Source organism: Bufo bufo, chromosome 1, assembly GCF_905171765.1.
Source record: "Bufo bufo chromosome 1, aBufBuf1.1, whole genome shotgun sequence".
Taxonomy (NCBI): domain Eukaryota; kingdom Metazoa; phylum Chordata; class Amphibia; order Anura; family Bufonidae; genus Bufo; species Bufo bufo.
In genome coordinates this window covers 708,203,833-708,275,921 of record NC_053389.1, presented here as the reverse complement: position 1 = coordinate 708,275,921, position 72,089 = coordinate 708,203,833, and the positions used below count along the sequence as shown (strand labels likewise).

Genomic DNA, 72,089 nt, shown 5'->3' with positions numbered 1-72,089 from the left:
TTGCTACTCCTCCTCTCCTGTCACCAAGGTAGAAAAACCACCCATTTTGCTACACATTGCTTGTGCTCCAATATCCTTTTCCTCCTCCTCCAGTTCAGTCCCCACAGGGCTCATGTGGCCATGAGATGTAGGCGCCACATCTCCAGTCCCCTGACCAGCCAGATGTACCAGCATTTGTTCTAAGATATGAAGCAGTGGAATGACATTGTTCGTCCCATAGTCCTGGAGACTGACAAATAACGTGGCATCCTCAAAGGGTCTGAGCAAACGGCAGTTGCCATTGGCTGACATCGAAGTTACACAGGGGAGTACTGTTGTCCACTTGGATCATCAAGAAATTGTTTATGGCCTTTCGCTGTTTGAAATAGTCAGTCCAACATATGGAGGATGGAATTTCAACGGGTGGAAACGTCACATATCAGCCTATGTTGGGGGACCCCATTCTGCCGCTGCAGCTCAAGGAGGGTGTGCTTGGCAGTGTACAAGTGGCTGAAGTGCATGCAAAGTTTCCTGGCCATTTTTAGGATGTCTTGCAGATGGGTGGAAGACTTTGGGAACCGCTTGACAACCACATTGAACACATGCGCCATGAGGGTGCATGGCTCAGCCCTCCTTGATGCAGCGCCGACAACATGTTCTTCCCGTTGTCTGTCACCATGGTTCCAATTTTGAGTTGTCGTGGAGAAAGACAGGATTTGATGTCTTGATGAAGGACACGGAGCAGTTACTCCCCTTTGTGACTTAGTTCGCCCAGGCAAACAAGGTGTAGAACAGCGTGACACTGCCATGGCCTGCACATGTGGTATGCTGGAGGAGCAATGTGACTTGGGCCGTAAAGGACATACTGTATATTGTCCTTGACTGTAGTTACAGCACTTTTGCAGACACCGACAGGCTCAAGGACTGGCCCACCTTCTGTTTTACATATTTGTGCAGGGCTGGTACTGCCTTTATGGCAAAGAAATGACGGCTTGGGACTCTCCACCTCGGCTTGGCACAAGCCATCAGTTCTCTGAAAGGTACAGAGTCCACCACTTGGAAAGGGAGGGACTGTAGCACAGAAACTTGGCCAAGAGCACGTTGAACTTCTGCGCCGTTGGATGAGTGCACGCATACGGTTGTCTCTTGGAAATCTCTTCTGTGGAATGACTGATGAGGAGTAGGAGGATAAGGAGCAGGAGCATCAGGACCGACAGATGATGGGAAGGAAAGACAGCTCCCTTAGGCTGAGGTGGTAGAGCCTTGACTGCCTGAAATGCCACTGGGTGACACAACGGTTGGTGCAGCAGGCTGGACCACCACATTGGAGCCATGGTTCACCCAGGCCACTTTTTGGTGATGCTGCATATGTTGATGCAGGACCGTGGTGCCAACATTGGCACCCTGGCCACGCTTCACCTTCTGCCCACAGATTCGGCAATTGGCCATGTTCACCTCCTCCGGCGGCTTAACAAAAAACTGCCACACTGCCAATTAGGTGATTTTACCCCCAACACTCCACACTGACTGACTGCTACCGCCACTGCCTCTGTGAACCCCTGCACCACTACTTTCCGGGCAGATAGGCTCTTGCAAAGCAAGTGGTCTACCCCGGGCACGTTTGGCTCCCGACCTCCCACTGCTGCCACCCTGCTGACTCCCGGCCATGCTACCGACTTGCTGGCTCCGCCTCTGCCTCATGCGAAAGCTGCCACCCTTTTCTCTCGATAATGATAAAGCCCCTTCGTCACCTGGCTCCCAATTGCAATCGGCTACATCACCATCGAGTACTGTCTGCGCGTCACTGATGTCCTCCTCAACAGTCTCTGGGCCAGGAGCCTGACCGCTCGCAACACCAGCTCCTACGCCACTCTCCTCATCGCTACTTGCCCGCCTACCAGAGGAAGTAGCGGATGCCTCCTCCAGATTTTGGCTGAGCAGTAGCTGGTGTCCTATAGTAGCTCGTCCTTGCTATATAGTGGAGCTGAGTCCACAGCATATAATACTTCTCTGTCTGAGGGAGCAGAAAAGGACAGAGGCAGGTTGAGGACAGGTGAGGACACAGGGCCTGCTTCCGGGCCATGGCAACTAAGGGTTGTGTCTGACGAACCCACCGACTCTTGACTGGGGGTGTCTGATGTCACTTGGGATGAAGTGGATGACTGAGTTAACCATTCAAGAACCGCTGGATTGCTGATCAAGACTACTACACTACTGCTAGCTGACACTGGGAGCTCAGGCCTCTGGAAGTGGCCCCTGCTGCCACACACCCTTACTTTGCTGTGACCTCTGCCTGCACCAGAAACATTTTGGCCTATGCCTCTCCCCTGTGCAGGGCCTGTCACTTCTCTGTTTGACATACTGTTAGATCAAATCCTACCTAATAAAAGCCCTGTGTGTCTGCGCTGTGTCCATGCGTGTGTGCCGATTTTTACACTGGACATGCGTGGCGCGGGGACCTATCAGCACACATCGCTCCACACGCCGCCCGCACCAGTGAGCCGACCAATGAGCAAACTGTGCTACACACGCCCCACACACCGCCCACACCTGCGCGGCGGCCCGCTGCTGTGCACAGCTCCACCGTGCCTCCTCCTCCCCCTCCGGCTTCCTCTGCAGCCGACTCACACCCCAGGATCCAGGCCCTGCAACCACCACCTGCCATAGCGTATCCTTCACCAGACACCCTTACACACCTGGCAGAGAGTGGCCCTGTGCCTGCTGCAGCATCGCATCCTGGAGTTCATAGAACTCCCAAAGAGCCTGGGAGGACAAAACTGAGAGCACTGGGGACCTCTGATTCTGGACCCCGGGTATCTGTCAGCACAGGGGGCACACGTTAGTCCCTGCAGCGGCCGCATCGTCCTCGCTCCTATTTCGCCCTAACCCTGCCCACCAAAGTCAGGCTGCACAGTAGCAAGTGAGGGAAGCTATCACAGGCAGGGAGCATTACACACGAATTACACTCCAACCCCCATCATTACACTACAGCCCTCATTGGAGTGTAATGTGTGTGTAATGATGGGGATTGGAGTGTAATATGTGTGTAATAATGGGGGTTGGAGTGTAATATGTGTATAATGATGGGGTTGGGAGTGTAATATGTGTATAATGATGGGAATCCCGGGGTGTGAGGCGGCTGCAGAGGAAGCTGGAGGGGGAGGAGGAGGCACGGCGGAGCTGGGCACAGCAGGTGCGGGCGGCGTGTGGAGCGATGTGTACTGATAGGTCCCCGCGCCGCGCATGCCCAGTATAACAAACGGCACACAGACACAGGGCACTCACACAGGGCTTTTATTGGGGCTGGAGTGTAATCCTACATAATAAAATCCCTGTGTGATATGTATACAATGATGGGGGTTGGAGTGTAATTCGTATGTAATGCTCCCTGCCTGTGATAGCTTCCCTGACTTGCTACTGTGCGGGCATTTCCTGACTTTGGTGGATGGGGATAGGGCAAAATAGGAGTGAGGAGGATGCGGCCGCTGCAGGGGCTAACATGTGCCCCCTGTGCTGACAGATACCCGGGGTCCAGAATTAGAGGTCCCCAGTGCTCCGAGCTTTGTCCTCCCAGGCTCTTTGGGAGTTCTATGAACTCCAGGATGCGATGCTGCAGCAGGCACGGGGCCACTCTCTGCCCACTGTGCAAGTGTGGGTGGTGCATAAGGGTGTCCAGTGAAGGATATGCTGTGGCAGGCGGCGGTGCAGGGCCCGGATACCGGGGTGTGACTCGGCTGCAGAAGAGGGGGAGGAGGAAGCACCGCGGAGCTGAGCACAGAGTGCATGCACACTTCACTAATCGGCATACGCGCACACACACACACAAGGATTTTATTATAAAGTGTATATACAGTACAGACCAAAAGGCCTTAGAACATATAACTACCGTACACTGCTGAATGGCCAATAGTGCTTTTTTCCCCCCACTTAGGCTTAGTTCACATCAGCGTTCAGCCTTTCCGTTCTCCTATTCCGTTATAGGAGCAGGAGAACGGAAAGGATGGATTCTGCACATAACTGAGCCGAACGGAGCCTACGGACCTCATCAGGGGCGTAACTAGAGGTGACTGGGCCCCACAGCAAATTTTTGTATAGGCCTCCCCCCCCCCGTGTAAACCCCGCTCCTTTGGCACGATCTAGACCAGACCAGGCTGCCACGCCATCCTTTTCCTACTATATATATTATATACATACACACACACTCTATCTGTCATCTAGTGTCATTCTATCATACTGTTGTGGGGGCCGTGTCAAAGTCTTAGGCCCCTTTGACACGGGCGACTTTTCCGCACGGGTGCAATGCGTGATGTGAACGTATTGCACCCGCACTGAATCCGGACACATTCACTTCAATGGGGCTGTGTACATGATCAGTGATTTTCACGCATCAGTTGTGCGTTGTGTAAAAATCGCAGCATGCTCTATATTCTGCGTTTTTCACGTAGCGCAGGCCCCATAGAAGTGAATGGGGCTGCTTAAAAATCGCATTGCATCCGCAAGCATTGCGGATGCAATGCGATTTTCACGGATGGTTGCTAGGAGATGATAGGGACCCGAACTTTATTATTTTCCCTTATAACATGGTTATAAGGGAAAATAATAGCATTCTTAATACAGAATGCTAAGTAACATGTGGCTTGAGGGGTTAAAAAATAATAAAATATTTAATTATTCACCTCATCCACTTGATCGTGCAGCCCGGCTCGTCTTCTTTCAGGACCTGGCAGGAAAAGTACCTTTGGTGACGTCACCGCGCTCACAACGTGGTGAGCGTGGTGACGTCGGAGCAGGTCCTGCTGAATGAAGATAGAAATCTTCTATCTTCATTCAGCAGGACCTGCACCGACGTCACCACGCTCACCACCAGGTTGCTAGGAGATGTTGTTTGTAAACTTTTAGTTTTTTATCACGTGTATGAAAAACGCATCAAAACGCATTGCACCTGCGCAGAAAAAACTGAACACAATCGTAGACAAAACTGACTGAACTTGCTTGAAAAAAGGTGCGAGTTTCACTGAATGCACCTTGAACGCATCTGGAGCCAACCCATATCGTTCGTGTGAAAGGGGCCAGCCATTCCCGTATTGCGGACTGCATATGCGGATCAGCAATAAATGGGCACCCTTCCGTGTGCATTCCGCATCACGGATGTGGACCCATTCACTTCAATGGGTCCGCAAATCCGGAGATGCGGAAGGGTGCGAAACGGAATCACGGAACGGAACACTACATAAGCACTACGCAGTGCTTCCGTGGGGTTCCATTCCGCACTTCCGTTCCACCAAAAGATAGAACATGTTCTTTTTGCAGAATTGTGCTTTCCTGGGTAATATACCCGGAGAGGTAAAGATGACATCACACTACACTGTATGTACAGCACAGGATGACCCCTGCTGTAGGAGAGGCGCCCATTCTATGTATTGCTGCAGGGCTGACACCGACTGTAGTCTGTCCCCATGGTAACCAGTGGAGTAGCTAGAAATGACTGGGCCCCACAGCAAATTTTTAGACGGGCAGGCAGGCGTCATACAGTGGCATTTGATTCTTTAACATACATGTGTTTTTACTGGACTATGACGTACACGATACAAAAATGCAGTACTCCACGTTATTGTATCCTGCACAATCCGGTAAAAAAAATGGATACTTTTTTTTTTTTTGCAATGAAACTCTATGGTGAACGGATGTCACTGTCATGGCATCAGTATGAGGCATCCGGATACATTTTTTTGTACATATTAAACGGATGGGAAAAACGTGATGTGAACCCAGCCTTAAATGTGGGACAAAAATGTGATGTGAACTAGCGGTGCATTCTACAGTTGTTGAAAAAACCATACTCGCCTGCTCCCCGCCGCTCCGTGATCTTCCAGTCCCCATTCTGGCCTCATACTGGTGTCCCCAAGCTGCATATGGGTGCCCAGAGGAGTGTGGCATCAGATGGATAGGGGGCCTAGAGGGCAGGGCATCAGATAAGTAGGGGGCCCAGGACTGGGGGGGGGGGGGCTTCTGAAAGGACAGCAGATGAATGCAGCTGGGGGGGGGGGGCAAAGGACAGCAGATGAATGCAGCTGGGGGGGGCAAAGGACAGCAGATGAATGCAGCTGGGGGGGGCAAAGGACAGCAGATGAATGCAGCTGGGGGGGGGGGGCAAAGGACAGCAGATGAATGCAGCTGGGGGGGCAAAGGACAGCAGATGAATGCAGCTTGGGGGGGCAAAGGACAGCAGATGAATGCAGCTGGGGGGGGGGCAAAGGACAGCAGATGAATGCAGCTGGGGGGGGGGGGGGGCTACATGAGATGCAGGACAGCTAGGGTTGGCAGGGATAAGCCTGGAATGTATGGGCTCCTGATAGTGACAGGCACAGCATTTTCTTTCTGCAGCACTTCCTGTCTCCCCTCTCCTTCCTGTTACTGCCGACTACAGAGCAGTCTCTGTAGCAGAAGCTGGGCTGTACTAATAGTTAGGAGAGGGAGGGGAGACAGGATCTCCCTGTAGCACACTGTACTGAGCCCTGGCTGCACTATTAAGCAGCCAGGCTCCTCTATTAATGGTCCGTGCTGATGGGCGGGGCTTAGCTCCCTGCTCTGCTCCGAGGACGTTCTAAAGCAGTGAACTGAGTGTAGAGGGGGGTGTGGCCAATCTGACTGTTTACTACTGCTCCGGGCCCCTTGTCAGCCCAGGCCCCGAAGCAGCTGCTTCCCCTGCTTCCCTGGTAGTTACGCCACTGGACCTCATAGACTATAATGGGGTCCGTTAGGTTTCCGCTCAGAAGATGATTTTGGAGCGGAGACAAAAGTCCTGCATGCACAACTTTTGTCTCCGCTCCAAAACCTAACGGACCCCATTATAGTCTATGGGGTCTGTAGGCTCCGTTCGGCTCAGTTATGTGCATAATCCATCCTTTCCGTTCTCCTGCTCCTATAACGGAGCAGGAGAACGGAAAGGCTGAACGCTGATGTGAACTCAGCCTTATACACGTCAAAAATGCTTTAGAACAAATAGGTAACTGCACTGCTGAATGTCAAATAATCCTTTTTTTTTTCATTAATACACCCCAAAAAGGTCTGTAATTTTCTCTTTTCACCACATAACGGCTAATAAGCCCTTTTTCCCCCCACTTATACACGCCAAAAATGGCTTTAGAACATATCTAATAAGACATAGAAATATTTCCTAGTAATACACCCTGTTAAAGGCTGTATCACACAGCACTTGCACCCCAATAAAAAGAACGGTTTGCTGGAATTACAGAGGTATCATCTATTGCAAACCTGAAAGCAGCAGTATAATAGCAATTTGGATCCCCAGTCAGTGCAGCAAGGTGTAATAGAATTGCTCCTATTACCCAGGCTGTACACTCCACTATTGGACCCTGTTCTCCTTTTATACTGTGGAATAATTCCTCCCTATCCTTTCCCTACACTTCTAATGATCTTTCCCTGAACTTCTATTCAGCAAAATAAAAGTTTTCAAGTCTTTCCTAGCACTTTCCCTAGCGCCTGCTGACGTCTCTCCCTGCACTAAGTACAAAAGAAAATGTCTGAATCCAAGATGGCTGAGGCTATTTATAGGGCTGTGACATCACAGGACTGGCTGGCTGCTGATTGGCTGCATGCATGGCATTGTGGGTGATCCCTCGTTCCCAGAGTTCTTTGCTCCATGTCCTAACATGTGCAGCAGTCATTTTAGGAAAAAATGTGATTCGTTACCACGAATACACCACCATATTACATCTCCATGTTCTGTGTATGAAGCCTCTGCACAGCACTGACTTAGAGATATCCTCCTTCTAGGATAAAATATTGTATGAATCTGATGGTATAGAATGGAAGATAAGCAGAGGTTCAGTATAGCATCATAGAGTTAGGCCTCTTTCACACGGGCGTGTCCGGATTAGGTCCGGATGCGTCCCTGTGCATTGCGGCAAACCCGCACGAGTAGGAATGCAATTGCAGTCAGTTTTGACTGCGATTGCGTTCCGATGTTCAGTTTTTAGCGCCGGGTGCAATGTGTTTTGCACGCGTGTGATAAAAAACCGACTGTGGTACCCAGACCCAAACTTCTTCACAGAAGTTCAGCTTTGGGTTAGTTGTAGTGTAGATTGTATTATTTCCCCTTATAACATGGTTATAAGGGAAAATAATAGCATTCTGAATACAGAATGCATAGTAAAATAGGGCTGGAGGGGTTAAAAAAAAATAATAGTAATTTAACTCACCTTAATCCACTTGTTCGCGCAGCCGGCATCTCTTCTGTCTTTATCTGTGAGCAATAGGACCTTTGATGACATCACTGCAGTCATCACATGGTCCATCACATGATCCATCACCATGGTGATGGACCATGTGATGAGCGTAGTGACATCAAAGGTCCTATTGCTCACAGATAAAGACAGAAGAGATGCCGGCTGCGCGAACAAGTGGATTAAGGTGAGTTAAATTATTATTATTTTTTTTAACCCCTCCAGCCCTATTTTACTATGCATTCTGTATTCAGAATGCTATTATTTTCCATTATAACCATGTTATAAGGGGAAATAATAATGATCGGGTCCCCATCCCGATCGTCACCTAGCAACCGTGCGTGAAAATCGCACCGCATCCGCACTTGCTTGCGGATGCTTGCGATTTTCACGCAACCCCATTCATTTCTATGGGGCCTGCGTTACGTGAAAAACGCACAAAGAGGAGCATGCTGCGATTTTCACGCAACACACAAGTGATGCGTGAAAATCACCGCTTGTGTGCACAGCCCCATAGAAATGAATGGGTCCGGATTCAGTGCGGGTGCAATGCGTTCAACTCACGCATCGCATCCACGCGGAATACTCGACCGTGTGAAAGGGGCCTAAGGGTACTTTTACACTAGCGTTTTTCTTTTCCGGTATTGAGTTCCGTCCTCAGGGCTCAATACCCGAAAAAAAATTATGTTTTATCCTAATGCATTCTGAATGGAGAGCATTCCGTTCAGGATGCATAAGTTCAGTCCCTCTTACTTTTTTTGGCCGGAGAAAATACCGCAGCATGCTGTATTTTTCTCTCCAGTCAAAACTCCTGAACACTTGCCGGAATGCTGGATCCGGCATTAATTTCCATTGAAATGTATTAGTGCCGGATCCGGCATTAAAATTGCCACATTGACGGATCCGTTCTTCGGGTCCGTGCATGCGCAGACCTTTAAATCTGTGGGAAATAATACTGGATCCTTTTTTCCGGATGACACCTGAGAGACGGATCCAATATTTCAATGCATTTGTCCGACAAATCCGCATCCGTTTCCGTCTGACAAATGCCATCCGTTTGCGTCCGGATTGCCGGATATGGCAGGCAGTTCCGGCGAAGGAAATTGCCTGCCAGAATCCTCTGCCGCAAATGTGAAAGTATCCTGGCAGGTGCAGACTCCTTTATATCCGTGTTTACCTACAGTAGGTGCAATAACAGGGGGAAAATGAGACAAAAAATAAAAAGGACACCTTTAGCATTTCTTGCTTCCTAGCATTTGTGTTCATTGGATTGAGGTTTGTCATTCAATATCAGCAATATTTTCTAAAGTCAGATAAAAAATTAGGAATAATGTTACGTTAAATATAAATAGAAGGATAGGATCCATTTGCTGAGGAAATAAAATCCGCAAAACAATGCCAACAACCTTGCAAGGACTCCTCATAGATAATGCATCCAGTAGGGTTAATACAGGCGTACAGTCCGCTGTCTGATAATGTAGCATGAGGAAAACCAATTAATACTATTCACAAATCGTTCACTCCAGACTGGCATTAACCGAGAGGAAGGTGCTTTACTTACTGTGAATTAAACTCATTCCTGGGGGAGTTTGGCAAGAGACAATGCAGCCAAGTATTTAATTTCTTGTTGTGTTAGTTCAGATTGGATGGGGTATTGATAAAGCACTGTCAATAGCCTCGTTGAGAAGCTCTATTTGCACATAAATAGATTGACTGTTGTTTAATAGACATATAATTGCTGACAGCTAGCATTCACACCAGCGTGCACAGATCCTCAGGAGACACACAGACACAATACAGAAGTCATACAAGTTTCTCTGGTAAAATACAGACATCCTGAATGGAAAGCTGAACCAAAGAACACTTAGGCCAGGTTCACATCTGCCTTGTGAACTCTGGCACTGTAATACGGTCACTATATCTGGCGTACATGCTGTTACATGCAACATTTATTGTCCGGCTCAAAGCCGGCATATATGCTGGAAAGTGGCTGGATTAATGCCGGATCCCATTACAGTGAGTGGGGATCCGGCGCTGTATGGTGGACTCCAGTGATCTCCAGCCAACTGCAGCAGTCTGCCGGAGTTCACAGCGCAGATGTGAGCCCAGCCTTACTACCTTACAAATAAAGGATCGGTAATTTAGAACAGACATTCCCTTTTTTACAGTATTGTATATCTGATCTTCTTTCCAATATGTGGTTGTCATATCTCCTTAGTAGCTGCTGCCCATAGGCATAAAATATTCGCCAAATATTAGGCTATTATTAGCGATGATCGAGCATGCTCGGCCGAGTACCGGTTCGGCTCGAGCATCGCTATGCTCGGCAGATCCGAGCGCTCTGCCGAGTACCACATGTGCTCAAGCGCCATGCTCGAGTCTCCTCCCCGGAAGTTTGGCGCCTTCTAAGCAGTCAATTAACATGCTGGTAAGTATTGCCATCACTGTAATGCCATTAGACATGTTTTCTACTGGCATTACAGTGATTGGCTGGCTATATAGCACCCGGTCACGCGGGTTCGGCTCATTGCGAGTCAGGGAGAGCTGCTGTTAGGAAGGGACAGAGCGAGTGAAGAGCGAATTTGATCTCAAACCTTTCAGAGACCCAAAAGTCCTTTTAAGGACTATTGTTAGAGGTGGCAGCAAAATTTAATTAGGAGGAATTATTTTTTTGTGTCAGGGCGACCGTTAGCACTGATATCTAGGCCGTGTGTGACGCCTATATTTAATCCAAATTGCAGTTACAGTCAGTTTCTGTATTATACAAACTCTGCTTGCTGTCACCAGTGAGAAGCAAATCAGCACTGATATCAACAACACATTCCCTGTAATTTTTTTGTACTCGTTCCAATGACAGGCTCTCTTAAGAGTCCTGTATTGTTATTTATCGTCACGACCTCCCTGAGTCGGTACTGGGAAATTTGCGCACCCCCGCCTGCCTTTCTTGAAAGTGGTAGCCGTGGCCATCCCTCAGGCCCCTGATTCCCCATTACCCGTGGTCACCATGGTAGGCGCAAAAAAAGAACATAGAAAGTTGATAGAGCAGACATCCGAATAGATCGTCAACATCACGGGGATATGCGATCAGCTTAGAAGTTATCTAGAGTTAACAAAGCGGCAGCAGGCCCTCACCTACAATTTTTTACACGGTCAGCTCAACGTCCGTTCCTCTTCCAAGTTCATTATTATCAGATGATAGTCTGGTCAACACAATCGTAATCACCGGGGGTCACGTAACTAATTAGCACGGAGGAGTGTCTTTGGTTATTGGAATGAACCAGACAAATTGACTCGATCCACACGCTCAAAACGGCCATGCACCACCACCCACAGAATCGCGAAATAGGTATCAATCTGTCAATCCTTTCTGTGTCCTTGCCGGGTGAGGCTTCCCGTGCGTAGTCAAATTAAGCCACAGGCCCCACTCCTGGTGGTGCCCTTCCATCAATTAGTTTAAGTTTCAGCTTTTTGCAACCATACTCCCCCCGGAACCCAAAGACTTTAGTTTCCCAGAAAATTCTCAGGGGAATAACGCTGCCGGGGATCGTCTTCGAACCTCCAACTTAAGTTGTTGATTAATGAAAACGTTCGTGGCAACAAAGTTTTCGGCTGTGGTTCGGCTTCCGCCGGTACAAGAATTTCATCTCTACAGGTACAATACGGATGCCACCGGCCTTTCCTCTTCCAATGAGTTCAGTTTGATCGTCCAAGAGTCCGGTCAACACAATCGAAACCACCGGCCGTCCCTCTTAGTCATGGCCCCAGTTCCAAAAATCACGAAAACTTTTCTCTGAACTTGCTCTTTATATAAAAGTAAATATACAGGAAAGAATGTTTCCTAACAATTTTTCATCTAAAATCGCTTTTATCTTCGGTTTTATGGTCAGTCTGTAAAAGTGGCGTACAACTCGGGCAACATCGTTACCAGCAGCGACATTGTAGTCCAAGATGCATCCAGACATCCTCCCCATGCTGTCCCCGACCCATTTCGGTTGTGTTTCAATCAATTTCTGACCTTTTCCTATGAACCAGGCACCCTCCCCTCTTCAGAGCAGGGGGGTGCCTAGTTTAATGCTCGGGTCCTCCCATTGACTTCTATAGGGCTCGGGTGCTCGGTATGTGTCACAGCCAAAAATACAATGCAGGAAATATATTCTGATCCCCAAAATGGACATCGAAAAAGGACTTGCTATACCTACTGTATGCACATGACTATGGGTCTGCATGGTCCATTGAGCATATGAACTCCTTATTAATAAATAATGTTATAGATATTGATACAAAGATATAACTGAAATACTTTATCATTACAATGCATTCAGAAAGTTTTCAGACCCTTTCACTTTTTCCACATTTTGTTTTGTTGTGGCCTTGTGCTAAAGTAAAAAAAAGTTTTCTCTATCATTCTGCATTAAATGCTCCACAATGGAAAACGGAAAAGAATGCTCAAAATCTTTGATGATTTATTGAAAATGAAAAACTAAAATCTTGCATTGACATAAGTATCCAGACTCTTCACTCAGGACTTAGTTGCAGCACCTTTGGCAGCAATTAAAGCCTCCAGTCTTCTCGGGTATAATGCCACAAGGTTTGCACACATAGATTTGGTGATCTTTTTGCCATTCTTCTCTGCAGATCCTCTCAAACTTGGTCAGGTTGGGTGGAGACTATCAGTAGAAGGCCATTGTCAGATATATCCAGAGATGTTTGGGTTCAAGTCAGGGCTCTGGCTGGGCCACTCAAGGACATTTACTGAGTTCTCCCTAAGCCTTCTTGTGTTGTTTTGCCTAGGGCAGGGGTCTGCAACCTTTAAGACATAAAGAGCCACTTGGACCCGTTTCCGAAGGAAAAAAAAAACTGGGAGTCGCAAAACCATTGCGACATTTAAAACAAATATAACACTGCATATATTGTTTCTTACCTTAATGCTATATACAGGATCGTGCAGTCAGCTGTCAATCTGAAGAAAAAAAGGACTTTTTCACTTAACAATGTAAAATATATTTTTGCAAATTAATAGCTAATTAAAATATTTAATTTACCTTTACCAGACCACCCCCAATCATGTGCCAGTAATACCAGACCCCCCAATCATGTGCCAGTAATACCAGACCCCCTCCAATCATGTGCCAGTAATACCAGACCCCCCCTCCAATCATGTGCCAGTAATACCAGACCCCCCTCCAATCATGTGCCAGTAATACCAGACCCCCTCCAATCATGTGCCAGTAATACCAGACCCCCCCAATCATGTGCCAGTAATACAAGACCCCCCAATCATGTGCCAGTAATACCAGACCCCCTTCCAATCATGTGCCAGTAATACCAGACCCCCCCAATCATGTGCCAGTAATACCAGACCCCCCCAATCATGTGCCAGTAATACCAGACCCCCCTCCAATCATGTGCCAGTAATACCAGACCCCCCTCCAATCATGTGCCAGTAATACCAGACCCCCCTCCAATCATGTGCCAGTAATACCAGACCCCCCTCCAATCATGTGCCAGTAATACCAAACCCCCCTCCAATCATGTGCCAGTAATACCAAACCCCCCTCCAATCATGTGCCAGTAATACCAGACCCCCCTCCAATCATGTGCCAGTAATACCAGACCCCCCTCCAATCATGTGCCAGTAATACCAGACCCCCCTCCAATCATGTGCCAGTAATACCAGACCCCCCTCCAATCATGTGCCAGTAATACCAGACCCCCCTCCAATCATGTGCCAGTAATACCAGACCCCCCTCCAATCATGTGCCAGTAATAGCAGACCTCCCCAATCATGTGCCAGTAGTAATACCAGACCCCCCCCAATCATGTGCCAGTAGTAATACCAGACCCCCCAATCATGTGCCAGTAGTAATACCAGACCCCCCCCCCCAATCATGTGCCAGTAATTCCAGGGGCCCCCCCAAATTCCCCAATCATGTGCCAGTATAATACCATTATGTGCCAGACTGCAAGTTAAAAAAAAAAAAAAAAAACACTTATACCTTACCTACTTGCCTTCTGTTTGTATCGCTGTCCTGAGGACGGCGATGCAAACAGATCACTATGGAGATGAGCGCTTCGCTTCCACAATGGAAGCGCTCATCTCAGTGCCTGCCCAGCCGCCGCCGCACAGTGCCTGCCCCGCCGCCGCCGCCGCCGCACACACACTGCTCATGCCGCACACACACTGCTCATGCCCATGCCGGAGCCACGGCAAAGGTTCAAAAGAGCGCCTTCTAGACACAGGATCTATCAACTTAGTGTCCAGAGAAGATTAAAGGGTTTGTCCAAGTTTTTGTTATTGAAGGCCTATCATTAGATTGGCGGACCTCTGACACCCTGCATCTCAGGCTACAATGATGGATCACAATAGGGCCACTTTGGATGGCTACTCAGGGCCTGAGGCTCCTTGGGGACCCATGGCCGCCCATAATGTCCATCAATATTCCTGGGAAACATCCTTGGCTAAGACCCCAGATGTTTTGCCCACTGGCCTTCGTTTGAATAATGCGGCATTGTACGGAAGTCCATAGCTCCTATCCCCGCTGTTAACTCTCACAGGCCGCAACCACCAGTCCTGAAGCCTATGAAGTTGTGAAGCGGCACAGATGGTCATGATGTGATGACATCATCGCTACTACCTGTACCAAGTCTTAGGCAGTACAATGATGTCATAACTACTGCCTGAATCTGCATGCAGACAGCATGGTAATGTCATTGCGACCTCCTGTGCCGAGATCAGGCAACTCATACCAGAAGAGGCATTATTTCAGAAGACTTAAAGGTAGGCAGACAATATCATAGAGCAGCAGGAAATGCTAGCAGAATGCTTGGGTGTATAGGGAGAGGCATTACCAGTAGAAAGAGGGAGGTGCTCATGCCGCTCTACAGAACACCAGTGAGACCTCATTTGGAGTATTGTGCTCAGTACTGGAGACCATATCTCCAAAAGGATATTGATACTTTGGAGAGAGTTCAAAGAAGAGCTACTAAACTAGTACAGGGATTGCAGGATAAAACTTACCAGGAAAGATTAAAGGATCTTAACATGTATAGCATTATAACTACTGGTGGCACAATGGGTGTATTACTGCTGCTGGGGATACTGTGGGGACACTACTACTGATAGAGGCCCTCTGGGAGAAAATTATTACTATAGGTGGGACTTCTGGGAGCCCTATTACTATGGTGGACTATCTGTATAGCACTGGTATTTCTTCATATACTGATATACTGTACAGAATCATTTTTATTTCTTGTGAGGACTCAGGTTGAGGAACAGCCCAGGGACTGTGGGCCACTTAATCTGCCCCTGTCAGGCCATCAGCTGTAACTTTGCAGTGAAGGCGCCAGAAGTTGGTGTCAAAACTATATAGCTTCATCCATACTGCCCTATGCGTGAGGTTCTTTATGTTCTTTTCTATCTTTTCATATTATGGCATGTTATATTATGCCCCATTGCGGTAAATTCAGTTGATTGCACATGGTTTGGAAAGGCATATACCTTTCTTTATAAGGTCTCACAGCTGAGCAAATCAGAGCAAACGCCAAGCCAAGAGGAGGACTGCCTGTAGAGCCCAGAGACAAGATTGCCTGGAGGCACACATCTAGAGAAAGGTACAGAAAATTTTAGCTCTACTGAAAGCTTCCAAGACAAAGTGGTCTATATAATTCTAAAATGGAAGAAATTTGGAACAACCATTTCTTTTTCTTGAGCTGGAGGCCCCACCAAACTAAGTATTCGAGGGAGAAGTGCCTTGGTAAGAGAGGTCACAATAGTCACTCTGGATGACCTTTAAAGATCCTCTGTGCAGAGGGGAGAATCATCCAGAAGGTCAGCCATCACTGCAGCGCTCCACGCATCTGAAGAAGTTTCTCAGAAAAAGACACACGAAAGCCTGCCTGGGGTTTGCAAAGCAAACATCCAAAGAACTCTCAGACTGTGAGAAACAAGATTCTCTGGTCTGATGAAACCAGTGTTGAACTTTGTAGCCTCAATTCTAAGAGTCATGAGAAAACTAGGCACTGCTCATCACCTCATTGGAGGATGGTCCCTTTATCCATTTCCCATTCCTATCCTACGTCAATTCCTGACAAACCTTACGCAAAACGAGTGGTTGATAAATAAGAAGTGATTGAACTGCATACCTTGAGGGACATCCGACTGTAGGAAACTTTGACTGACCCCATATCATTTCATATGTATTTGTTTTTGTACTTTAATCTTAAATTAATAAAAAGAGATTGTTTGGGAATACTATGGCCACAGATTTCTTTTTGATTTAACTGCTCATCACCTGTCTAATACCATCCCTCCAGTAAAGCATAGTGGTGGTATCATAATGCTATAAGGGTGTTTTTAAACAGCTGGGACAGGGAGATAGGTCAGGGTTGAGGGAAAGCTGAATGGAGCAAAGTACAGAGATATTCTTAATGAAAACCTCATACAGAGTGCTGTGGACCTCAGACTGGGACGAAGGTTAGCCTTCCAACAAGACACTGACCCTAAGCACACAGCTTTTTACTTTCTCATTATGGGTTATTGAGTGGAGAACGATGGAGAAAAAAAACATTTTTTTATTTTATTTTAGCACAAGGCATTAAAAATGTGAAAAAGGTGAAATGGTCTGAGGACTTTCTGAATGCATTGTATCCACAATTCTGTTTTATGAACCTGTAGGCACACTATGTTTTTTTTCTTATGGAATCCATGTGAAAAAAACAGATGCCTCTGGAGGAATAGGGGTAGAGCATGGGCCAACAGTATTATATACTGTACCCATGGGCGTCCGCAGAAATTTTTCCAGGGGGGGGCAAAATTTAATTGACATCCATGCTCTGCTTGTTTCTGAGAATGTAATGAAGGGGAGGGGCATATTCATTATCACAAAGTATAATAACGCATGAGCTGTGCAGTGGCGGATCCAGAGCCTGGTCTCAGGAGGGGCACTTCCAGATTATTTTCTGTCCGCCGCCACAAAACAATGGTGCTTATAGAACAGACTACACAGTGTAGCGGTATACTGTATATTGTGTGGCACAGTGTATGCTATATGTGTATAACATAAACAAACATATTTCACATGAAAACTTACAATTACTTGGCTTGGCCCTTGGGGATCTCGGACACCACTTCAACACTTGGCTGGGGGGCTCGGCGGAGCTGATGTTGTGTTTTATCCTAATGAGAAAGATTTCATAATAAGGATTTGGAGAAGGGGCAGAGGAATAGCAGAGCAGGGAGAGAATGGTGCTGCTACTAGGGAGTCATACCATGTGGGAGTAATAAAGCCCACCATAAATATACCATAAAAATACCCCCTTGTAATGCCCCCAGTTGAGCTAATGTCCCCATAGTGCCCCCATAATGTGCCAGTATAAAATACCCCTATATAGTGCCCCCAGTAAATGCCTCATAGTGCTCCTCTCCCCCCTTCCTCCTAGTGCCCCCCATAATGTACCAGTATAAAATGCCCCAGTAGATGCCCTCAGTGTCCCCCATAATTTGCAAGTATAAAATACCTCTTTTTAGTGCCCCCATAGATGACCCCATAGTACTCCTCTCCCCCTTTCCTCATAGTACCCACCATAATGTGTCCCAGTATAAAATTCTACTGTACAGAGCCCCCCATATAAACCACCCCTTCTTTGTGGCCTCAGTAGATGCCCCCTATAGTGTCCCAAATAATGTGCCAGTAATAACAGCCCCCCCATCATGTGCCAGTAATATCAGCCCCCCCATCATGTGCCAGTAATAACAGCCCCCATCATGTGCCAGTAATAACAGCCCCCCATCATGTGCCAGTAATAGCCCCCCATCATGTGCCAGTAATAACAGCCCCCCCATCATGTGCCAGTAATGACAGCCCCCCATCATGTGCCAGTAATGACAGCCCCCCATTGTGTGCCAGTAATGACAGCCCCCCATTATGTGCCAGTAATGACAGCCCCCCATTATGTGCCAGTAATGACAGCCCCGCATTATGTGACAGTAATGACAGCCCCCATTATGTGCCAGTAATGACAGCCCCCCATTATGTGCCAGTAATGACAGCCCCCCCATTATGTGCCAGTAATAACAGCCCCCCCATTATGTGCCAGTAGCCAGAGACCCCCATTATGTGCCAGTAGCCAGAGACCCCCATTATGTGCCAGTAGCCAGAGACCCCCATTATGTGCCAGTAGTCAGAGACCCCATTATGTGCCAGTATCCACCAGTATTGTACACAAAAAAAAAAAAAACACTTATACTTACCTCCTTGGCAGCGATGCAGGCCTCTTCCGGCCTGTGTCCCGTGCTGTATGGCTTAGGCGGCGTGATGACGTCATCGCGCCGCCTGCAACGGGCCTCTGATAGGCTGCCGGCCTAGTGCCTGCAGCCTATCAGAGGAAGGGAAAGGGACACGCCTCTCCCTGCGCTGCCTCAGCACAGTCATCTGTATCGCTGTCCTGAGGACAGGGGGGGGGGGGGGGATTCCAGGGGGGGGGCACTTGCCCTCCCTTGCCCCCTCCTGCGGACGCCCATGACTGTACCTCAAACCTCCTCCACATTCATCATTTACATCCATCTTTGAATATACAGTAATTCTGTTTATGCAGTTAAAATACAAATTAGACAAATCCACATCCCACATGATGAAGTCAAGCTACATACCAAAGCTTGTCAAAACTCATTTAAAATAAATCAATACCCAAAGATTATCATTTCTAGCTATTGTAAAATCTTACATTTTAGTGACTCTTTAGAGAAAGCAAAATTGCCATTAGTCTAAAGTTTTACAACATTTTTTTATTATCAAATTGTTTTGCATTTCTATGGGCCCCCCTATTTCATTACATACTGTAAATGGCGGATCATTTGCAACTGAGGAGTTAATGTTGATGAGACAGGCATATGTATGTTGTAGTACCTTGCTCTTCTGACTGAATCCTGGGACTGAAACAACTCCCTGAAAACAACCAGTTTGTCTCTATTTGCATTAAAGGTCTTTCATGCCAGAGAAGTAGGCAAACATACCCATTGAATTGGCCTGCACAGGGATCCCACAGTGCTCACTAAGAAACAAACATCACACCAACTCCTCTACTGTAAACCACATCTGTCTTCTCAAAAAGGAAGCAGAATGAATACAAAATATATGGTGCTTTCAAGTGCTTTCCAGGACAGTGCCCTTCTATCACAGGAACCTGCCAGCTTGGTCATCAAGCTACCAGGTAGTACATGAAACTGGTGCTTGTAGCATGCTAGGGGGTAAGCAATGTGTTGTAAATTATTACTTGCTAAAAATGTTATTGTCTCTATTTCTAATACTTTTTTGTCTTTGTTGAATCATCCATTCGTCTATCACATATTGTAGAATAAATACATGAAGGGAAGAAAATGCCTCATACTGAGGGCCAGGAATAAAAGCATAAAATATACATTCAAAAGTTGAAGGTCATTCAAAAATGAAGAAAAATGTTTCTTTATTCTGGGGTTTAATCAGGGACAGGACAAGCAATAGGCAAATGAGGAAGCTGCAAAGTACCCTATGGGGGCATCACAAGCATGCCCCAATGTGATGAAACAGTGACGTGTGCAGTCACACAGCAGAGCTTCATATCATACAGAATGTTTCATTAAAAGGAAGCTGAATATGTGCGATGAAGAGACTTGGAAAGAGCATGTCTGTATCTATTAGAAAACTGATACTGTGGAGACCAAAAGTGATATTATTATATTTTTGAGGCTCTTATGGGAGAACTGTTACTGGGTAACGGGGTGCCGAAGGCACACTCGGTCTCCCATCAGCCGCAGATCTGCTGCTTAGCTTCGGGAGCGAGGATCTGTGTTTGACCTCGTTCCCAGGGTGGCTTTGCTAGCTGGGAGGCTCCCTGCTCCTAGGTCTGCCTTGAGCGCCGAGCTGATCACTCTGTGCTCGACTGGTCGGTCTGTCGGTCATGTGACGCTGGCCACGTCACATGACCCTCACTCCCCACTATAAATACAGGCAGCCTGCTGGCCACAGGTTGCATGTTAATTTAGGTTCCTGGCAGTTGTTGGATACCTGTGTACTTACCTGATCCTGTTCCCTGACGATCCTTTGCCTGCTCCTCCTGTACTGCGCATCCTTCCTGGTATATTGACCTCGGCTTCCACCTGACTATTCTTTGCAGACTCCTTTGGTACTTCTCGACTCTCCTGGTATTTATGACCCCGGCTTCTCCTGACCTTTCTTTGCTTATCCCTCTGTACTACGTTGTCCTCTTGGTTTTGACCCGGTCGTTCACTATCCATTATTTGTCTTGTCTGTACTTCCCGCACGTATACTAAGTTAGGGACTGCCGTCCAGTTGTCCCCTGTCATCAGGACTCGTGAGGCAAGTAGGCAGGGCCAGGAGTGAGGGTGGAGCGCAGTGGTCACTATCCTCCCCCCTGTGTGTGTGTGTACGTGACCGTTACAGGTATACTAGTAAGGCACATGGCTTGTACCCTTATTGGAGCACTAGTGAAGAAATATAGCTGGCATTGTTATTGAAACCTGAGTCTGGCACTATTATGGAGGCACTTTGGCTGACAAATTAAAAGGAAAAAACACCTGTGCTAAAGGAAAAAAACACCTATGCTAAAGGAAAAAAGGAACAGTGGCTTGTTGCGACTAAGTATCCAAAAATTATGCCTAAGGCCTCTTTCACACTTGCGTTGTCCGGATCCGGCGTGTACTCCACTTGCCGGAATTACACTCCGGATCCGGAAAAACGCAAGTGTACTGAAAGCATTTGAAGACGGAACCGTCTTCCAAATGCGTTCAGTGTTACTATGGCACCCAGGACGCTATTAAAGTCCTGGTTGCCATAGTAGGAGCGGGGAGCGGGGGAGCGGTATACTTACAGTCCGTGCGGCTCCCCGGGCGCTCCAGAATGACGTCAGAGCGCCCCATGCGCATGGATGACGTGATCCATGCGATCACGTGATCCATGCGCTTGGGGCGCCCTGACGTCACTCTGGAGCGCCCGGGGAGCCGCACGGACGGTAAGTACACTGCTCCCCCGCTCCCCGCTACACTTACCATGGCTGTCAGGACTTTAGCGTCCCGGCAGCCATGGTAACCACTCTGAAAAAGCTAAATGTCGGCTCCGGCAATGCGCCGAAACGACGTTTAGCTTAAGGCCGGATCCGGATCAATGCCTTTCAATGGGCATTAATTCCGGATCCGGCCTTGCGGCAAGTGTTCCGGATTTTTGGCCGGAGCAAAAAGCGCAGCATGCTGCGGTATTTTCTCCGGCCAACAAACGTTCCGTACCGGAACTGAAGACATCCTGATGCATCCTGAACGGATTACTCTCCATTCAGAATGCATTAGGATAATCCTGATCAGGATTCTTCCGGCATAGAGCCCCGACGACGGAACTCTATGCCGGAAGACAATAACGCAGGTGTGAAAGAGCCCTTAACGTTGCCATATCCCTGCCCCTTTTTATACACATACAGTACATATTAATGTCAGAAGAAACAGTGGCATGTTCTGAAGAAGCCTGTATAAATTCTCCCTTTTAGAAATAATCTTTTATATTGAATTTTCAAGTACATACATTAAAAAGGCATAAAATCGGGCTAGAGGAAATACAATCCTTAAGACATAGTGAGTCTAGAGGTCGCACTGTTCGAATTTAAACAAAAGTAACAGCATACGACAAGCGCCCCTCCACCTGTTGGTTATCACAGGAGCAGAGGAGGACGCCTACCGCTGGAGCATCCAACTAAACATAACTGAAACAAAAGGTCACTCAAGAAGGGGAGCAGCTAGGTAGTTGCAAGTTTTATATATGATGACAAATAATTTGTGTTTAACAACCAGGGAGCCCATGTGTGATCCCTGATAGTTGGGTTAAGCATGGTTTCCGGTAATAATTTCTCATATCTACAGGAGGTATTTATTGCTTGAATGGCCTCTTATAGGGCTGGAGATTCTACTGATTTCCAGTGTCTAGTAATTATTAGTTTGGCACATAGTAAGATATGGCCTGTGATACATCTGTATTCATGAGGGATACGGTCCATCACAATAAATAAGAGAGTGAAGGCAGGAGATGGGGTAATTTGTAGCCCGGTGACCTATAAGACTAAAGAGAATGTTTTCTGCCAAAATATAGCGAGCTTTGGGCATGACCATAGTATATGATATAGTGTTCCTGTTTTCCCACATTGCCTCCAACAATATGCGGATATACCTGGGTATATGATGCTCAATCTGAGTGGAGTAAAGTACCACCTGAGTAGGGTTTTTATCCCAGCTTCATAGTGGGTGGTGCTTTTAAAAGTGGACGCTATAAAGCTCGCTGCCCTGGCCCACTCCTCCTCCGAAAAGGTTATTTGTAGATCTTTTTCCCCATTTAACATTGGAGCGGTTATAATAAACTTAGATTTGTCTCCTATTAAATCATATATGTATCGAGTGGTGTGGTGTTTGAACAATGAAGGAGTTTGAAACAATCTGATGATGTCAGATTGAATCTTGGGAGGGGATTGGAGGAGGGAACCAAGGCAATGGCGAACCCTTAAATATGAAAGGAATTCCCAACGAGGCAAGTTGTTAGTCCTTTGGAGAGATTCAAAGGAAACAATTATTGCATCTTTAATCAGATGAGCCGCCGAGGATATACCCACAGCTCTCCAAGAGGATAAATCAATGTCACCTATGAGTTTCTCCAAAACATAGGTTGATGTATGGGTAAGTATGGTAAGGTTCAGTCTACCCTGCTTTCTATGGAACTGTGACCACAGAGTTCCAGCGTGTGCATTGGTTAAGAGAGTGGTATTAGTAACAGTTTGTTTCCAAGTGGCTAAACAAAGGTGGACCTTCAACATGCCTCCAGTTAAGGAGTAAGCTTAAATTTGTGCCCAAGATTTACCTGAGGTGGGATTCCACCACTCTCTAAGAAAAGATAGGCCAATGGAGCAGAAGTATTCCCTGATTGATGGGAGGCCAATACCACCTGCCTATTTTTTCCTAAACATTATGGATTGGGCTATTCTAGGACGGCCTGTGCTCCATATGTAGGAGTTAAGGAGTGGTTCTGAAAAATGACTCGGGTACCGGAATTGGTAGAGCTCGGAAGACATAAATCAACTTAGGCAAAGTCATCATTTGGAATGACGCCACTCTGCCGATTCAAGAAACATCCTTCATACTGAAACTCGAGAAATCCTGTGACATGGTGGGGATGAGGGGTTTGTAATTGTTCTGGTATGCAAGTGAACAGGGGTATGTGAGTTTGATTCCCAGGTATGGAAGAGTTGTTTTCTGCCAATCCAGAGGGAATGTGCCTTTCAAGTATCGCAGTTCTGGTAGCGGAATGTTGATGGGAAGGGCTTGTGATTTGGAGCTGTTAATCTTATAGTAGGAAAGCGAACCAAAAAGAAAGATAAGTGAGAATGCGTGTTTTATCGATTGTGTGGGGTTTGTGACTGTGAGGATGATGTCATCCGCATATAGAGAGATTATTTGTGTTCAATCTCCTATCCGCGGACCCTCTATACCTGTGGATAGGCAAAGGTGTTGCGCTAGGGGTTTAAGGGCCATTATAAAAATTAAGGGTGACAAAGGACAGCCTTGGCGAGATCCATTAGTGATGTGGAAAGTGTCTGAAAGGACTTCATTAACAAAGACCCTTGCTGTAGGTTCAGAGTATAACCCTTGCACTGCGTTAACAATAGGACCAGTGAAACCCATTATTCCCAGAACAGAAAAGGCAAATGACCAATAAAGGTGGTCAAACGCCTTCTCCGCATCTAATGTGACTGGGAATATTTTTAATCTCTGTTATGTTGAAAAGATTAAATAGTCGCGTTGTGTTATCTGAGGCTTATTTGACAAACCCTTTGACAAACCCTACCTTTGACAAACCCAGACTGGTCATCTCTTACTAAACGAGGAAGGATAGGGGATAATCTATTGGCAATTAATTTAGCAAAAATTTTGATGTCCGAATTAAGAAGGGAGATGGGTCTGAAATTTTGTGGGGAGTCAGCTGTTCTGCCCGGTTTAGGGAGAGTAATGATCAGAGCCATCAGCATGTCGGAGGAAACGTAACGCCTGACATGACGGTTTGAAACATAGATACAAATGTGGGATTAGAGGGACATGGAAATGCATATAATATTTGATAATCCGTCGGGACCAGGGATTTGCCCGCTGGAAGGGAAAGAAGCAGTTTTCTGAGTTCTAGCTCCGTAATAGGAGCATTTAGGGATTCTATCTGAGATGATGTAAGTTTTGGCAACTGGGCTTTGGTTAGGAAATCTTGGACTAAGGTCTCATAATTTTCTGGAAGTTCTATGTTTTTTTTGAGGTTGTACAGGTCTTTATAGTACAGACGGAATTGATCAGCTATGTCTCTGGGGACCAGGAGTTTTGCTTTAGACTGTGGGTGAAGTAGGAAAGGGATTTTAGCTTTGGTTTGTTGTTTGAGTTTGCAAGCTAACAGTTTACCTGCTTTATTCTCTTGGGCGTAGAATCCAGCTTTAAGTTTGAGAAGTGCTTTGTTGAAGTCTCTATTAAGGATATTCCTCAGCTTGTCTCTTTAGGAGCGAAGTTTAGCAGCGATTTCAGCTGAGGGTTTTGTTTGTTAGTTTTTTCCACTTGTGAAATTTTTTCTAAGATCAGCGCAATATCTTTTTCTCGTCTTTTCTTTTCAGTGTGTCTTAGTTTAAAAAGGAGACCTCTAATAAGCTTAGGGTGTAAACGCAGGATGTTGCTGCCACCATTTCTGAGAGGACCTGTAAAAGTGGAACCGTACATCAGAGTATCTAATGGGGAGGAAAGAAAAGGATCATAACTGAAAATCGCCAATAATGGCGATGTGGGGTGACAGTTCCATTTTGAAGCCAAAAGCTAGGGCCACAATCTGGGATATTTGGGGGTGTTGAAGCATGAAATAGCACCTAAAGCTTCAGGTATTGAACATTGCAACAAACAAACTTAATTATACTCCTTCTCTGCCATCTGAAGGTGTCGGCCCTTTAAAGAGTAATGAGGGGGGATTCGCAGAGAGTGACGAGGAGAAAGCAAAGCTGTTAAATATTTTTTTCTCCAGTGTATTCACTGAGGAATATAAACTGTCTGATAAAATGCTGAATGTTGAAATAAATTCCCCATTAAAAGTGCCCTGTCTGACCCAGGAAGAAGTACAACAGCGACTTAAAAAGATCAAAATAGACAAATCGCCAGGACCGGATGGCATACACCCCCGTATCCTAAGGGAATTAAGTAATGTCATAGCCAGACCATTATTTCTGATATTTGCGGACTCTATACTGACAGGGAATGTTCCACAGGATTGGCGCATGGCAAATGTGGTGCCAATATTCAAAAAGGGTCCAAAAACAGAGCCTGGAAACTATAGGCCGGTAAGTTTAACATCTGTTGTGGGTAAACTGTTTGAAGGTTTTCTGAGAGATGCTATCTTAGAGCATCTTAACGGAAATAAGCAAATAACGCCATATCAGCATGGCTTCGTGAGGGATCGGTCATGTCAAACTAATTTAATCAGTTTCTATGAGGAGGTAAGTTCTAGACTTGACAGCGGCGAATCAATGGATGTCGTGTATCTGGACTTCTCCAAAGCATTTGACACTGTACCACATAAAAGGTTAGTATAAAAAATGAGAATGCCCGGACTGGGAGAAAAAGTCTGTAAGTGGGTAAGTAACTGGCTCAATGATAGAAAACAGAGGGTGGTTATTAACGGTACATACTCAGATTGGGTCACTGTCACTAGTGGAGTACCTCAGGGGTCAGTATTGGGCCCTATTCAATATATTTATTAATGATCTTGTAGAAGGCTTGCACAGTAAAATTTCAATTTTCGCAGATGACACTAAACTGTGTAAAGTAATTAACACTGAAGAGGACAGTATACTACTACAGAGGGATCTTGATAGATTGGATGCTTGGGCAGATAAGTGGCAGATGAGGTTTAACACTGACAAATGTAAGGTTATGCACATGGGAAGGAATAATGCAAGTCACCCGTACATACTAAATGGTAAAACACTTGGTAATACTGACATGGAAAAGGATCTAGGAATTTTAATAAACAGCAAACTAAGCTGCAAAAAACAGTGTCAGGCAGCTGCTGCCAAGGCCAATAAGATAATGGGTTGCATCAAAAGGGGCATAGATGCCCGTGATGAGAACATATTCCTACTACTTTACAAATCATTAGTCAGACCACACATGGAGTACTGTGTACAGTTCTGGGCTCCTGTAAACAAGGCAGACATAGCAGAGCTGGAGAGGGTCCAGAGGAGGGCAACTAAAGTAATAACTGGAATAGGGCAACTACAGTACCCTGAAAGATTATCAAAATTAGGGTTATTCACGTTAGAAAAAAAGACGACTGAGGGGAGATCTAATTACTATGTATAAATATATCAGGGGTCAGTACAGAGATCTATCCCATCATCTATTTATCCCCAGGACTGTAACTGTGACGAGGGGACATCCTCTGCGTCTGGAGGAAAGAAGGTTTGTACACAAACATAGAAAAGGATTCTTTACGGTAAGAGCAGTGAGACTATGGAACTCTCTGCCTGAGGAGGTGGTGATGGTGAGTACAATAAAGGAATTCAAGAGGGGCCTGGATGTGTTTCTGGAGCGTAATAATATTACAGGCTATAGCTACTAGAGAGGGGTCGTTGATCCAGGGAGTTATTCTGATTGCCTGATTGGAGTCGTGAAGGAATTTTTAATCCCCTAAAGTGAGGAAAATTGGCTTCTACCTCACAGGGTTTTTTTGCCTTCCTCTGGATCAACTTGCAGGATAACAGGCCGAACTGGATGGACAAATGTCTTTTTTCGGCCTTATGTACTATGTTACTATGTTAGTATCCTGTTAAAGGAGAACAGGGCCATCTTGTCAGAAATAGGAGAAAAAAAGTCCCATTGGAGACAAGAGGGTATTTGAACTGACTTTACAAGGCCTTGAAAATGCCTAAAGGATACGTAAATATAATTTGGTATAGCAAGTCTTCCAAGTTAGTCCAGGGGGGGCTCCAAGAGAATCAAATGGGAACCCAGGGGGGCTCTTCAGAAGATGATCTTGAGAGAGGCATTGTCGCTGGTCTCATCTTGATGTGTTGTAGGGTGGAGATTTTCCCAAGTCAGGTACCGGGATAGGGATTTGCCATTTCTTTAGCAGAATCTTGCCATCTCCAAAAGTGCGGACTACATGGGTATGTCCTTCTTTAGAAATTAGTAATTTTAGCGGATATCCCCATTTGTAGGCTATGTTGCTATTTCGTAAAGACATTGTGATGGGTAGTAAGTAACGCGTTGCCGCAAAGTGACTGCAGAGAGATCAGTATAGAGATGAAAATAAGGGGTTGGGTCAGCACAACCTGCCTGTAGGTGCACATCACCATGGCGAAATACATATACAAACGGAAAATGCAAATGTGATCGCACACTACATCCAGCACTCTGCCCTCCATGCTGGACGAGACATTGGTTTATATTTTGGCCAAAGCATAGTAAGCCACTCACCGCGTCAAGGTTGTCTCATGAGTGGTCCCTAACTCTTGTTCCTACCTGTTCATGGGCCATGACAGCCTCATAAAATCCAGGGAATGCAGGTCAGCATGCAAGCCAAGTACACTTTGCTTGTAACCCCGTCCGGTGCCATTACAGCTTTCATCGGATCCAGGGATGCAAGTACCAACATGCATGCTGAACCCACCATATACTTCTCCTGGAGCCAGATGGCTAATGGTAGGTTCTATACAAGCAGACTCAGTTTTATACTGACTTTAAAACCAGCCTCAAGGACAGATTAACTGGTCAGGTGTGCAATGACTCCAAGGAGATCGCCACGCCTCCAATATATACTACAAAGAAAAAAATAAGGGGTTGGGTCAGCACAACCTGCCTGTAGGTGCACATCACCATGGCGAAATACATATACAAACGGAAAATGCAAATGTGATCGCACACTACATCCAGCACTCTGCCCTCCATGCTGGACGAGACATTGGTTTATATTTTGGCCAAAGCATAGTAAGCCACTCACCGCGTCAAGGTTGTCTCATGAGTGGTCCCTAACTCTTGTTCCTACCTGTTCATGGGCCATGACAGCCTCATAAAATCCAGGGAATGCAGGTCAGCATGCAAGCCAAGTACACTTTGCTTGTAACCCCGTCCGGTGCCATTACAGCTTTCATCGGATCCAGGGATGCAAGTACCAACATGCATGCTGAACCCACCATATACTTCTCCTGGAGCCAGATGGCTAATGGTAGGTTCTATACAAGCAGACTCAGTTTTATACTGACTTTAAAACCAGCCTCAAGGACAGATTAACTGGTCAGGTGTGCAATGACTCCAAGGAGATCGCCACGCCTCCAATATATACTACAAAGAAAAAAATAAGGGGTTGGGTCAGCACAACCTGCCTGTAGGTGCACATCACCATGGCGAAATACATATACAAACGGAAAATGCAAATGTGATCGCACACTACATCCAGCACTCTGCCCTCCATGCTGGACGAGACATTGGTTTATATTTTGGCCAAAGCATAGTAAGCCACTCACCGCGTCAAGGTTGTCTCATGAGTGGTCCCTAACTCTTGTTCCTACCTGTTCATGGGCCATGACAGCCTCATAAAATCCAGGGAATGCAGTCAGCATGCAAGCCAAGTACACTTTGCTTGTAACCCCGTCCGGTGCCATTACAGCTTTCATCGGATCCAGGGATGCAAGTACCAACATGCATGCTGAACCCACCATATACTTCTCCTGGAGCCAGATGGCTAATGGTAGGTTCTATACAAGCAGACTCAGTTTTATACTGACTTTAAAACCAGCCTCAAGGACAGATTAACTGGTCAGGTGTGCAATGACTCCAAGGAGATCGCCACGCCTCCAATATATACTACAAAGAAAAAAATAAGGGGTTGGGTCAGCACAACCTGCCTGTAGGTGCACATCACCATGGCGAAATACATATACAAACGGAAAATGCAAATGTGATCGCACACTACATCCAGCACTCTGCCCTCCATGCTGGACGAGACATTGGTTTATATTTTGGCCAAAGCATAGTAAGCCACTCACCGCGTCAAGGTTGTCTCATGAGTGGTCCCTAACTCTTGTTCCTACCTGTTCATGGGCCATGACAGCCTCATAAAATCCAGGGAATGCAGGTCAGCATGCAAGCCAAGTACACTTTGCTTGTAACCCCGTCCGGTGCCAGTATAGAGATGTATTCAATGAAAAGGTGCAGGCAGCATACCCAATTTTCTGGCTGCTGACATCACTGCTTCTTTGGTGGGAAAGAAGTGAATGCGTGCCAGGGTATCTCTTGGGATTTCCGGATCCAGGTGTTTTGGTTTTGGGACTCTATGAGCCCTGTCTATAGTTAAGTCTTGTGGCGATAGGTGGGGGAGCAGCGCTAAGAATAGCTTTTGTATATATGGGGTCAGTTCAGAGTTTGAGATTTCCTCTGGAATGCCACAAACGTTTATGTTGTTTCTTTGCGAGCGGTCCTCTAAATCCGCCATTTTCAGTTTTAGTACTTCCACCTCATCTGCCATGTTGTTGTGGGCGTCAATGACAGCATTTTGAGATCTGGCAAAGTTGGACATCTTAGTTTTCGAATGATACATACGGTCCTCCACTGCCAGTATTTTGGTAGATAGGGGGGCGAGTAAAGTGGCCAAGTCATTGTGCATTGAGGATTTCAGGGCCTGGAGCATTAGTTTTAAAGTGTCCCCGGACACTGTTTTTTCAGAGGTGGGAAATACGGTAAGAGAGTCCTCCACAAGGGCCGCAGTATTATAGGTTGAGAAAAGGTTGCCCACCTGGGTGTCAGATGTGGTTTCTAGGCACTGTCTTCTCTTCTGTGGGCTACTGGAGGGAGAAACGCCCTCTGCACCAGCGCCATCTTGGGAGGGTGCGCAGCTGATCCCTGCCGCTTTGATGTCTTCTGGAGTCGTGAGGAGTCCAGAGGAGGTGAAGGAGGGCCGGAACAGAGAGTTTGTGCTGGGGTCAGCTCCCGGATTGGAGAGACGGATGCGGCGGAGACTGGGCTAACGGTGCCATGTTGGATCCTTCCTTTTTCAAAATATTTCTCAAGATTTTCACTGCTTAGCCTGGGAAGTTGCCTCTTGGTCTTGCCCATGGTGATGGTAACCTGTTCGGGAGGTTTCTGACCATGTATGGGTAACGATAGAGGAAAATTTGCTGTGAAATAGTCGCTAAGGTGCAGGAGCAGTGCACTCACGTAGCATCACTCTCGGCGGCCAAGCCACACCCCCTAAAGTTTCCCTTTTAAATGGGAGCAGCAGCAGTACAATATGGATGTGGAAAGGGTAGAGTAATAGTGGCTTATAACTGCAATAGTAGCTGCAGTGGTAGCAGCACAGCATGGAACAGACAAGGCAATAGATGTGTGTGCAGCCACTCTTCCAATCTGCCCAGAAGTCTATGGGATCAGGGAACACAGTATGAGAAAGACCAGAGTCCAGGTACAACTGAACTCCGTTTGTTGATTTGCATTAGCCTTGCGCTGTACATGGATAAGTATCATCTGCATTCCATAATGTTGATGATACTGAACTGGCTGCTGTTGCTTCTACTGTTTGTGGTATCGGAGATGGCGGAAGATAAGTGATTCTGTGGAGGCCAGAGAGGAGCCTCCTGGTCAGACATGCGAGCTGCAGGCGCCTGTTCGCCTAAAGTGGTTACAAGCTGCGTACAGAATGTATCCTAGTAATAAAGTAATTTGGCCTCCCTTTCCGCAGGAAAACATTCCCCTATTTTGTTTTGATAGCAAGGGTATAAAAACATGTGTATCCAGTAATCATCAGATAGCTTGTTGGCAAGCATATGACTGCCATTAGGTAAGCAATATGCATACAGCTTGCCATTCTTGCCAGTATGCCTGAGGACCCAGTTATTTCTGGCTTCATCCCCACTGAGATGAATGGTCATCATGGCCAGTGTCATCATCATCAGCCTCGTTCTCCTGCACAAGCGACTCTTTCTCCTCTTGCTCCTCCTTCTTCAGTGATAGGTCCTCATCCTCCACTTCCTCTTCCAACTTCTTTGTATCTGTCCCCAACAGCTATAGGGTGGCTAACAAGGTGCAGACGTTGTGCCTGAGTAAAAGACAGGTGTCTCTGATGAGCTGCCACGGCCTGACCTTGAATCAACACATACTGAGGTTGTAACGGTCACGTACACACACACACACACAGGGGGGAGGATAGTGACCACTGCGCTCCACCCTCACCCCTGGCCCTGCCTACATGCCTCACGAGTCCTGATGACAGGGGACAACTGGACGGCAGTGCCTAACTTAGTATACGTTCGGGAAGGATAGACAAGACAAATAACGGATAGTGAACGGACCGGGTCAAAACCAAGAGGACAACGCAGTACAGAGGGATAAGCAAAGAAAGGTCAGGAGAAGCCGGGGTCATAAATACAGGAGAGTCGAGAAGTACCAAAGGAGTCCGCAAAGAATAGTCAGGTGGAAGCCGAGGTCAATATACCAGGAAGGATGCGCAGTACAGGAGGAGCAGGCAAAGGATCGTCAGGGAACAGGATCAGGTAAGTACACAGGTATCCAACAACTGCCAGGAACCTAAATTAACAGGCAACCTGTGGCCAGCAGGCTGCCTGTATTTATAGTGGGGAGTGAGGGTCATGTGACGTGACCAGCGTCACATGACCGACAGACCGACCAGTCGAGCACCGAGTGATCAGCTCGGCGCTCAAGGCAGACCTAGGAGCAGGGAGCCTCCAAGCTAGCAAAGCCGCCCTGGGAACGAGGTCAAACACAGATCCTCGCTCCCGAAGCTAAGCAGCAGGTCTGCAGCTGATGGGAGACCGAGTGTGCCTTCGGCACCCCGTTACAGAGGTGGTCAGTTACATAACAAGATCATAAACTGCTAAATGCTGCTCATACAGATGCTGTAGAATATGCAAGTTGAAACTCCAGCAAGTTGGATGATGTGGTGCAATGTCAGACTGTTTTGTTGCTGCAAGTCCAGAAGGTCATTCTTTGCTATTGTACTTTTTCAAAACAGCACACGTCTAAATTTATCATGTGCAGGGAGAATGTGTTATTTCTCCCCAAATATAAAGTAGCCACAGTGTTCTGGTCATTGTCGCTGGCTACCTTGTCAAGTTAGAGTTGGCAGGGAGAAAGCCAGTGGGATGTTTGCTGATTGATGCACTTTAGCAAGTGAACGGAAGTGTGACTACTCTCGCTTAGGCCAATCAGCTCTAACATGGCATGGCAACAGTTCACTTTACACATATGATAGGAGGGACCATGAGTGGGAGTGACGCTCTGTCCTATATCTGTTAGGGTTGGGAGGATATCCATGGAGGAGGACGTAGAGGAGGCGGATTAGGCGCTGACGTGGGAACCAGACGGACACAAACGTGGAGATGTCAATAGGACCTGACCTTCTTGCTTCAGTGTTGCCTCAGTGCTGCCATGGACCAGGTGGTCCGTGAAAGACAGGTACTGTCCCTGACTGTAGCAGCTGCTCTGCGTGTCCATAGTGACGTGCACCTTGCCGGAACGCAAGAATTGCAATGAGCAGCCGATGTTCTCTGCTATGTGAGAGTACAAGCCAGGGATGGCTGTTTTGGAGAAATAATTGTGGCTAGGTACTTTACAGCGGAACAGAATGCACATCATCAGTTCCCCAAAGGCAGCAGAATCCACAAAGTGCTATGGCAGCAACTGCACCACCAGCAACTTGGCCAGGTGGAAGTTAAGCTTGCACACTAGCAGATTTCTGTGTGTGTACAGTTATTTCCTGACACATTCCATTATCGATGGCTGTTGATGGAGTGGTGTAGGAGGAGAAGTAGTTTGAGTGGGAGAAGCAGTAACTGATTATGACAAGGACACGGTATTGAACGTGGATGTGACCTGGCTGCCACAAATTAAGCTGGGATGAAGACACTCTTGTAGCGCCTGCTGGTCGGCCAATTCTATTTTCCCACAGGAACTGCTGATGCCACTATATATGCTGCATTAGAGCCGTGGTTCCTACTTTTGTGTTTGAACACCCACAGTTTCTTTTAATCCTGCAAATTTTGCACACAAAAATGCTTTTGTCTTCCAGCAGTGAGGAGAAAAAACTGCCAGACAGGAGATACTCAAACAGAGCTAGCGGCAGCCAAGCTCGGTTTAGGTTTGGCACGTCTTGAGCCTGCATCCACAGAATCAGTGGCATCACCAATAGAAGTAGATCTGGCGTTGGTAATTTTCTTGGAGGTTCCAGCCTCTGCTCTTTTTTTACTACTGCTGTGGCTACTGTACTGACCCGTAGTGCCATTACCACTTCTTTTTGGCGCCTTGCTACCATAGAGATACAATTTCAAAATGTCACTTTTTTGACAGATTTTCCATTTTAATAATTTTTTTCCAGTTACAAAGCAAGAGTTAACAGCCAAACCAAACTCAATATTAATGGCCCTGATTCTGTAGTTTACAGAAACACCCCATATGTGGTCGTAAACTACTGTACGGGCACACGGCAGGGCGCAGAAGGAAAGGAATGCCATACGGTTTTTGGAAGGCAGATTTTGCTGGACTGTTTTTTTTGACACCATGTCCCATTTGAAGCCCCCTGATGCAACCCTAGAGTAGAAACTACATAAAAGTGACTCCATCTAAGAAAATATACCCCTCAAGATATTCAAAACTGATTTTACAAACGTCGTTAACCCTTTACGTGTTCCACAAGAGTTATTGGCAAATGGAGATGAAATTTCAGAATTTCTATTTTTTGGCAAATTTTCCATTTTAATCCATTTTTTCCAGTAACAAAGCAAGGGTTAACAGCCAAACAAAACTCAGTATTTATGGTCCTGATTCTGTAGTTTACAGAAACACCCCATATGTGGTCGTAAACTACTGTACGGGCACACGGCAGGGTGCAGAAGGAAAGGAATGCCATACGGTTTTTGGAAGGCAGATTTTGCTGGACTGGTTTTTTTGACACCATGTCCCATTTGAAGCCCCTCTGAAGCACCCGTAGAGTAGAAACTCCACAAAAGTGACCCCGTTTTAGAAACTACGGGATAGGGTGGAAGGTTTGTTGGTACTAGTTTAGGGTACATATGATTTTTGGTTGCTCTATATTATACTACATTGTGAGGAAAGGTAACAAGAAATAGCTGTTTTGGCACCGTTTTTATTTTTTGTTATTTACAACATTATATGATTATATTTTTGAAGCAAAAAAAATCATGTTTCCATTATCTGAGAGCCATCATTTTTCAGTTTTTGGGCGATTACCTTAGTTAGGGTATTATTTTTGCGGGATGAGATGATGGTTTGATTGGCACTATTTTGGTGTGTGTGTGACTTTTTGATCGCTTGCTATTACACTTTTTGTGATGTAAGGTGACAAAAAATTGTTTATTTAGCACAGTTTTTATTTTTTATTTTTTACGGTGTTCATCTGAGGGGTTAGGTCATGTGATATTTTTATAGAGCCGGTCGATACGGACGCAATTATACCTAATATGTATACTTTTTTTTTTATTTATGTAAGTTTTACACAATAATAGTTTTTTTAAAACAAAAAAAATTATGTTTTAGTGTCTCCATATTCTGAGCCATAGTTTTTTTATTTTTTGGGCGATTGTCTCAGGTAGGGGCTTATTTTTTGCGGGATGAGGTGACGGTTAGATTGGTACTATTTGTGGGCAAACGCCTTTTTGATCGCTTGCTGTTGTACTTTTTGTTATGTAAGGTGACAGTTTTTATTTTTTATTTTTTACGGTGTTCATCTGAGGGGTTAGGTAATGTGATATGTTTATAGAGCCGGTCGATTCGGACGCGGCGATACCCAATATATATACTCCCCCCCCCTATTTTTTCCAAATAGTTTTTTACTTTATGTGGGGAAAATGACGTTTTTGTTTATTTTTACTTGAAACTTTTACTTTTTTGTCCCACTTTGGGACTTGAACTTTTGTGGGTCTAATCCCTTTACAATGCCTTGCAATACTTCTGTATTGGAATGCATTGGCTGTATGAGTAATACACTGTGTATTACTCATACAGCTTCCGGCCTGTGAGATCCAGGGGGCTGGATCTCACAGGCTCATCACCAGAAGGCAGCGCGATGCCTTCCTTAGGCATCGCACTGCCTTCCATGCCATTGGGTCCCGCAAACAGCCGCATGAGGACCCGATGGCACTGCCCGCCGCCACCGCAACCGCAAGTAAAATCCGCAAACCGCAGGTAGAGTAGATGCCCCAAAAATTAGGAATTCACCTGGCAGAAAAGGCCTTTTATGTGGCTGTATATACATAAGACAAGGACCATTCTTTGTTCTGGGTGGTGGTGGATATGTGTGGGCTGGCATAAGGAAATTCAATTACACGTGGTCGTTACAGGTATTGAATTCCTTCGAGATTCATGTGAGGTAGTCCACACTGTAGTGAACTAGGCGAGTGCGCTTATCAGTCACGATCCCCCCTGCTGCGCTGAACGTCCATTCGGACAGGACACTCGACGAGGGGCAAGCCAAGAGTTCCATGGCAAATTGTGCAATCTCTGGCCACAGGTCATGCCTGCAGACCCAGTAGTCCAGGGGTTCCTCGCTTCTCAGAGCGTCCACATCGGCCGTTAACCCAATGTAGTCGGACACCTTTCGGTCTAGGCATTCCCTGAGGCTGGATCCGGCTGTCGATGGGTTGACTGCAGGAATGATCTCATATCCGAAGTGACCAACACATCTTCAAACCGCCCTCTTCTTGCAGACGCGGTAGGATTGGTACCCCCACTTGTTTCACTGTGGGTTGAAATTCCTCTGCCAGCGCCTGCAACAGCAGAATGCAGCATATCTCGCAGCAAGGCCTGGAAATGCTGCATTCTGACAGTCCTCTGTGATGCTGGTAGCATGTCCACCATTTTGTGTTTGTACCGGGGTCTAAGTACGTTGACACCCAGTACTGGTCCTTGCCCTTTATGCTTTTTATAAGGCGCTCCCTCTTCAAACACTGGAGCATAAAGGCCCCCATTTGCACTAATTTGGAAGCCGTGGAGCGCCCTGGCTCCTGCTCATCGCCTAGGAGAATATCGTCCTCAGTTTCCTCCCCCCAGCCACGGACAACACCAGGGATCCCCGAAAAGTTTAAAGTCCCCCTCAAAGCCTGCTATTCTTGCTCCTCCTCCTCCCCCCAGCCACCATCTTCCTCTGACTCCTCTTCAGACTCCTGCTGACTTGTCTCAGATGGAGTAGCCCCCCCTGGGAATTCATCCAGCATTGCGACTTCCTTATCTTCCAGCCCCTGCTCCTCGACGGCTTGATTAATGACACAACGCAATGCACGCTCCAGAAAGAAGGTGTAAGGTACGATGTCACTGATGGTGCCCTGGCTGCGACTGACCAGTTTGATGATCTCATCAAATGTCCGCAGGAGTCTGCATGTGTCGCGCATGAGCAGCCACTAGCGCGGTGAAAAGAAACCAAGCTTCCCAGAACCTGCCCTGCTACAGAGTTCGTACAGGTAGTCATTAACGGCACGTTGCTGCTGGAGCAGCCTATCAAGCATATACAAGGTGGAGTTCCAGTGCGTCGAGCAGTCACAAATCAGACATCTGACGGGCAGATGGTGTCGCTACTGAAAGGCAGCAAGGTGAGCCATGGCCGTGTAAGATCTTCTAAAATGGCCAGAGATTTTCCTGGCCTGTCGCAAGACGTCCTGGACCCCGGGGTATTTGGCAATGAATCTCTGCACGACTAAGTTCAGGACGTGTGCCATGCACGGGACATGTGTCATTTTGCCCTGTTTCAGCGCGCTCAGCAGATTGGCACCGTTGTCGCACACCACTTTACCAACTGTAAAATTGAACGGGGTTAGCCACTGATAGGCCTGTGACCGCAGAGCTGAAAGCAGTGCAGGACCTGTGTGTCTCCTCGCTTCCAGGCACAACAGCCGCAGCACAGCATGGTAATGTCTCCCCTGGCAGGTCAAATAGGTTCTAGGGAGCTTGGGGGGTGCAGCAGAAGAGGCGGTATCAGTGGAAAAGGAGGAGTCAGCCGAGGAGGAGACAGAGGATGGAGTAGGAGGAGAAGAAGAAGAGGCAGGCTTGCATGCAATCCGTGGCGGTAACAGCAAATCCACATGGGTGCCACGGGTTACATGCTTGACGACCGTTAGAAGGTTCACCCAGTGGGCAGTAAAAGTTATGTACCTTCCGTGCCCGTGTTTGCTAGACCACGTGTCTGTGGTCAGATGTATCTTTGCACCGACACTGTGTGCCAGAGATATATTCACTTGCCGCTGAACATGGCCATATAGCTCTGGGGTGCCCTTCTGGGAAAAATATTTCCTTCTGGGGACTTTCCATTGTGGTTTGCCAATGACCACAAATTTTCTAAAGGCCTCCGAGTCCACCAGTTTATATGGCAGTAGTTGGTGGGCTAGCAGTTCCGACAAGCCAGCGTCATCAACTTTTTGCGCTCGAACATTTGGGCCACGGAAACCTGCCTTATGCCAGATGAATGCGACGTCGGCACGATGGAAGGTGGAGTGGAGGACAAATGGGAGGAGAGAGGAAAAGGAGAAGAGGCAGGACGTGGAGCGCCGGGAGTGTGGCTTTGTGGGTTCTGACGGCGTTGCTCCCACTGGGCTCGGTGATGGGAGGCCAGGTGCCTTCTTAAGGCGGTCGTCCCTAGTTGAGTGTTGAGCTTACCGCGACTTATGCGTTAACAGCACAGGCTGCAGATGGCAACACTATTGTCAGCAGCTGACACGTTAAAAAAAGGCTACACTGCGGAGCCATGTGCTGGCAAATGTTCGCGAACCGCAATTTCGTGCGGGCCCAATTCACTTTAATGACAAGCGAACCTGAAAAAACTTCAGGTCATATTTGCAGCCACCAAATACTTACTAGAAGTGCACAAATTGTCCCACAACATGGACAGTGACATACCAGATGTATTATGCGATCTCCATTCATTATTTTTTTTCATTGCGAAATATCTGCAATGTAATTTCTGCATATGTGCATGCGCAAAATAGGCGTGGCCTACTACAACAACTGGTTTCCACCGACCCAAAGTTGGATACGATCAGAAAAGATGGTTGGCAGCAATTTTCGCGACGTTGAGGAAGAACTCCTGATCACTGTAAGTAATTTGACATTAAAGCAGTGTATTTGATTACATTTTTACATGCATGTCAGAACAATAGCTTTATATGCAGATAGAGTGTTTAAAAAAAATTCGCCATTGTGAAAATCCCTAATGAGGATTTTTTTTTTTTTGCAGTACACACAACTTCACATCTTATAAGGTCTCAGTAGATATTAGTGATTGGTGCACTAATTTTTGTTGTAACATCACAGCACTGTGTCTGTAGCATGTATGTATGTACAGCAGAGAAATATCTCTCACATGCACATTTAACATCCATTGTATTGCACCCCTCAATTAGTATTTGGTGGAAGAATGTATATAGCAATAGCACCCCTCAGTTAGTATTTACAGGAAGAAGGTATATGGCACCCCTCAATCAGTATTTGGCGGAAAAAGTTGTATTGCACCCCTCAATCAGTATTTGGTGGAAAAAGGTATATAGCAATAGCACCCCTTAATCAGTATTTAGTGGAAGAAGGTATATTGCACCCCTCAATCAGTATTTGGTCGGAAACAGGTATATAGCACCCCTCGATCAGTATTTGGCGGAAAAATGTGTATTGCACCCCTCAATCAGTATTTGGTGGAAAAAGGTATATAGCAATAGCACCCCTCAATCAGTATTTAGTGTAAGAAAGTATATGACACCCCTCAATCAGTATTTGGTGGAAACAGGTATATAGCATGCCTCAATCAGTATTTTTCAGAATCGGGAATATGACACCCCTCAATCTGTTTTTTGTGGAAGTAGGTGTATTGCACCCCTCAATCCATATTTGGTGGAAGAAGGTATATAGCAATAGCATTCCTCAATCAGTATTTAGTGGAGTAAGGTATATGACACCCCTCAATCAGTATTTGGCTGAAAATGGTGTATAGCACCCCTCAATCAATATTTGGCGGAAACTGGTAAATAGCACCCCTCAATAAGTATTTGACAGAAACAGGTATATAGCACCCCTCAATCAGGATTTTGTGGAGGAAGATATATGGCACCCCTCAATCAGTATTTTGTGGAAGCAGGTGTATCGCAGCCCTCAATCAGTATTTGGCAGAAGAAGGTATATAGCACCCCTCAATCAGGATTTTATGGAAAAAAGTATATCGCAGCACTCAACTAGTTTTTTGTGGGGCAACAGGTATATCGCACCCGTTGCAATTAATTACTCCAATAGCATTTGTCCCTCTATCTAGCCGTGGTATCGCAGTAGAACCGCACACAACTGCTGCACAATACAAATACACTATAATATAATTTCTATGTTAGAAAGTATATTAAAAGTATATCACACCCCTTAGTATGTCACACCTATCGATAGCACACCTATACCAGTCCTTAAAAGGACATTTGTGGCCCTATTAGCTAGGGTTTGGTGTCCCTAACAGTCTGTCCCTGTTCCACACAGCAACCTCTCCCTACACTGGCAAAACACATAATGTAAAATGGCTGCCAGATTGGGTTTATTTATAGGGTAGGGGGTGTATCTATGTGCTGAAATATCTCAATTGGCTGTCCTGTCCCACCTGATGGATGTGTCATGGGTCAAAGTTCGGCGCTATGCAAAAAAATATGGCGCGTGCGAATATCGCCATATGTTTGCATGTTCGGCGAATCGCGAACAAAGTTTGCCGCGAAAAGACCGCCGGGCGAACCGCAAGGCCATCTCTAGTGTCGGCTTCCTGGTAGCGGAAGATGTGACCGTGCATGGTGGATGGCTCGCTCCAGATATATTTGCAGTCTGATTTTTGCCTCCTGTGCACTGCGAGTTCTGCATTCTTCTCCTCCTTCTCCTATCTGCTGCTCCGTCTCTCCCTCTGAACTCCCCTCCTCTTCCTCTCTTGTGGGCACCCACATGATGCCCATCGACACGTCATCATCATCACCTTCATCACAACTGACATAGAGATCTCGGAGTAGGCAGTAACAGTGGGGACCACCCTCCTTGGGCTGATCTGGGTACTGTCCTAAGACCACTGGGTGGCGGTCGTTGCTATCTCCTTTTCCTCATCCGAAGCCAAGAATGGCTGCGCATTGGTAAGTTCTGGGAATGGATGGGAAAATAATTCCCCTGAGTCAAGTGGAGGGGCTTTGATGGTGGTGATGTCTTTGGGTATGCACACAGCAGAGAGTGATTAGGGTGCAGATACAGAGAATGAGGAGGGTGCAGAAGCGGAAGGCTGAGTGAACCACTCAACCAACTCTGGTGCGTCCTTTGACATAATCGCAAGAACCTTCTCCAACTTCCCACTTAGGCTCTAGCCTGGTGCACCTGCCTGACCCCTACCACTCCTGTGGAACAGCCTGCCTCTTCCTCTGCCTGTCATTTTCAAAATGACCTTGTGCCAAAGTCCTTAGAGAAGAGCAGTATTTGTGGAAACAGGTATATTGCAGGCCTCAATCAGTATTTAGTGGAAGCTGGTATATCAAACCCCTTAATCAGTATTTTGTGGAAGCAGGTGTATCGTAGGCCTCAATCAATATTTGGTGGAAGCAGGTATATCAATCCCCTTAATAAGTATTTTGTGAAAGCAGGTGTATCGCAGGCCTCAATCAATATTTGGTGGAAGCAGGTATATTGCACCCCTCAATCAGTATTTTGTGGAAGAAGGTGTATCGCAGGCCTCAATTATATATTGGTGGAAGCGGGTTTATCAATCCCCTTAATCAGTATTTTGTGGAAGCAGGTATATAGAACCACTTAATCAATATTTGGTGGAAGCAGGTATATCGCAACCCTCAATCAGTATTTTATGGAAGTAGGTATATCACAGGCCTGAATCAATAAATCAATATTTGGTGGAAGCAGGTACGGATGTAGCAGGGTTAATACACATGCTTTATGAGACATGTTATCTAAACTAAATGCAACTAAATGTGTTAAGCAATTGCTTTTCAATGACTTTTGTTTCAAGATAACGCGATGAGTTAAGAAATTTGAGTTAAGAGTGTGCGTGTTACCCCTGCTGCATCTGTATATAGCACCCCTCAATCAATATTTGGTGGAAGCAGGTATATCAAATTCCTTAATCAGTATTTTGTGGAAGTAGGTGTATCACAGGCCTCTATCAATATTTGATGGAAGCAGGTATATCAATCCTCTTAATCAGTATTTTGTGGAAGCAGGTGTATCGCAGGCCTCAATCAATATTTGGTGAAAGGAGGTATATTGCACCCCTCAATTAGTATTTGGTGGAAGCAGGTGTATCGCAGGGCTCAATCAATATTAGGTGGAAGCAGGTATATCAAACCCCTTAATCAGTATTTTGTAGAAGCAGGTATATCGTAGGCCTCAATCAATATTTGGTGGAAGCAGGTATATCAATCTCCTTAATCAGTATTTTGTGGAAGCAAGTGTATCACAGGCCTCAATCAGTATTTGGTGGAAACAGGTATATAAAACCCCTTAATCAATATTTGGTGGAAGCAGGTATATCGCACCCTTCAATCAGTATTTTGTGGAAGCATGTATATAGAACTCAATCAATATTTGGTGGAAGAAGGTATATCGCACCCCTCAATCTGTATTTTGTGGAAGCAGGGATATCAAACCCCTTAATCAGTATTTTGCGGAAGCAGGTAGATCGTAGGCCTCAATCAGTATTTGGTGGAAGCAGGTATATAAATCCCCTTAATCAGTATTTTGTTGAAGCAAATATATAGAATCCCTTAATCAATATTTGGTGTAAGCAGGTATATTGCAACCCTCAATCTGTATTTTGTGGAAGCAGGTATATCAAACCTCTTATTCAGTAATTTGTGGAAGCTGGTGTATCGCAGGCCTCAATCAATATTTGGTGGAAGCAGGTATATCGCACCCCTCAATCATTATTTTGTGGAAGCAGGTGTATCGCAGGCCTCAATCATTATTTGGTGGAAGCTGTATATCAAACCCCTTAATCAGTATTTTGTGGAAGTCGGTGTATCGCAGCCCTCAATCAATATTTTGTGGAAGCAGGTATATCAATCCCCTAATCAGTATTTTGTGGAAGCAGGTGTATCGCAGGCCTCAATCAATATTTGGTGGAAGAAGGTATATCTATCCCCTTAATCAGTATTTTGTGGAAGCAGGTGTATCATACCCCTTAATGAGTATTTTGTAGAAGCAGGTGTATCGCAGGCCTCAATCAATATTTGGTGGAAGCAGGTATATCAAATTCCTTAATCAGTATTTTGTGGAAGTAGGTGTATCACAGGCCTCAGTCATTATTTGGTGGAAGCTGTATATCAAACCCTTTAATCAGTATTTTGTGGGAGTAGGTGTATCGCAGCCCTCAATCAATATTTGGTGGAAGCAGGTATATCGAATCCCCTAATCAGTATTTTGTGGAAGCAGGTATTTTGCAGGCCTCAATCAGTATTTGGTGGAAGCAGGTATATGAAACCCCTTAATCAGTATTTTGTGGAAGCAGGTGTATCCAGGCCTCAATCAATATTTGGTGGAAGCAGGTATATCAAACCCCTTAATCAGTATTTTGTGGAAGCAGATGTATCGCAGGCCTCAATCAATATTTGGTGGAAGAAGGTATATCTATCCCCTTAATCAGTATTTTGTAGAAGCAGGTGTATCGCAGGCCTCAATCAGTATTTGGTGGTAATAGGTATATTAAACCCCTTAATCAGTATTTTGCGTTAGCAGGTATATAGAACCCCTTTATCAATATTTGGTGGAAGCAGGTATTTTGCACCCCTCAATCAGTATTTTGTGGAAGCAGGTATATCAAACCCCTCAATCTGCATTTTGTGGAAGCAGGTATATAGAACTTCTTAATCAATATTTGGTAGAAGCAGGTATATTGCACCCCTTAAAGGGTTTCTATCACTTTGTATCACATAATTAGCTGTCAGACACTAGCGATCTGCTAGTGTCTGCTCTGGCCAACCATCCTACTATAATCGCTTGTGGGGCAGCGGTTGTGCTAAAAAACTAACTTTTATAAATATGCTAATGAGCCTCTAGGTGCTATGTGGGCATCATTAGCACCTAGAGGCTCCGTCTACCTTCATAAACAGTCGCCGCCCAGCGCGTCCCTCCAGCCCGCCCATGTCCTGCTGAATGCGATCCTCCGTGTGACGCAGCGGACGAATTCTCGCGCAATCAATATTTGGTAGAAGCAGATATATTGCACCCCTTAATCAGCATTTTGCAGAAGCGGGTATATCGCAGGCCTCAATCAATATTTGGTGGAAGCAGGTATATCGCACCCCTTAATCAGTATTTTGTGGAAGCAGGTGTATCGCAGGCCTCAATCAATATTTGGTGGAAGCAGGTATATCAATCCCCTTAATCAGTATTTTGTGGAAGCAGGTGTATCGCAGGCCTCAATCAATATTTGGTGGAAGCAGGTATATCAAACCCCTTAATCAGTATTTTGTGGAAGCAGGTATATCATAGTCCTCAATCAATATTTTGTGGAAGCAGGTGTATTAATCTCCTTTATCAGTATTTTGTGGAAGCAGGTATCTCGCAGGCCTCAATTAGTATTTGGTGGAAGCAGGTATATAAAATCCCTTAATCAGTATTTTGTGGAAGCAGGTATATCGCAGGCCTCAATCAGAATTTGGTGGAAACAGGTATATCAAACCCCTTAATCAGTATTTTGTGGAACTAGGTATATATAACCCCTTAATCCATATTTGGTGGAAGCAGGTATATCGCACCTTTCAATAAGTATTTTGTGGAAGCAGGTATATCAAACACCTTAATCAGTATTTTATGGAAGCAGGTATATAGAAATCCTAAATCAATATTTGGTGGAAGAAGGTATATCACACCCCTCAATCTGTATTTTGTGGAAGCAGGGATATCAAACCCCTTAATCAATATTTTGCGGAAGCAGGTAGATCGTAGGCCTCAATCAATATTTGGTGGAAGTAGGTATATAAATCCCCTTAATCAGTATTTCGTGGAAGCAGGTGTATCACAGGCCTCAATCAATATTTGGTGGAACCAGGTATATCAATCCCCTTAATCAGTATTTTGTTGAAGCAAAATATATAGAACCCCTTAATCAATATTTGGTAGAAGCAGATATATTGCACCCCTTAATCAGCATTTTGCAGAAGCGGGTATATCGCAGGCCTCAATCAATATTTGGTGGAAGCAGGTATATCGCACCCCTTAATCAGTATTTTGTGGAAGCAGGTGTATCGCAGGCCTCAATCAATATTTGGTGGAAGCAGGTATATCAATCCCCTTAATCAGTATTTTGTGGAAGCAGGTGTATCCCAGGCCTCAATCAATATTTGGTGGAAACAGGTATATCAATCCCCTTAATCAGTATTTTATAGAAGCAGGTATATAGAACCCCTTAATCAATATTTGGTAGAAGCAGGTATATCACACTCCTCAATCAGCATTTTGTGGAAGCAGGTATCTCAAACCCCTTAATCAGTATTTTGTGGAAGCAGGTATATTGCACCCCTCAGTCAGTTTTTTTGTGGCAACAGGTATATCACACATCTGTTGCAAATAGTTGTTCCAATAGCGCTTGTGCCTCTATATACCTGCGGTATCGCAGCAGAACTGCACACAACTGCTGCACAATACAAATGTACTATGTACTTTGTATATCTGTAAAGAATAAATCAAGGCAACTGGACTTACTGTAGATTTCTTGAAAACGTTTCACTCGTTCTTCCAACGAGCTTTCTCAATTCTGAGTGACTGTACAAGAATTCTCTGGGAATAAATATGTAACTGAATCAACATCTGGTAATTATACCCAGCATGGGGTCAAAGGTGTTGATTCCTTTATCCTAATTGGAGTCAGTAGGTGATAATGATCTCCCAGAAAAAGGTGTCAAGACAGCATTGTATGTGGCAGACAATAGATGTCTAACCCCCCCGCCTCTATTCAAGCTTTGGTGTACTTTCTATGTTAGAAAGTATATTATAGGTATATCACACTAGTGATGGACGAACATCTGTCGGGTCCCACAAGTTCCCACAATTGAATGGCAGGCGAACCTTTAAAACCTTCAGCTCATATTTGCAGCCAAGAAATAATTACTAGAAGTGCACAAATAGTCCCACAACATGGACTGTGACATGCCAGATGTATTATTCTAATTTGCGATCTCCATTCATTTTTGTTTTCAATGCAAAATATTGGCAATATAATTTTCGGGTACGCGCATGCGCAAATGCACTATACAGTACCCAAATGCACTATAAAGAAAGTATATTGGTATATAACACCCCGCTTCAATCAGTTTTTTTGGGGGACGACTGGTATATCACACCAGTAGAAATTATTTGTTCCAATAATGCTTGTCCCTCTATATACCTGCAGTATTGCAGCAGAACCGCACACAACTGCCGCACGATACAAATGCACTATAATATACTTTCTAACATAGAAAGTATATTATAAAATTGTACAAGGAAGGCAATCCATTAGAATATACATGAAGATAAAACGTAACCTTTAATAATTTTACTATGAGGGTCCATTCACACGTCCGTAAGTGTTTTGCGGATCTGCAATCCGCAATTTGTGGACCGCACATCGCTGGCACTATAATAGAAAATTCCTAATCTTGTCTGCAATTGCGGACAAGAATAGGACATGTTCTATTTTTTTGCGGAAACAGTAGCACAGATGCGGAAGTGCGGATCCGCGGATGCGGACAGCACATTTCGGCCCAATTGAAAATGAATGGGTCTGCACCCGTTCCGCAAAATTGCGGAACGGATGCGGACCCATTTTGCGGACGTGCGAATGGAAAAGATATCCCTCAAAATGAAAATAAATGAAATTATTAAAGTTAACTAAAAAGCATAGATGTGGTAGGCAATAACAAATGCACTAAATCAGGTGCTCGGCAGCACCAAATCAGAAACCATATGTCCTACCACAATCCGGTGGGTTCCAGTGCACATCGATGAATTCAGGAGGGAAAGCAAAAAAACATCTATCCCTGGGCTAGATGATGATGTGGTATTGAAGGACAGGGTGGCCAAAGAACTGTCCCTGATATTGCCCTACAGGGGGGTGCTATTCTGGCCCTCAGAAGAGCGACCCCATCCGGAACCTTACCCTACATAAAAATGGCCCTAGTAAGCCCCTAGCCTCTAGGCCCCTGACTTCCAGGTGATCACTATATAGATCTATGTGTTTTTGACTCATTATAAAAGTATATTATAAGTATATCACACCCCTCTATGTATCACACCTATCAATAGCACACCTATACCAGTCCTTAAAAGGACTTTTGTGGCCCTATTAGCTAGCGTTTGGTGTCCCTAACAGCCTGTCCTTGCTCCACACAGCAACCTCTCCCTACACTGGCAAAACACTGAATGTAAAATGGCGGCCAGATCAGGTTTATTTATAAGGTAGGGGGTATGTCCATGTGCTGAAATGTGTCATGGGTCAAAGTTCTTCACAATGTAAAAGAATATGGCGGGCGCGAATTTCTCCATATGTTCGCATGTTCGGCGAATCGCAATATTCAAATTCGCGATATTTTGTGAATATTTTGTAGAATATTCGTCATATATTCGTGAGATCAAGAATTCGAGATTATATTCTAGATTGCGAAAATCGGCAATGTATTATTCGCGTAATGCACGCAAAATGCTACATTTTTCAAGCTGGTATAAGTTTCCTAAGACTGGAGAAAATGGTTGACATGGCAGAACATTAGAATAGCTTTATATGCAGATATGCTTCAGTAGCGTCCTGGCTGCCATGGTAACCGATCGGAGCCCCAGAATTACACTGCTGGGGCTCCGATCAGAAGCTGCCACTGCCACCAATGAGGGGAAGGGGAGAGGGGGACCCTGTGGCCACTGCCACCAATGAATTTAATACTGGGTGGTTGAGTGGGGTACACTGCGCCACCAATGATAATTAACCTTTAATACAAGAGGCGGGTACCGGCAGAAGATCAGCAGCAGTTAACCCCTCAGGTGCCGCACCTGAGGGGTAAACTGCTGCTGATCGCAGCTCCCTGTCAGAGGCTCTGCTGCCGGCACCTGCCTCCTGTATTAAACGTTAAAGACGACATTTCATGAGCAGGCTACTTAGAGCGGCGCCCAGGGATGTCCCTGCACTTACTATTATTCCTGGCCGCTGCTCCGTTCGCCCGCTGTGCCCCCAGTACTGTCTCCTGCTCAGTATGCTAATTACTACTGTCTGAGCAATAGGCAGGAGACATCAGCTTCTCTTCTGGGTGTTCGTTCTCCCTGGCTGTGACGTTCTGCACTGCGATTGGACAGCGCTACAGCAGGGAGAAGGAATGCCCAGGAGAGCAGCTGATGTCTCCTGCTCATCGCTCCGATAGTAGTAATTAGCATATGGAGCAGGAGACAGTAATGGGGGCACAGCGGGCGATTGGAGCAGCGCCCAGGAATAATAGTAAGTGCAGGGACATCCCTGGGCACCACTCTATGTAGCCTGCTAACTTAACAAAGTCCGGACCAATTTAAAATCCTGCTATCATTGGTAGCGCAGTGTGCCTACCCCTCTCTCCTCATTGGTGGCAGCGGCAGCAGCAGCACAGGGGGGAGGGAGACACTGCTTCCTTCTCCCCTGTGCTGCTGAGGGAACATGAGCGTGCTCTCAGCAGCGCACTCATGTTCTGTGATACTAGACAGCGCAGCAGCGCAGCAGCGCAGCCCAGTATCGAAAGAATGGAAATCCCGGTATTGTATCGATACCGGGACAAAAGTATTGATTGGGTATCGAAATTTCAATACCCGCAACAACCCTAATTATGAGTATATCACACCCCTCAGTATATCACACCTATCGATAGCACACCTACTGTATACCAGTCCTTAAAAGGACTTTTGTTGCCCTATTAGCTAGTGTTTGGTGTGCCTAACAGTCTGTCCCTGCTCCACAAAGCAACCTCTCCATACACTGGCAAAACACAGAATGTAAAATGGCTGCCAGATCGGGTTCTGTTATAGGGTGGGGTATGTCCATGTGCTGAAACGTTTCAATTGGCTGTCCTGTCCCACCTGATAAGTGTGTCACGGGTCAAAGTTTCTCGCAATGCAAAAGAATATGGCGCCGGCGGACATCGCCATATGTTTGCATGTTCAGCAAATCATGAACACACAAAGTTCGCCGCAAAACGACCGCCAGGCCATCTCTAGTAATAACCTGGTCCCCCAGGAGATGGCAGCAACAACATTGGCAGTGTTAGCTTTCCTGGAGAGGAATCTTTTGCTTCCTCCCAGCCCAATGTAGCTAGAGGGAGTAGTTTAGTTTGTTAGAAGTTAGTGTCTAGCCACCCTCCTTAGGGAGAGTTTGTGTGCTGGCTAGCAAGGCACTGCCTGCTCTGTTAGGCCACGTTTACTTGCTCTATAAATGGGACATATTTTGTAGAAACCTCCCAAGGGGAAAAGGATACCCCAGGTGTGGCCCTTTAGTGGGACGTTGCACTACCACCATCCTCCTCTGATGTCACTTCCTCCTCAGCATCTCAGTCTGGCTCCCAGGTCTGTCCAACACACAATCATTGTTATCATCAACCTCATCCTCCCCGTCATGGTTGTCAGACTTGCGGTATGCCAGACCGACAGGGGAAATTATATGTGAGGTCACAGTGTGAGCATTAGGTGGGCCGAGGTAAATACAGTTCTGGTTACTCACGGTTACGTCGTCCCTGGGCAGGCTCGCATAAGTGAAGAGGAGAACGGCACAAGAATTCTCTGGGGCACACTCTGGTGTAAGGGACACAGGCCAGATGGTGGTTCGAGGTGCCCTTGATGGTCTGTATTAATGTGCCTATGGCAAGGTCCTTTGTAGTCGTGACGCCAGTACCTTTTGTGGTGGTACAACCATTTACTGTAGTGTTAGTTGAGGAACTAAAGACTAAAAAAAGGATGGTGCAATCCAAATTATAACTTTTACTGAACGTTGCTCCTAGTAATAAATCCATCCAATTTATAAAACAGTCTTTTGTACATCCCAGTGTAAAATACAGTCCCATGCATACGGGGGTAGGGTGATGTAAGTCCTCAGGAGAAACAGGCTACTGCTTCAGACTAGGCTTTCAAGAAATAAAAGTCTTTGGCTGGTAAAAACTCTCGTCTGATTCTAACCTGACTTGAAGGTGGTTTGAGTCCTTGAACCTCTATTTTCCAGTGCTTTCTGACAGATGGCCTATCTGTCCTCAGGGTCTAAACTGGAAGGTGTGGATGCCGGAAGCTGTGTCCTACACCTGCTTGCAAAGGTGCCTGGGAAGCCTTTAAGTATGGGTGTGTGCTATCCTTTGACTTTAAGACAATATCAAAATCCCCTTGAATACTTGCTTTAGTAGCTGGACACTGGTCACCCCGGAGGAGCGAGCTGTAGAAGTGGACTTCTCACCTCTGGGTGGAATCTGGCGGCTTTAACCCTGGACTGTGGAGCCAACAGGGAGAGAGCAGAGAGGCAGGAGGCCTCCCTCCAGCAAGCAGCTACTTCATGGCTGCTCTCTGACTAAACTTCAGGGAAAGACTGCCTAACTTAGGCCTGAACTAAGCTATATATACACTGTAACACTGCCCCATCTTGTGGAGAAACTAGTGTAGTGCACCCTAACTAGGCCTGTGTAATATTACTGCTGCTACTACCCACATTCTGACTCTCGGATAAAAAGGCTTGGGTCTTTCGTTTAAACTCTTCTATTTTCCAGACATTTTATTACGAGGTCTATAAAAAATAAACATTTTGTAGTAAAATGTCTTTGAACTACACTGTCTGATTCAGTAATGCGTTCAATGCAATTTTTACAGTGAAATTTCTGTGTTCAAAAACTTGGGTATAAGAATGCAATTTTTACTGTAAAATTTCTTTGAACTATGCATTCACTAACACAAGTATAACAATGCAAGGTTTGTAGTAAAATATCTTTGAACTATGCATTCACTAACACAGATATAGAAATAGCATAATTGCCGCAAAATGCTTTTGCTATAACCGAACGTTATGTTGCATTATTATGCAATGTGTTTAATAACACTGTGCCACTAACTCTCCTGTCCAGGCTCCAGAGGCGAGATCTCCAACTTCAGGAAAAACACACTGCGAAGCCATGCTCCCTGGTGACACAACGGGATGCAATGCTCTGTTTCTCTTAACAGCTGGTGTGTGCTGAAGGAAAACCAGCAGTTCTTGATTATTTAGCTGATCTGTTCCTGTCTTCTATGTCTGACTAAGGGCTCATGCACACAACAGTATTTTGCGTTCAGTATACTGGCCGTTTTTGTAGTTCAGTATGCGGAACATATACTGAACCATTCATTTCAATGGTTCAGCAAAAAATACTGAAGTGTCTCCGTGTGCATTCCTTTTCAGTATTTCAGTATTTCCGTACCGTGAAAAGATAGAACATGTCCTATTCTTGTCCGCAAATCACGGTGCTTGGCTCCATTCAAGTCAATGGGTCCGCAAAAAAACGTAACACATACGGAAATGCATCCGTATGTCTTCCGTTTCCGTTCCGTTTTTTGCTGAACCATCTATTGAAAATGTTATGCCCAGCCCAATTTCATCTATGTAATTACTGTATACTGTATATGCCATACGGAAAAACGGAACGGAAAAACGGAACAGAAACGGAAACACAACGGAAACAAAAAACGGAACAACGGATCCGTGAAAAACGGACCGCAAAACACTGAAAAAGCCATACGGTCGTGTGCATGAGGCCTAAGAGCACTGAGTCATGGACCTATCATGTTCTGATCCTGGGACTCGGTGCTCTATTTAAATCCCTTGCAGGTAATTCACCATTGCCAGTTATAGGTTTACTCCCTTGCTGTGCTCCATGTTTGTTTATTAAATTTACCTCGGCTTGCCTCTGATATTCCTCTGTCTTGTGATTTTGTACCGTAATAACCGTCTGGTTTTGACTTTGGCTTGGCTATTTTGACTACCCTCCATCCTCTGATTTTGCACTGTATTGTCCTCTCGCACAATCCTTCTCTGTGTGGTTGTGTCTCTGTTTCTGTCTTGCAGCAGTTCATTGACTAGTTGTGGACTTGCCACTTAAGGCAGGAAAAGCAGGCTGGACTCCAGTCAGGGCTCACTGTGTGTGTGCGTGTCTCCTGCCTACTGTGCTCACACACTGGTATAGTAATAGAGTTATTGCTGTAAAATGCCTTTGCTATAATGCAATGCATTTAATAACATAGATATAATGATAGTGTTATTGCTGTAAAATCTGTTATCTTGTAGTAATATGCAATGCATTTAATAACATGGGTATAGTGCACTGAAATGGATTTTAGAAGAAAAACATGTGCAATTGCTCAGAATTTGCAGCAGATTGCTATTGGAGTGCTGGCAATAGTCCTGTAGAACTTGAGTTCTAAAAAATAAAACTCTATGTTTGTGACTTTTTAAACACGACTGCAACAAAATGTTGTCACTAGTGGTGTTACTACGCTGCCCTCAGCACTTTCTGAAAAGGGGGCATTGCAAGGGCAGGGAAGGGCCCAGGGGCCCTTACATATTACTCTTATTTTATGCCAGTTTACTGGTGTAAATGAAGGCAAAAACCTATGGTAGCTCTGAACTGCTGTAGATTTCTGTTTAGGCACAAAGACTGCCAGAGATATTGCCTAATTTATGCCACAAATAAGGCGCATCCTCCGGCATTGCAGGGGATATCATAGACTGATGTAATATGCTGGTTTATAATAAATTCACCCCAATGTTTTGATAATGAGTTGGGCATGGTGAGAAGAGTCTGGGCACAGGGTCCACTGTGTAGCTTCTCCTTGCCATGCTCGATTGACTAGGTGTAGGGAGAGAACTGCCAATCAAATGGAGTAGGGCAGGGAGAAGCAACATAGTGGACTCATCTCCCCATTCCATCTCATTATAAGCTGCAGTGTTTCACAGTAAGTATGCCTAAGACCACACATTCAAGTTTCCTAATGCAGTTTTGGAAGCCGAAACCAGGAGTGGATGATAAAAGGACAGAAAGTATAAAAGACAGATACAACTTCTCTTCAAATTGACTCCTGGTTTTGGCTTCCAAAACTACATCTAGAAACTTGACCATGTGGCTGTACTCTGAAACATTACTCTCCATCATGAATGACCCTGTTAGGATTATGCTGGTTCTGGCACCATGGACCTCATGACAGGGTACCTTTAAGTACATGTATGCAGATCTCTTTTGCAGCAGTGAACTCCCTCTCCTCCAGAAAAAGTTCTGCACACTTCATGTCCAGAATCAGAAAATTGGAAATCTGGATTAATATGATCAAACCAAAATGTTTGCTAGAGTTAAAGGGGTTGTAGCAGGTTTCTAAGTTATATGGGATAAGTGGCTGATTACTTGGGGTCTGACCTCTAGGACCCCCACCAATCATGAAAACACAGGTCCCGTTCCTCTGTTCTGATCTAGTGACAGGTCATGCATGCACACTGCCGCTCCATTTATTCTCTAGAGAAGCGCTGGAAATAGCCGAGCACAACCCCTTTAACTCTCGTTCTGGCAGTGCAGTAGGGTTCGGACACACATTCGGGTTTCCTGATGCAGTTTTGGAAGCCAAAACCTGTAATGAATTTAAAAAGAGCGAAAGCGTATCTGTCCTGTATACTTCCTCTCTTTTTATGATCCAATCTTGATTTTGGTTTCCAAAACTCATTGAGAAACCTGACCACGTGGCTGTACCCCTAGATTTATGAAGCATTCTTATTGAATGGCACATAGCAATTGGTGATAGCATCTTGTAATGAATTGTCACCTGGCTAGTGGCTGCACACTGTTATACAGAGAGCTCATTCAGAACATACAGTATTTTCTACTATGGGAAGTGTATTGTATGAAGATTATTTTCCTCACTGGTTCTTTTCGAGTCTCAGAAAACATTCCAAAGCATGCATTATTTTCAAGGATAGCTGATTAAACATTGGGCTATTTTAACCCCAACTCCACCAAACCTATTTAAAATGACTCCATTTATGAGCTTTTGATGGTTGGGCACCTCTCCATCACCCCAAAGGACAGAGAACCCTCTGATTCACCAATCATATCATTGTCTGTTCTGCCTGGAACAGATGCAAGCAATTTACTCCTTTATTCCTGCATATTCAGCGTGAGCGGGGCTGCCAGTGACCTCTCACCCCAAAGCCTGCAGGATTCTAACCCTATGAAATTAAAGCTCTTTGCTCACTTATCCCCAAACGCACTGCTGGTGCTAAGCAGGCATCCCGCTGCATAGCAACGCTGACTATCCGTGCTCACTCATACCCCAGCGTAATCAAAGATTATTAAGGAAAATATACAGTGCTTTAATTTGATGAGATTGGTTATAGGTAGTACAGTTAAAGGTCAGTCTCTTCGTGTATCTCCCTCAGTCTCTGCAATATTTCCCTCTCGGTCTGAAATTCTAGGCCCTAAACAACAGGCCAAGGAGAACACGCTTATTTTTGACATGCTGGGATGATGAGCTCAATAGGGATAAAAATGAATTATTTAAAGATTGGATAAACAAAACATCCTGTGCCAGCTTTTACCTTTTATTCCTTTTTTTCCTCCCACTTTATCTTTGTACGTGTTTTAAAATTTGCATTCCTGGCGCAGCAGGTACGATGAATGAAGCTGGGCAAAGGAGGGGCAGGTACAAGAACTAAACTTAATAGACCACTTATGGGCATGTCAAGGAGCGAATGATGACCTGTAACTCCACTAGCGGGGACAAGCTCATTTTTATTTTTTTCCAACGAGACATGCAGTCTTTCAGCAAATACACAGAAGAACGCTTTGCCTATAAAAGCAGCATGGCAAAACCCTGCAGCACGCCATTCCCTTTTCATTAACAGTCCCGGTCATATAAAACTCTTACATTTAAAGCATTTATCTGCTTTTCAAAGATTCTTGTCGAACTGTTGGATTACTAGCAGGGGACTTCACCCAGAACCCCTATGAGGTAAAAGCATAATGTTCCCTTACATCTAATGTAATATGTACTATGGTATAATACGATGTCCTGTGATGCCCAATGTCATCATGTTGTTTCACAATGGAGAAGGATTTCCTATACCTATTATGTACTGATCAGATGTACATGTGCATAAGATGATGCGGGACATTGAAAACAAATGCAAGACCATGGAACTGAGTCTCTTCCACTTCAAATAGTAAGTTTACCCTGCGATTTGGGGTTCCAATTGAAGTCTCCGTCAACAATTATGTCCATTTTGCCAGCAAGTACAGTGTGCGGTGCAGTGTTATTTTTGCCTTGACAGAGCCCGTTGGGTGCCATGTGAATCTGACAGATTCAGCACAGTGGAGTAGCCTCCATTATGAATGGAAGTTGTGCTACTTATGTGATTGGAGCCTAAGATTGGGACCACGTAGATTTAGCTCAACGTTTTAATACTTTATCAGAATAAGGCCTCATGCACACGACCGTTTTTCTGGTCCGCATCCGAGCCGCAGTTTTTGCGGCTCGGGTGCGGACACATTCACTTCAATGGGGCCGCAAAAGATGCGGACAGCAGTCCGTGTGCTGTCCGCATCCGTTGCTCCGTTCCGAGGCCCCGCAAAAAAAATATAGCATGTACTATTCTTGTCCGTTTTGCAGACAAGAATAGGCATGTCTACAATGGGTCGCCCGTTCCGGTCCGCAAATTGCGGAAGGCACACGGGCGGCTTGTGTTTTTTGCAGATCTGCGGTTTGCGGTCCGCAAAAAACAGCACTTCGTGTGCATGAGGCCTAATGTACATTCTATGAAGTTGACTTGCTTTAAAGGAGAATTCCCATGAAGAAGGAAACAGGGTCTGAGAGTGAAAAAAGCACAGCCTTGATTAAAAAGGGAACTGCAGCACAACTCCATTTAACTGAATAGGGCCGGCTGCAATTCCCTGTACCAATGGGGGCAGGGAGCTCCTCTGTGCAGCAAAAATAGTCAAGGGACTGCAGTGCTGAATTAGCACTGTGGCACCCTCAGGGTCAGTGTAAGTTCTAGAGGTCAGATAATTCAGAATGTCCTGCTCCATTCAAGCTGCTTCTCTCTTATTGGTCTGACCTTCTGCTTACCTTCCCAGAGCAACAAGAAAGACTTTTTTTTAAAATATTACGTGGACTGTGACTTTTACTAGTAAACAACTTATAACAACTTCTTCGGTGTATACTATAAGCTGAAGATGGCTATGCTTAGATTCAGAGGCGGGCTTCTCAGCCTACCTCTTATTTCCCTACCCCAGCCCCTTCATCCTTACCTGTGCCCTTTTAATGCATATATTACCTGTCATCTGACTCGGAGCTCTGCTCATTTTTATATTCCTTGCTCTTCTCTGTAATTACTGAATGCAGGGAAGAGTGAGACGTGGCTGCAGCAATCTCTGCTGAAAGTGGGGGAGAATTATTAATGCTTTGACACTACATGCCATATTTGTGCCATAATTTGGGACTTTTTAAAGAAAACTTTCTGTCACGTTTAACATGGTGTTTGAGCTTCGGACAGCATTTTATAGAACCAGGGATGCTGAGCAGACTGTCAGTAAAAGTTTTATATTTCATCCATTTAAATTCTTATTCTCATTCTGGTCTTTGAAGTCAAGGAGGCGGTCCTATCAGTGATTGACAGCCTTCCCTCTATGAATGTGTATACAGAATAGCTGTCAATCACTGCCCCCTTGACGTCAAATGAGCAGGAATTTAAATGAATGAAATGCAAGATTTACTGAATCTTTTCCCATAAAACTATATATCAATCTGCTCGGCTCTTCCCGCTCTATAACATGCTATCCGCATATTACTTCGCATTTTCATGGTGACCGGTTCCCTTTAAGCTTCTTGCCACTTTTTTCAAGTGGTGAGAAAAAGGTCAGGACTATGTTGGAGGTAGAGGAACCTCCTCTGCCCGCTGGATTACTACAATTTAACCCCTTAAGGACACAGCCATATTTCACCTTAAGGACCAGGCCATTTTTTGCAAATCTGACCAGTGTCACTTTAAGTGGTGATAACTTTAAAACACTTTGACTTATCCAGGCCATTCTGAGATAGTTTTTTCATCACATATTTTACTTCATGACACTGGTAAAATGAAGTAAATTTTTTTTCCAAGTTTCAATTTCTCTACTTCTATAATACATAGTAATACCTACAAAAATAGTTATTACTTTACATTCCCCATATGTCTACTTCATGTTTGGATCAATTTGGGAATGATATTTTATTTTTGGGGGATGTTACAAGGCTTAGAAGTTTAGAAGCAAATCTTGAAATTTTTTAGAAATGTTCAAAAACCCACTTTTTAGGGACCAGTTCAGGTCTGAAGTCACTTTGTGAGGCTTACATAATATAAACCACCCATTCTAGAAACTAAACCCCTCAAGGTATTCAAAACTGATTTTACAAATGTTGCTAACCCTTTTGGTGTTCCACAAGAGTTAATGGCAAATGGTGATAAAATTTCAGAATTTAGATTTTTTGGCAAATTTTCAATTTTAATACATTTTTTCCAGTAACAAAGCAAGGGTTAACAGCCAAACAAAATGCTATATTTATTGCCCCGATTCTGTAGTTTGCAGAAACACCCCAGATATGGCCGTAAACTACTATACGGGCACACAGTAGGGCGTAGAGGGAAAGGTGTGCCGTATGGTTTTTGGAAGGCAGATTTTGCTGGACTGTTTTTTTTACACCATGTCCCATTTGAAGCCCCCCTGCTGCACCCCTAAAGTAGAAACTCCATAAAAGTGCTCACAGACCGCAGGGATCAGAAACTTCCGAAACCGCAGCAAACCGCAGGTCTGAATTGACCTGCGGTTTACTGCGATCGCCGACATGGGGGGTCACAGGACCCCCCGGCGCATTTAGCCAAGGTGCCTGCTCAATGATTTGAGCAGGCACCGGGTTCCAATCACCGCCCGCCGGGAGGCAGTGATCGGAACTATACATGACATACCGGTACGTCATGTGTCCTTAAGTACCAGGACAACATGCCATACTGATACATCATGTGTCCTTAAGAGGTTAAGTCAGAAACTGGCATAAGTTATAGCTCAAGTCTACATCATCCCCTAACTGGCACAGATTTAAGTTTCTGGCGCACAAAGGGCATCTTCCTCTTAATAAATCAGGTGCATCACACTCCAGTGCACAAGGGATCAAGACTGGTGTATGAGAATGCCAATCTTGAGAAATCCTCTACATTAAATATTCAGGAAAATAAGTTTGCAGACTTACTGTAGACACTGATTGCTGCCGCCATGCGCCTGCCCCTATATTCCCACTGACGGTAAGTGTACTGTGTTCCTGTATACCTACTGCCAGCACTTAGCACTGTAGGCTTGCTGTTCTCCCTGTCTTCCCAGGGTATATCTGGTTAGTGCTGGGAAGATCAATCTAATGTATGCAGTCCTGTTTTGCCCTTTCATCCCTGCAGTAACTAATTTACAGGTTGTTTTCTAGTAAAAATACACACATTTCTTTAATATATTATGTCACAAAAAATGCTGTATGGGGTAATAGACATTAGGCCTCATCATCAAAACTAACAGTAAAACTATGTTTGTTCATAACCAATCAGAGCTTACCCGTAGCTTCATTTTACTTGAGACTCGTAAGAAGTGAATGAGGCCAATTGTATCTTTCCCTGCCAGATGAGTGGTCCTCTCTGTGGAGGGCAGTATTGTTGTGTGTGTCGAACATGAATTCATGATCTGATTCATGAATTCTATAATATACTAGCAGAAGGACTCGGCTTTGCATGGGTATATTTCATCTATTTCATTTAATGTTTGTGTGTGTCGGTAAAATATATCGACAGAATCCCCCATAACTGTTACCTCTACAGCACCCCGCCCCTTTAACAGTGAACTCCACAGTCCCCCACCCCTTAACACTGACCCCCCCACAGTGCCCCACCACTTTAAAAGGGGACCTTCACAGCAGCCCATCCCCTTAACTTTGACCTTTACAGCAGCCCGCCCCTTTAACAGTGAGTTTCACAGAACCCCACTCCCTTGACTGTGACCTCCTTAGGAACCCGCCCCCTTAACAGTGACCTCCACAGTTCCCCCACTGCCTTAACAGTGACCTCACAGTACCCTGCTGCCTTAACAGTGACCTCCACAGCAGTTGCCCCTTTAATAGTGGCCCCTGCCCCATTAACAGTGACCTCCACAGTTCCACACCTTTAACAGTGACCTCCACAGTGGCCTGCCCCCTTAATAGTAACATACACAGTGAACGCCTCTTTAACAGTGACCTCCACAGTGCCCGCCCCTTTAATAGTGACCTCCACAGCGCCCTGCACCTTTAATGCTAGGGCTACATGACGACATGTTTCGCACAACATTTTGTCTCAACAATTTTTATGATGACAGGGTATGGTGTCGCACTGCGACAGGTGACATGCTGCGACTGCGGCATGACAGTTGCAAAAAATCCATCCAGTCGCAGTCGCAGCATGTCACATGTCGCAGTGCAACACCATAGACTATCATTATAAAAATTGTCGCACGACACATGTAGCAGTGTAGTTGTGCCCTATGTGTCGTGCAACTTATTGTCGCACGACACATGTCATCGTGTAGCCCTAGCCTAAAGCTGACCTACAGCAGTAAAGAAAAATGGCTGGGTTGTTATGGAAACCTGGAGTAAAACTGTGTGTATGTGGATACTAAGGGCCTGCGAGCTTCTATTGGCTGATAAGGGACATGTGTATGGCAGTTGGGATATGAAGTGAAAGACTTGCAGGCTTGTATTGGCTAATGCAGGTCATTTTTTGGAAACATCTCAGGAACGGTCCTAGAGAGCTGTGACCCCCACAAGATTTCTTTCCATGTAGCAAGGGATGTGTATACCAAGTTTAGTTGAAATCGTTGGTTGCGTTTTTGAGTGATCGTGGAATATACATACATACATACATACACACACACACATATATCTGTCCTTCTTTATATATATATATATATATATATATATATACCGTATTTTTCACTTTATAAGACGCACCTGATGATAAGACGCACCTAGGTTTTTGAGGAGGAAAATAAGCAAAAAATATTTTGAACTAAAAGGTGTGCTTTTGGTAGGTTTTGAACTAATGGTCTGTGGATGACGCACTGTTATGGGGATCTGTGGATGACGCACTGTTATGGAGGATCTGTGGATGACGCACTGTTATGGGGGGATCTGTGGATGACGCACTGTTATGGGGGATCTGTGGATGATGCACTGTTATGGGGGTATCTGTGGATGACACTGATGGGGATCTGTGGATGACACTGATGGGGATCTGTGGATGACACTGATGGGGGATCTGTGGACGACACTGATGGGGGATCTGTGGATTACACTGATGGGGGATCTGTGGATTACACTGATGGGGGATCTGTGGATTACACTGATGGGGGATCTGTGGATGACACTGATGGGGGATCTGTGGATGACACTGATGGGGGATCTGTGGATTACACTGATGGGGGATCTGTGGATTACACTGATGGGGGATCTGTGGATGACACTGATGGGGAATCTGTGGATGACACTGATGGGGGATCTGTGGATGACACTGATGGGGGATCTGTGGATGACACTGATGGTGGATCTGTGGATTACACTGATGGGGGATCTGTGGATGACACTGATGGGGGATCTGTGGATTACACTGATGGGGGATCTGTGGATTACACTGATGGGGGATCTGTGGATGACACTTATGGGGCTCTGTGGATGACACTTATGTCATCCAAAGATCCCCATAAGTGTCATCTACAGATCCCCCATCAGATGCATCAGTGTGGAGGGAGGAGGCGGAGACACTCATGGTGGGGCCCGGTGCAGTGACTCTACTCTAATACACTGGACCCCGCAACTGTTAAATACATTCAATCCGATCTATATCTAAATGTATACGCACTGTTCGGTACTTACTGTAGTACCGTAAGTATAGCATTAAGATGGCCCTCGGGCATGCGCCGCCTGCCCCAGCTCCCTCGGTCATGCGCCGCCTGCCTGCTTATCTCACTTTATGAATGAACAGGCAGGCGGCGCATGACAGAGGGAGCTGGGGCAGGCGGCGCATGACAGAGGGAGCTGGGGCAGGCGGCGCATGATAGAGGGAGCTGCGGCAGGCGGCGCATGACCGAGGGAGATGCCGGTCTGCACCGTCTTAATGCTATACTTACGGTACTACAGTAAGTACCGAACAGTACGTATACATTTAGATGTAGATCAGATTGAATGTATTTAACAGTTGCGGGGCCCGGTGTATTAGAGTAGAGTCACTGCACCGCACCCCGACATGAGTGTCTCCGCCTCCTCCCTCCACACTGATACTTCGCTGGCCGCGCTGTGCAGCATAGCGGCCAGCGAAGTATCCGCTTTATAAGAAGCACGGCCATTTCCCCCCCCTTTTTGCGTCTTATAAAGCGAAAAATATGGTATATTGTGGGGTTTTGCTCTGGTAGATAGGGTAAGCGGACGCAGTTCAGAGGCAAAAGACAGGTTCCTAATGCAAAACTTCAGTGTTTATTCACACTTGAGGAAAATGCACAAAACAATGTGTTACTTTGCAGTCTTGGTGTTTACTTCACACACTATGGAAAGTACATCTTAGTCTTACTTCACACAAATTGGAAAGTTCATATAAGACAAGTCACCTGGATGTCAGTTCTGCCTCCAGCAGTCCACGGCTAATTTTAGGGGGCCTGTTTAGTGCCAGGTTGGGTCTCAGCCCTCCTACCTGGCACTAAGCCTCAGATCCCAACACAGAGATCCTGCTGCTGAGCCCAGCTGCCTACTTAAGAACAGCCAGGTGGTGCCAAAAACCTGGAACGGCAATAAAATCCAGTCCGCCGGGAGGAAAATACCTGTTTTCTCAGACCATTCCCCTTACTGTGTCACATACCCCCCCCCCTTTGTTCAACCCTGAGGGGGTGAACATTCACCAGACAATGTTCTCGGGACAGGGCATCCACGTTTCCCTGCAACCGGCCTGCCCTGTGTTCCACTGTAAATTAAAAGTTCTGTATGGAAAGGAACCATCTGGTGACCCGGGCATTTCTGTCTTTGGCCTGGCTCATCCAATTGAGAGGCAAAATTTTCTCCCCAACAAATAATAACAGAGAGACTCGAGTGCCCACTTAAAAGCCAGGCACTTTCTCTCCACTATACTGTACCTGGTCTCGGCTGGGGTGAGGTTACGGCTGAGGAAGACAACGTGATGCTCCTCTCGTTGATTTCCTGAGACAGTACAGCACGAGGCCTACTTCGGAGGCATCGGTCTGTACTATAAATTCCTTTTTGAAGTTGGGTGTCACCAAAACCGGGCACCCGCACAGGGCCGACTTCAAAGCGGAGAAAGCCCCTTCCACTTGATCATCCCAGCGAACCATCACCGACCTGCGTCCCTTCAAGAGCCCTGTCAATGGAGCGACCACGATAGCAAAGTGGGGGACAAACCTCATGTAATAGTCCACCATTCCCAAGAACGACTTTACTTGACTAGTAGTGACGGGTCGAGGCCAATTCCATATCGCCCTTTATTTTGTTCACTTGGGGTTTGATGACACCGTGCCCAATGACATAGTCCAGGTATTTAGTCTCCTCTAACCCTATCGCACATTTTTGGGGGTTAGCGGTTAGTTTAGCCTTCCGAAGGGAGTCCACTACGGCCTGCACTTTGGGTAGGTGTCTTTTCCAGTCGGTACTGTGGATGACAATATCGTCCAGGTAAGCTGAAGCATATCGACGATGTGGACAAAGCACAATGTCCATAAGTCGTTGAAAAGTGGCAGGGGCGCATGCAGACCAAAGGGTAACACCTTATATTGGTACAGCCCCTCTGGTGTGATGAAGACAGTTTTCTCTTTGGCAGCCTCCGTCAAGGGTACCTGCCAGTATCCTTTGGTGAGGTCCAAAACAGAAAAATACTGGGCTTGTCCTAACCTCTCAATAAGCTTATCCACCTGAGGCATGGGATACGCATCGAATTTGGAAATCTCGTTTAGTTTACAAAAATCGTTACAGAACCATAACGTCCCGTCCGGTTTGGGTATTAAAACTATAGGACTGGCTCACTCACTTTTAGACTCCTCAATAACGTCTAGTTGCAGCATTAGCTGCACTTCCTCCGAGATGGCTTGTCGTCGAGCCTCGAGTTGTGGAAGTGCGTCCGGGGAGGTCTGAGAACACATCTGTGTTCCTGCTGACAAATTCCCTGGCCTCCTGAGTCTGTTTAGATGAGAGGCTGTCAGCAATCTTCACTGTGGCAACCGCTTTCCTTGCATCAGACCGAGGGGCCGGAACCTCTTCCCCTAGAAAACTCGGCCGCGGACTGTCGTCAGTACCGGTCTCCCTATCTATCCAAGGTTTGAGAAAATTCACATGGTACACCTGCACTGGCTTTCGCCGCCCTGGCTGGTGTACCTTGTAGTTTACCTCTCCAACTTTTTTGATTACTTTGTAGGTTCCCTGCCACCTAGCCAGGAACTTACTGTCCACAGTTGGTACCAGAACCAAAACCCGATCTCCAGGGTTAAAGATCCAGACCCGAGCCTGCCGATTATAGACCCAACTTTGAGCTTGCTGAGCTGCCTCCATATGCTCTCTTACAAGAGGCAACACTGTTTCCATACATTCCTGCATCTGGGTGACGTATTCAATAATACTTTTATATGGGTGGGTTGTTGCTCCCACGCCTCTTTGGCTATGTCCAACAGACCACGAGGATGTCTGCCATATAGCAGTTCGAAGGGCGAGAACCCAGTAGAGGCCTGGGGCACCTCTCGCACTGCGAACATAAGATATGGCAGAAGGAGGTCCCAGTCCTTCCCATCCTTAGACACCACTCTTTTTAACATGTTTTTTAATGCTTGGTTAAACCTTTCTACCAGGCTGTCAGTTTGCAGATGATAAACGGACGTCTGCAGCTGTTTGATGTGCAGCAACTTACAGAGTTCCCTCATGATCTTGAACATAAAAGGGGTCCCCTAGTCAGTCAGAACCTCTTTAGGTAGCCCCACTAGGGAAAACATCTCAAATAACTCTTTAGCTCTAAGTTTGGCCAATGAATGTCGCAGTGGCACCGCCTCCGGATACCGAGTGGTGTAATCTAGGATGACCAAGATGTGTTGGTGTCCTCTAGCGGGCTTTGGTACTGGACCTATGAGGTCCATAGCGATTCGCTCAAACGGTACCTCAATGATTGGGAGAGGTACTAAGGGACTGCGAAAAAGGTGCTGGCGGCTAGTTTGGCAGGTCGGGCAAAACTTGCAAAACTCGTCTACCTCTCTAAACACACTGGGCCAGTAAAACCGTTGTAATATCCGGTCCTGTGTTTTCTGCATTCCCAGATGACCCCCGAGAACATGTTGGTGAGCTTACTCTAACTTGAGTTTGCGTTAAGCCTGGGGCACCACTAACTGTTCAATGTGGTCACCCCGCAGCTGGTTTACCCGATACAGCTTATTCTGATTAACCACAAAACGGGGAAACATTGACTTGGCCCCAGGTTGTTGTGGTTCACCATAAATTATTACCACATTCTCCCAGGCTTGGGATAGGGTTGGGTCCCGGTGTTGTGCTGTACCGAAATTTTCCCTGGAGACGTTGAGGTCTGCCAACTCAGAACCCGGTAGCAAGTCCTCCACGTCTCCCACCATTACACTCAGTGGGGTTGTCTCCCCCTCTTCCACCGAAGTGGTGGTCACCCCTACTGCTGGCTCTTCGTGTGGCAGGCGCAGCACTATGAAGTGCCTTTTGCGCTGTGGCATTAGAAGAATTCTGATATCTCTGACTTTTAGTCTAACCAGATTGTCTGTTACTCTGTAATTCTTCTAGCACCGTTCTATGGAAACAGTAGGTTTAAAGAGCAGACCAAATGCTTGAAATAACTTATTTATTAACTTCAACTTTTCTTCATATAACACTGCCGCCTCCGCAGCAGATAGTCCATGTACAAAACACGTGTTGCATAAAGAGTCATAAAATGACTCTCACTTTAAGTTATTTAAGCACTTTTTGATCTCTCTGAGAGGTATATCTGAGGTTAACCAATAGTTCACTTGCTCTACTTGGTTTGCAGTTTGCTCTATACAATTGCTTATGATCTGGTATGAACAGTTCGCATTTGTATGCAATTTGTTTGGATTGTATGATTGTATGGCTCAGTAGTTCATTTGTATGGTTTGTTTGTATGCAATTGGTGGAACTGTAAGTAAACACATAAATAACCAGCTCAGTATACAGTTCTTATCACTATATTAACAGTAGGAACATTATATAAGTGTTTTAAATACCTATTTTGGCCTCTCTGCTTCTATAAAACATAGCTCTTAGTGGAGTGAATGTCTGTTCAGCTTCTCTCTCTGGTGAATAATGATTTCTATTCTAGCAGCTCCTGCTAGGGGAATTTGCCACACATGCTGTGTGTGAGGCTGGCTGGGATTGATCAAAACTCCTGGGCTGTGTGAGGCTGGCTAGGATTAGTCAAGACTCCTGTCCAGCAACAACAGTTTAACTCTTTGCTTTCTGTTGTTTCTGCTGTGTCATTGAGCTTACCTTACATTATATAATGAATCTTAAAGGCATATTATCTTTTCTGCTTCTGTGAACACAATATATATATATAACAGTTATATGACATCTAAACATGAAGTCACTGTAAATCACTGTGCTTTTGTCTTTAACACACAAACATAGGAACTGTATTAAGGTTATTGGCAGATTTAGCTGTATAAACATATAAGCTATATTAGCAAACTAGGAAAGGTCTTAGCTGGCCAGCTACACTTCGGTCTCAGATTCCGACCCTAGAAAGGCCAAGGCCAATCTCCTCTCCCTATTATTAGTTCATAGTGTAGATTTGTGGCGACTGACACCTCATGGGTTCACCTGCCAGCTACCGTGGTTAATCACACCAGCACGGGGGGGGAGGGGAGTCTTTTAAGTCTCCATGGATGCACATCACCCAGACTTTCCGGCCAGTATACTCAGTGGACCACACTAGGGTAGACCTTTCTAGGGTCACCAGGCTCCCTGAGTCAAGCAGCGCCTCCGCTTGAATGTCTCCCACTTCAACCTGGCACAAGTGGTCTAGAGATTCCGGGGTACCTCTTGTACACAGTTTCCTGGCATATAGCAACTGACGGTAGCCACAATTAGTGTCCATAGGCTCAACCTGATGAGGGCAGTCAGCCCTTACATGGCCAGGCTCCTGACACTGCCAGCAGACTAACGGAGCCAGGCCTATAGTGGGTACATCCCGGGTGGGTTTCTTCAGCTCAAATCTCTGGGCCTGGGGTGGAGATTTCCAGGGTTTCACTGCCCAACCCAAAAGAACCCCCCTGTAGATTCTCAGTAGCCTCATAGCATTCCACCAGGTCCACAATCTCCAGGAGACACCTGACCAATCCAATGCTGGAGAGGGGGTGGCAAAGCCCTCCAGAACATATCAGCTAATAGTCGATTAGCATAGCCGTGGGACTCAGCACATCAGGCTAAATAAGTTATAATACTGGGGACTCGCGGGCTCAGCCAGGTTAAACCTCCACTGATGTACCCGCTGCGCCCGGACTAACACATTCACCCCCAGTCTTTCCAGAATCTCACCCTTTACTTTCTGGTAGTCGGCCGCTTGAGCGGAATACACCCGCTGAGAATCATATGCCAGGTACGGAGCGACGACCTTAGCCCACTGGTCACGGGGTAACTTTTTGCTGATGGCCACGTTCTTGTACATCGCCAGGTAGGTTTCTATGTCGTCTGCGGGGGTGATCTTAGGAATCGCGGCACGGATTGCTTTCCGGGCATTGTGGACGCTCAGGGTTGTTCCTGCTGTCTGCAAAGGCATTACGTGTTGTAGCAGCAACTGGTTAGTCTCCCGCTGCTGCTTATTAGCCTCGCGTTGCTGCAGGTTTGTCTCTCGCTGCTGCAAATTAGCCTCCATGAGGGTCTTTACGACAGCCTCCATTTTGTCGTGGGTCACTGGTTGTAATATAGCTGGTTTAATGTATGACATACAACCGTGCCTGAAAAATGCTGAAACCAAAAATATCGACATTCACGCCAGCCTCACTGCTCTTGCCCGCATCCTCCGCTAATTGTGGGGTTTCGCTCTCGTAGATTGTGTAAGTACAGAGGCAAAAGACAAGTTCTTAACGCAAAACTTCAGTGTTTATTCACAGTTGAGGAAAATGCACAAAACAATGCGTTACTTTAAAGTCTTGGTGTTTACTTCACACACAATGGAAAGTACATCTTGGTGTTACTTCACACAAATTGGAAAGTTCATATAAGACAAGTCACCTGGATGTCAGTTCTGCCTCCAGCAGTCCACGGCTGGCTTTAGGGGGCCTGTTTCCTCAGCCCATGGGTCTCAGCCCTCCAACCTGGCACCAAGCCTCAGATCCCAACACAGAGATCCTGCTGCTGAGCCCAGCTGCCTATTTAAGGACAGCCAGGTGCTGCCAAAAACCCGGACCGGCAATAAAATCCAGTCCAGTATTTGACCCCATCTGGCTGTAAATCAGAACGCGCTGGGAGGAAAATACCTGTTTTCCCAGACCATTCCCCTCACTGTGTCACAATATATGTATACTGTATGTATATAAAGTTTCCTGTGTCTACATTATTCCTTTGCAACCATATGCTTACATAGAAAATGACCTGAGGCTGTGTGCATCAGGCAGTGTGCCAGTTTTTGGTCTATTTGTATGTATTTATGCTTTATATGCTTCATGCCCTTTTAATCTTTTCCTTGTGCTACCTTGCTGTTGATCTCTTGCTGTACTATAAATAAACTACTACAAAGTGTCATTGCACCGTACAGGTCAACCCTGACACGGTATTAATATTCTGCTATGAATGCTTTCAGGATTGCATACTAAAGAGGTGTCTCGGTACAGGTAAAAAGAATATGCTGTGCATACAGATAAAATTTAAAAAGACGCATACATGTATATAAAAATACATAAATATATATGGAATGTCAGAGAATCAAAACCACAAGCTAAAGAACAAAAGGACAGTAAAGCAGTCTACAAATACAAGGCAGGTCGTGGGTTGACCACCAGTATCTCCTTGAGCCATGAAAACTTACTTTCAAATCTCAAGGTCACTGGCTCAGTAGCCCTTACCGTGACACTGGGGTCATCCGTGTCATTAATCCTGATGTTTCTTTTTCTATATTTGTACCCTTTTATCTTAAAAAAGTGTTAACTTCAGTTGAAGCTCTTTTTTATGATAAACCATCACTATTCCCTTGACTGCTGCTATAAGACCTACACTAATACATCTCAAACCTTCTCGACAGTGATGGAGACACAGTGATGTACATCTAAGAAAGAAAAAAGGAACAAAAATAGACTGGTATTATTATGGCTTGTTCAACAGGATATGTACATTTTGTCACCTACTTTAAACTTCTTGTAAGTAACCCATTAGGCACTAATTAGGGAAACTTTCTCTGCTTCCTCTTAAAGATAATAAAACTGGTGTTATAACAGCGATGAATGGATGTCTTCTCTGCATACTATGTATTTTTTTTAACATGTAGTAAAGGGTGTTTAGGTCACCCAATAAAATTGACATCACATATTGATATGGGATACTAATGTATTATAATGTGCCATGAAGTAAATGGGTACAGGAGGGCAGACACTGTTTAAAGTTACTGAAGGTCTCCTAATGGTGTAGGCTTCTCATGGGAATCATTTCTGGTGTAATACTAAGTATTACTAGCATGTATCAGATTCGTCAGGCTACTTCTGATAATTAGTGATGAGCAAATCAAAGTCCATGAAGTAGACTTTGATCTAAATTTCAGGGAAAATTCGATTCACCTCGAAGATGAATTTCGTGGTGCTTCATGGAAACGAATCGATTTCCCCCGAATGGCAGTAAAGAAAAAAAAAAAAATCATACCTCATCCGTTTGAGTGAGAAGAGTCATCTATCGCCATCTTGATTGAAGCCCTGCGTGAAATCCTGTGAAGGGTGACATGTGACGTCATCACAGGCCACGCAAGATTTTACGCTAAGTCTTCAATCAAGATGGAGGAGGCCGGCTCTACGCAATAAAATGGATGGGGTACAATGATGGGGAGCGGCAAAAAGTACAAAGTGTGTGTTAGTGCAACATACCATAAATAGAAACATGAATGTCTAAAGGTGGTCATGCACCTTAGATAGCTGGCCGTCAGATGCTTCTTTGAGTGACGAGCTATTCCATCTGACCCACTAGCCACATGAACACTTGGGGATAGGCGACTAGACATCCTTTGTAGTGGCTTATATCTCATGAGTACAAAGAATCATATAAAATCCTACATGCCCAATTCTTCTGTCCCCCACCACCTGCCATACTAGAAGAGTTAGGCCTCTTTCACATGAGTGTGTCAGGATAAGGTCCGGATGCGTCCTGGTGCATTGCGGCTAACCCGCGGGAGTAGGTACGCAATTGCACAACAGTTCCGTTGTTCAGTTTTTATTGCGCGGGTGCAATGCGTTTTGCATGCGCGTGATAATGGATGCATGGAATAGCCTACCTGCAGAAGTGGTAGCTGCAAATACAGTGAAGGAGTTTAAGCATGCATGGGATAGGCATAAGGCCATCCTTCATATAAGATAGGGCCAGGGGCTATCCATAGCACTCAGTATATTGGGCAGACTAGATGGGCCAAATTGTTCTTATCTGCCGACACATTCTATGTTTCTATGTTTCTATAAAAAACTGAATGTGGTACCCAGACCCGAACTTCTTCACTGAAGTTCAGGTTTGGGTTCAAGGTTGTGTAGATGTAATTATTTTCCCTTATAACATGGTTATAAGGGAAAATAATAGCATTCTGAAGACAGGGCTGGAGGGGTTAAAAAAAATATATATTTTAACTCACCTTAATCCACTTATTCGCGCAGCCGGCATCTCTTCTGTCTTTTTCTGTGAGGAATAGGACCTTTGATGACGTCACTACAGATGAAGACAGAAGAGATGCCGGCTGCGCGAACAAGTGGATTAAGGTGAGTTAAAATATATATATATTTTTTAACCCCTCCAGCCCTATTGTACTATGCATTCTGTATCCATAATAATGATTGGGTCCCCATCCCGATCGTCACCTAGCAACCGTGCGTGAAAATCGCACCGCATCCGCACTTGCTTGCGGATGCTTGCGATTTTCACGCAACCCAATTCATTTCTATGGGGCCTGCGTTACGTGAAAACCGCACAAAGAGGAGCATGCTGCGATTTTCACGAAACGCACAAGTGATGCGTGAAAATCACTGCTCATGTGCACAGCCCCATAGAAATGAATGGGTCCGGATTCAGTGCGGGTGCAATGCGTTCACCTCATGCATTGCACCCGTGCGGAAATCTCGCTCGTGTGAAAGGGGCCTTAGTTATTTCAAAATAAATGGGTTTGGCCCATGTTAATCTAACGTGTTTGAGCCGTTTCCATAAAATAATGATACATTAACAGTACATGTGTACAGTGCAATTACCAGGCAACAAAGCACGGTGGGCAATGTAATTCAGTGATGACTGAGGAAATTACGGCATGTAGAAGGCATATAAAATGAATGGCTTGCAAATACAGCATAAAGGAAAAAAAGAAGGACTTATAGAAGACATGTCACCTGCTGAAAAAAGTAAAGCCAGCACATGTATTTAATGTCCCCACTCCCATGAATGGATTGCTGTACTTTCTGTTCCTGAGATCTAGACCCCCATTTTTATTGGCACTCTATATGTAAGTGGGTGTAATTTGCCATGGGGGCATATTTTGCAAGACCACGCTCTCAGCATTCTTCAGACATGCTTCACTGGTATACAGATCAACAGGAATCAATGGCAGCTCAAGAGCACTCTACTGTTTTGCTTTGCTCCCCTCCGATGAGTCCCACTAATCTGTATACCAGAAAAGCATGGCTGGAATATGCAGAAAGTGTAGACTTGTGAGATACACCTTATCTTGCGAGACCCTACTCTCAGCATTTTTTTTTATTTTTGCAATGTACTTAAAATTGGCTAAAAACAATTCTCTAATCACTCCAATTTTTTTCTCATTTGCACAGTGCAATAATACTAAAAATGCCCCTAAAGAGGTATATGGCCTTTAAAAGGAAAATGTCATCAACATTATGCTGGCCTCGCTGATTTCATTGGCATTTCACCAGTATAATGCCCATGTTGGTTGGCTGGGTCTTCCAGTCAATGGCATGCACCATAGATCGGCAATGTCTGAGGAATTACAAATTGAATGTGGTTTGAAGGTCAAATGACCCAGAAGAGACCATTGTAAATATTGTAAACTGAGGTTATTGAAATTTAAAAGGGCCACAGCATTACCTTCTTACATGTACGAAAGACACCTGAAATGTTTTTAACTTTTCAGTTGTTACTCCTTGGCGTGTATTTTGCCTCCATTGGTAGTAAAGTGGTGTGGAATATGTTGACATTACGTAAATGATGAATATTATTATAAGACGCGTTATTGAGCATAGGTGTCTTTAGCCTTCATCTCTATGTAATGATATATGGAGTAGGAGTATGGCTTGTTTAGCATCTATTATTTGAGATTGAGGGGATCTTCAGAGTTCATTACTGAGTATTCTAAAGCAGGTGATGAAAGAATAAGGACAGTATCAACCATGCTCTTTTGTGGAATAGATTCAGTAGTGCTCTCCACCACCTTATGCAAACACACACCGGTTATCACCAATTTTACTGTAATATGTTATTTCAAAAGCACAGTTTGGTCGCCGCCATTAAAAACAATAAAGACACTCGCTATTTTGAAAAGCGCTTAAAAATTGTTCAATGCAGGCCAAATAGCATCACAGATATTGTAATGATAATAACATTCATCCATCTAAAAGTAAACTCAGGTGATAATGTTCCCTTGTTGTATGCATACAGCCAGTATGTGTTTCATACCAATAATGGAGAAAAATGACTTGCATTGTTGTATGCACCTTAGATTTTTTTGACCCCAGTCTGGTGGGTACCCTCAGTGAACTTTAGCAATTATAAAAGGAAAAGTCTGCTGAAATTTGCAGGCTTTATCTTGGATAATTACCATGGAACAGTCATGTTTCAATGTGAAAGGAGATAATTTTAAATTCAATTTTGCATTGCCTTCTCTATACTTATGAAGCATAGGAACCATTGTAGGGGCTGCAGTTATCTTATTTAATGCCTGAAATTGGTCACTTAGAGATGCCTATTTTGTCAGATGTTATTATGTTAATATACACCTAGGACAACATTTTAGCCTACTTAGTCTTATTATGGTAAACTACAAGGAGATCTTGTTACATAGAAACGCATTAGAGAATAGAGGTGCATTTGACTGACAGCCTTAGCTGAAGGTATATGGATTTCCCATGAAGACCGCTGTATTTTGTGATTTTTTTAACCCTTTTACTGCCTTCCTGTTTGCAATCTGATCCAAGTTATATCTAGTAATACTAGGTTTTGAACTGAAACAAAATCAGAGGCTTGAAAATACATATTTGGTTGCTAGTAGAACATTCTTTGCTCAACTATTGTACAATGATATTTTACCGTTTCAACTTTACTTTCTATTTATGCTACTGAATAGTTTAATATATGTCTAAAATTAGTAATAAGGCATTGGCATCCTAGATTGGAGACTAGATCTGGATGCATGGTGTGTGTAGGCTCCAAAATGAACTTTTGATGCTTGACATTACAGTAGTACTCTAAGGTTTATTCAGATGTTCAGAATCGGACACAAATTTTGGAGCAAATTCTGTGCCGAAATC

General features: G+C 45.3%; 1 long non-coding RNA gene across 1 annotated transcript; it reads left to right on the top strand.

Moving 5' to 3' along the window:
• The first annotated feature begins 20,623 nt into the window (after positions 1-20,623).
• LOC120987171 lies at positions 20,624-47,750 on the top strand. The gene is made up of 4 exons (XR_005775945.1): positions 20,624-20,637; positions 31,876-31,882; positions 33,446-33,450; positions 47,616-47,750. It is a non-coding gene; the product is annotated as an uncharacterized LOC120987171 (long non-coding RNA).
• Positions 47,751-72,089: the final 24,339 nt, after the last annotated feature.